Genomic DNA, 72,089 nt, shown 5'->3' on the forward strand with positions numbered 1-72,089 from the left:
CCGAAGCAGTAACGGGCACAGGTGTTGCACCCATCTTGCCTCATGGCAGATGCCACCCTGCCTGTATTTTATGTGAGGCACTTGGAAAGCCTGCCAAAACTGCTGACAAAATTTAAGATTATTGCCATCCCAGACTCTTGAAACCTATTATGGGATTGTACATGCTCATATTTCCTATATATTTCATATGTCGTTCTCTCTATGTGGCAGCACTATGGTCTTTAGTTAAAATTCCATCAAGGACAACATTTGCAAGGCATTTGTATGTTCTACATGGGTTTCCTCTGAGTATTCATTTCCTGTCACACTATTGATATGCTGATATGAAATTTAGACACACATAAATGATACACCATTTGAAAGGTAAACTTGCCCCCTTCAGCAAGAAAATTACCAAACAAACCACACATCCACGATGTTATCACAAAATACATTTTAAACATTAATTTTCATAAAACTGCAGTAAGGAAAAATGACCTGCAGGTGGCACCACACTACCCCAAAGCACAATACCACAAGGCTGAAACAAATCCTTGCCCAGCCGATTTCAGGCAGGTACATATAACATATTTGCTACATATGTAGTAAGTAGAATAAAAGTAAAACTTTAACTGTTTAAGACTTTTGCTTTAAAACTGAAGATATAAATGAATGCAGCCTAAAAGGGACCGGACAGGTTCAACTTCTGAACCATCAGATTTTCTGTATTATTGGCTAGTCATTGAAAAGTCTATCTTCCTTCTAAGGTTGCAGCTTATTGGTGACCTGGAGTCACCTCTGGTTCCATGTAAAAAACTGCAGCATTGACATAACTCAGAGTGTACATTGTTTCCCAATGGGAGAGATTTGTGGAAACAACCTTGCAAAAATTGAAAAAAAAAAACCAACCATAGGGGAAAAAAAAGGTAAAATAATCAGCAGATAATACTTGTTTTTTTTTTTAAAGGGATATTCCCAATTATTATACAATGGTGTAAATACGGTCAGTTATGGGGTAAATTCTCCATCATTTTTACTGTCAAAATGGCACTGCTGTACAGGGAGCTGCTCCTTTCACATACATAGGGCTGTGTTACACTTCCCTACTCTGCAGATAGATGGCAGTGCTGCTGTGGAGGGGGAAAAAATGCTGATGCCCCTGTTCTTTTGCAAGGTCCTGAAATCAGACCCCTTCTGATCAGTAAGTAAAATACCATTATGTTTTATGTTGGGGGATCTCCTTTTGGCTGGAGTCACACACAACATAAAAAAATCAGTCCGTTTTACAAGCAGAAGAGACTTGTTTGGGCTAAAGAACACAAGGAATGGACATTAAACCAGTGGAAATCTGTGCTTTGGTCTGATGAGTCCAAATTTGAGATCTTTGGTTCCAACCACCGTGTCTTCGTGTGATGCAGAAAAGATGAATGGATGGACTCTACATGCCTGGTTCCCACCGTGAAGCATGGAGGAGGAGGTGTGATGGTGTGGGGGTGCTTTGCTGGTGACACTGTTGGGGATTTATTCAAAATTGAAGGTATACTTAACCAGCATGGCTACCACAGCATCTTGCAGCGGTATGCTATTCCATCCTGTTTGCGTTTATTTGGAACATCTTTTATTTTTCAACAGGACAATGACCTCAAACACACCACCAGGCTGTGTAAGGGCTATTTGACCATGAAGGAGAGTGATGGGGTGCTTCGCCAGATGACCAGGCCTCCACAGTCACCAGACCTGAACCCAATCGAGATGGTTTGGGGTGAGCTGGACCACAGAGTGAAGGCAAAAGGACCAACAAGTGCTAAGCATCTCTGGGAACTCCTTCAAGATTGTTGGAAGACCATTTCTGGTGACTATCTCTTGAAGCTCATCAAGAGAATGCCAAGAGTGTGCAAAGCAGTCATCAAAGCAAAAGGTGGCTACTTTGAAGAACCTAGAATATAAGACATATTTTCAGTTGTTTCACACTTATTTTGTTAAGTATATAATTCCACATGTGTTAATTCATAGTTTTGATGCATTTAGTGTGAATTTACAATTTTCATAGTCATGAAAATACAGAAAATCTTTAACCCCTTCCTGACATCGGACGTACTATCCCGTCGAGGTGGGGTGGGCCCGTATGACCACCGACGGGATAGTACGTCATCACCGATCGGCGGCGCTCACGGGGGAGCGCGGCCGATCACGGCCGGGTGTCAGCTGCATATCACAGCTGACATCCGGCACTATGTGCCAGGAGCAGTCATGGACCGCCCCCGACACATTAACCCCCGGCACACAGCGATCAAACATGACCGCGGTGTGCCGGCGGTATAGGCCCTGCGGGCTTCCCTGAGACCCCCGCAGCAACGCGATGTGATCGCGTTGCTCCAAGGGTCTCCTACCTCCCTCCTCGCTGCAGATCCCGGATCCAAGATGGCCGCGGCATCCGGGTCCTGCAGGGAGGGAGGTGGCTTACCGAGTGCCTGCTCAGAGCAGGCGCTGGTAAGCCTGCAGCTCTGCACAGCAGATCGTCGATCTGACAGAGTGCTGTGCACACTGTCAGATCAATGATCTGTAATGTCCCCCCCTGGGACAAAGTAAAAAAGTAAAAAAAAAAATCTCCACGTGTGTAAAAAAAAAAAAAAAAAATCCTAAATAAAGAAAAAATATATATATATTTATTATTCCCATAAATACATTTCTTTAGCTAAATAAAAAAAAAACAATAAAAGTACACATATTTAGTATCGCCGCGTCCGTAACGACCCAACCTATAAAACTGCCCCACTAGTTAACCCCTTCAGTAAACACCGTAAGAAAAAAAAAAAAAAAATGAGGCAAAAAACAACGCTTTATTATCATACTGCCGAACAAAAAGTGGAATAACACGCGATCAAAAAGACTGATATAAATAACCATGGTACCGCTGAAAACGTCATCTTGTCCCGCAAAAAACGAGCCACCACACAGCATCATCAGCAAAAAAATAAAAAAGTTATAGTCCTGAGAATAAAGCGATACCAAAATAATTATTTTTTCTATAAAATAGTTTTTATCGTATAAAAGCGCCAAAACATAAAAAAATGATATAAATGAGATATCGCTGTAATCGTACTGACACGTCGAATAAAACTGCTTTATCAATTTTACCAAACGCGGAACGGTATAAACGCCTCCCCCAAAAGAAATTCATGAATAGCTGGTTTTTGATCACTCTGCCTCACAAAAATCGGAATAAAAAGCGATCAAAAAATGTCACGTGTCCGAAAATGTTACCAATAAAAACGTCAACTCGTCCCGCAAAAAACAAGATCTCACATGACTCTGTGGACTCAAATATGGAAAAATTATAGCTCTCAAAATGTGGTAACGCAAAAAATATTTTTTGCAATGAAAAGCGTCTTTCAGTGTGTGACGGCTGCCAATCAAAAAAATCCGCTAAAAAACCCGCTATAAAAGTAAATCAAACCCCTCTTCATCACCCCCTTAGGTAGGGAAAAATACAAAAATTAAAAAATGTATTTATTTCCATTTTCCCATTAGGGTTAGGGTTAGGGTTAGGGCTAGAGTTAGGACTAGAGTTAGGGCTAGGGTTAGGGTTAGGGCAAGCGTTAGGGCTAGGGTTAGGGTTAGGGTTAGGGCTAGGGTTGGGGCTAGGGTTAGGGCTAGGGTTAGGGTTGGGGCTAGGGTTAGGGCTAGGGCTAGGGTTGGGGCTAGGGTTAGGGCTAGGGTTAGGGCTAGGGTTGGGGCTAGGGTTAGGGCTAGGGTTAGGGTTAGGGCTAGGGTTAGTGTTACGGCTAGTGTTAGGGCTAGTGATAGGGCTAGTGATAGGGCTAGGGTTATTGCTAGGGTTAGGGCTAAGGTTAGGGTTGGGGCAAGGGTTGGGGCTACAGTTAGGGTTGGTGCTAAAGATAGGGTTAGGGTTTGGATTACATTTACGGTTGGGAATAGGGTTGGGTGTGTCTGGGTTAGAGGAGTGGTTAGGGTTACTGTTGGGATTAGGGTAAGGGGTGTGTTTGGATTAGGGTTTCAGTTATAATTGGGGGGTTTCCACTGTTTAGGCACATCAGGGGCTCTCCAAACGGGACATGGCATCCGATCTGAATTCCAGCCAATTCTGCGTTGAAAAAGGAAAACAGTGCTCCTTCCCTTCAGAGCTCTCCCGTGTGCCCAAACAGGGGTTTACCCCAACATATGGGGCATCAGCGTACTCAGGACAAATTGGACATCATCTTTTGGGGTCCAATTTCTCCTGATACCCTTGGGAAAATACAAAACTGGGGGCCAAAAAATATGTTTTGTGGGAAAAAAAAGATTTTTTATTTTCACGGCTCTGCGTTGTAAACTGTAGTGAAACACTTGTGGGTTCAAAGTTCTCACAACACATCTAGATAAGTTCCTTGGGGGGTCTAGTTTCCAATATGGGGTCACTTGTGGGGGGTTTGTACTGTTTGGGTACATCAGGGGCTCTGCAAATGCAACGTGACGCCTGCAGACTAATCCATTTAAGTCTGCATTCCAAATGGCGCTCCTTCCCTTCCGAGCTCTGTCATGCGCCCAAACAGTGGTTCCCCCCCACATATGGGGTATCAGCGTACTCAGGACAAATTGGACAACAACTTTTGGGGTCCAATTTTTCCTGATACCCTTGTGAAAATACAAAACTGGGGGCTAAAATATCATTTTTGTAAAAAAAGAAAAGAATTTTTATTTTCACGGCTCTGCGTTATAAACTGTAGTGAAACACTTGGGGGTTCAAAGTTCTCACAACACATCTAGATAAGTTCCTTGGGGCAGAGGTCCCCAACCTTTTTTGCACCAGGGACCGGCTTGAAGCAAGACCAGTTTTCCATGGCCCGGTGGGGGTGGGGCAGGGGCGGGGCTTTGGTCATATGGGGGTGGGGTTATGGAGGGATGGAGCTTAGTGCATACTTATCATATAATTATGACATTTATAATGAGAATGTGATTCAACTTACCATAGGTTCAGAATGAGTGGGAGCACCATGCTTGTTTCCCTGGTGCTCTGCACCATTATTGCCCCATAGCTGTGCCATATAGTGCTCTGCACCATTATTGCCCCATAGCTGTGCCATACAGTGCTCTGCACCGTTTATTATTGCCCCATAGCTGTGCCATACAGTGCTCTGCACTGTTTATTATTGCCCCATAGCTGTGCCATACAGTGCTCTGCACCGTTTATTATTGCCCCATAGCTGTGCCATATAGTGCTCTGCACCATTGCCCCATAGCTGTGCCATATAGTGCTCTGCACCGTCCATTATTGCCCCATAGCTGTGCTGCTGCTGCAATAAAAATAATAAAACACATACTCACCTGTCTTGCTTGCAGCTCCTCGGCGCCATCTTCCCGGCGTCTCTCCGCACTGACTGATCAGGCAGAGGGCGCCGCGCACACTATATGCATCATCGCGCCCTCTGCCTGCAGTCAGTGCGGAGAGAGAGACGCCGGGAAGATGGAGACAGCGCCCGGCGTGTGGAACGAGGATAGGTGAATATGTCATACTTACCTGCTCCCGGCGTCCCGCTCCTTCCCCCGGACAGCTGGTCTTCGGTGCCGGAGCCTCTTCCTCTATCAGCGGTCACCGGCACCGCTGATTAGAGAAATGAATTATGCGGCTCCGCCCCTATGGGAGGTGGAGCAGCCTATTAATTTCTCTAATGAGCGGTCCCACGTGACCGCTGAACAGGGGCGCCGCGGACCGGCTGAAAAGCCCCAACGGCCCGGTCCTGGTCCGCGGACCGGCGGTTGGGGACCTCTGCCTTGGGGGGTCTAGTTTCCAATATGGGGTCACTTGTGGGGAGTTTGTACTGTTTGGGTACATCAGGGGCTCTGCAAATGCAACGTGAAGCCTGCAGACCAATCCATTTAAGTCTGCATTCCAAATGGCGCTCCTTCCCTTCCGAGCTCTGTCATGCGTCCAAACAGTGGTTCCCCCCCACATATGGGGTATCAGCGTACTCAGGACAAATTGGACAACAACTTTTGGGGTCCAATTTATCCTGATACCCTTGTGAAAATACAAAACTGGGGGCTAAAAAATCATTTTTGTGAAAAAAAAAAGAATTTTTATTTTCACGGCTCTGCGTTATAAACTGTAGTGAAACACTTGGGGGTTCAAAGCTCTCAAAACACATCTAGATAAGTTCCTGAGGGGGTCTACTTTCCAAAATGGTGTCACTTGTGGGGTTTTTTAATGTTTAGGCACATCAAGGGCTCTCCAAACGCAACGTGGCATCCCATCTTAATTTCAGTCAATTTTGCATTGAAAAGTAAAATAGCGCTCCTTCCCTTCCGAGCTCTGCCCTGCGCCCAAACAATGGTTTACACCCACATATGGGGTATCAGCGTACTCAGGACAAATTGCTCAACAATTTTTAGGGTCCAATTTCTTCTCTTACCCTTGGAAAAATAAAAAATTGGGGGCGAAAAGATCATTTTTGTGAAAAAATATGATTTTTTATTTTTACGGCTCTGCATTATAAACTTCTGTGAAGCACTTGTTGGGTCAAAGTGCTCACCACACATCTAGATAAGTTCCTTAGGGGGTCTACTTTCCAAAATGGTGTCACTTGTGGGGGGGTTCAATGTTTAGGCACATCAGGGGCTCTCCAAATGCAACATGGCGTCCCATCTCAATTCCAGTCAATTTTGCATTGAAAAGTCAAATGGCGCTCCTTTCCTTCCGAGCTCTGCCATGCGCCGAAACAGTGGTTTACCCCCACATATGGGGTATCAGCGTACTCAGGACAAATTGTACAACAAATTTTGGGGTCTATTTTCTCCTGTTACCCTTGGTAAAATAAAACAAATTGGAGCTGAAATAAATTTTGTGTGAAAAAAAGTTAAATGTTCATTTTTATTTAAACATTCCAAAAATTCCTGTGAAACACCTGAAGGGTTAATAAACTTCTTGAAAGTGGTTTTGAGTACCTTGAGGGGTGCAGTTTTTAGAATGGTGTCACACTTGGGTATTTTCTATCATATAGACCCCTCAAAATGACTTCAAATGAGATGTGGTCCCTAAACAAAAATGGTATTGTAAAAATGAGAAATTGCTGGTCAACTTTTAACCCTTATAACGCCGTCACAAAAAAAATTTTCATCTGATATAGCCTTAATGGACCGACTTTTAGGTGCCAATGTCAAGATTTGGACCTTTTTGGACAGCAATGGGCCGACAATACAGCTTCTCTGAACCGATTATGTTGCAAATTCAGCAACAATTCCAGACCACTTAGACTGAACATTATGGCTTGGTAACCAACAAAAGATACCCAATATTAGGCTTGGGATCATAGGCAAAGACACCCACCCTCAGGCTTCGGAACCTGCGATAAAGAGACCGCCCGAGGCTCGCCTTGAACGGCTATCGGCCATGGCTCCTAGGCGATGGGGCTGCCAATTCTCGAAAGACAGCATTATTACAATTCTTAATAGGATTATAATACCAATTCTTAGGGAATTGGTTGTGGTATAACCACCATGGACCAACGCAAGGGTTTGAACAGTGCAGTTACCATTCATTGAGCATTAATAAATAACACCATGGCATTTTTCATTTCTTAAACTGAGAGACTCCAAAAAAGAAAACAATGATCCCTGTAGAGAAAAATGTGCTCTTTCTAATGATATCAGAATTAATATATTTTAGGGGTACCCTTTTTGAGAAATTTGACCTAAAAATAGGTAAAATTTGTTTTTTTTAAGTTTTTCATCATATGTGGGTGTGAATATTTCCACAAATACATATGCTTTGACCGTGATATTGCAGCAATGCAAAGTCATGTAGATGTTTGGTGTACAGGGCAAAGCACCAGTTACTATTGTTTTTTGGTCTTGAGTTATTTATGGGCAAAGTTTGGCATAAATTTTATGCGACGCATTTTTCAAGCTACTTTGACACAAAATTGCGGCCAAAATATTGTTTTGTCATAGTCGGTAATAATTTTATTGTGTTTATCAGCAAAAGTTGAGCTAGTATGCCAAATTTCAGCATCATAGCCAGTATAGAACTCTAATGGCTATGTGCCAAAGTTTGCAAAATCCTCTTAGCTGAAGCCGCAGGCTTGGTGGAACCTCCAGTGAAAGGTCAACAGTGCCCAATGTATTTGAGATCTGGCCCTAAAAATTTACAGAACCTCTTTTCAAACATACATGTACATCCTTATAAAGTTTCAGCAAAATCGGAGAAGGTCGAGTGGGGACGATTTTTACAACTGGTCCACTTGATGTGGAATGACTCAATTGAAAGATATTTTGGCAATGATATGCGATGCGTGTGGCGTAAAAATCACAGTGATAAATATAAGAACTGTAGCTAAATATTTTTGGACCAGCTACAGAGTTTTGGGGCAGCAAAATTGTGTCCTAAAATGTTGGAAGACACTCCAAAAAATAATATATTACCAAAAAAAAGCCAGATTTTTCTGCGCACCCACATCTGATGCCTGGGACAAAAAAAAAATTGTTAGATTTTCACCCTCTTGTATTGCAATGACCTGGCTGTAGTCTGCAGCGTGACCAAGCAAATAAATGCAGAAAAAAGGGGGCTATGGATTGCTTTCTAATAAAATGAGCAGGTATAAGCTGAAAAAAAAATTGTCACGGAGACCTTCAGCTATATATATATGTAAAATGCGCAGCAGCAGACAGGAATGGAGCTTTTTGAGGTACGCAGTGAGATCAATATACTCACATACAGTGCCTGCAGGCCTTGCACTGATGTGTATATGTGCACATACACTCCTCTGCCTACCAAGCGCTGCAATCTATGTACCCCCAAATTAGCTATAAAAAGGACTGTTGGTTTATCAGGATTTGTGGATTCTGTGATGGTAGACCCACACTAACTAATAAATGTCAGAATCTGACCCTATCTCAGCAGCATCTCTCCCTACATTAGCTGAGTCCAGAGCAGAATGCGGCGAGCAGGGCGGCGCCAGGTCTCTTATACCCCTGATGACGCTGTGTGGCCAGCCAATCACTGTAATACCACAACAAAGATGGCTGCCGTATTACAGTGCATGGCAGACAATCCCTGCATGCTGATTGGCGCTCTAAAAAGCACCAAAACTAAAAGGAGGAGACCCGAGCTCCCGCTGAATAATCCCGGAAATACTCGGTGCTCGCCGAGTACACCAAGCACAGTGATACTCGGGCGAGTACTGAGTAGTGGTGAGCACGTTCGCTCATCACTACTAAATGCTAATTGTACATCAATGTAAACTTTATCCTAATCACAATTGATAAAGCAGTGAATTTATTTTTCTTATTTAATAATTGACATCTCCCAGGCAGGGTGCCCACGATCCGGAAGTAGCAGTGCTTTGGAAGCAGCGTATGTTCGCTGCGTCCAAAGCATTGCCTTCTATTGAATGCAGGTGAATCCTCTGTGATCACTGAACCATGCGGATTTGCCGCATTCAATACATTTGATTAACGTATTTTCTGTTGCTGAGACTAGCGTCTCTGCAAGAGAAATTGACATGCTGCGGTCTGGAAAGACGCTCTGCTTGTCAGTGTCCGTGGGTGATCCGCCAGCGACTATGGACGCACAGTGGACATGGGATTTCTAGACATCCCATCTACTTTGGTGTAACATCTGGCTACATAAATATGCAGCGCAAATCTGCACCAATTAGTGATCGTGAGTACATACCCTTACCTATTGTTTCAGTTTCTACAGCTGAATAATCTGTGTGGAAAAGCAAATACAAAATCTGAATTTCATACCACTGATCTCCTGAAACTAAATTTAATATATGAGCAGTACAATAAATGTGAGCAGTAGACATAGGGACATCTCTTTGTAGACTACCATAAATTATATTTAGTTCATTATTTACTGGAAATACAAGAACAAGACAGATATCGATTACCAGAGCTGAAGATTTATGATTCCATCGTATGCTATGCATCTTTAGTGGTTTCAACATCAGAGGAGATATTAAATGCATATAATAGAAATAGACACTTTCTCTTGCTGTCTTATATTGGAATCATTCCTTTTAATTGTAGCAACACATAATTTTGCAAAATAGTCAAACATGTGTATATCATTTTTGTGCTTTTTATTGTTTTCTTTTTTCATTTTGTTTTGATCTAAATCATTTTGCATTGTCATTTATGAAAGCAAATAAAACTGTGTAATCAAAAACTAGAATGCAAGAAAAATATATACAAGAAAATTTCTGGCTTATGACTTATTCCTTTCAAAGACCATACTAAAAACCAGGGGTCCTTCATTACAGGAAAGGTGATTCCAGCAGCTGAATAGGAAAGGGTTCTTTACAGTTAGAGCAGTCAGGGTGTGGAATGCCCTGCCACAAGCGGTAGTAATGGCAGTCTCTATAACCACATTTCACAACACATGGCATTGAGGGTTATAAATATTCTAGTGAAGGAAAATGTATAACTGGTGGAGAAAGGTTGAACTTGATGGATCTGTATCTTTTTGTAGTCTATGTAACTATGTGACATATCATTGTATGTGGTAATAACTTTAGAATGCTTTTACATATCTCAGTGATTCTGAGATTTTTTTGTGAGACTTTTTACTTCATAGTAGTTGTAACTTTAGATTAATTGAATGTGTGTTTATTTATAAAATTATTAGAAATGCAACAAAAAATGTGCAAATTTCAAACTGCTAATTTTTGGGTCATAGTCAAACTGCACAAAATAAAAAATACCATTTCTCATGTATCTACTCTGTGTCAGCATCATTGTTTCCAACAATCTTATATTTTTGTTAGGATAATAGGGTATGTGCACACGACATCTTTTTTAGGCAGGTATACACTGTAACCCAGTTGAAAAAAAGCACTAAATAGATGCTAAAAACAATAAATGTATGCAATGCAATTTGTGAACAACTAGCTGTACATATTTTCTGTCTTGAGATTTTTTTAATTTCTTAATTTTTCCAAAATCGCAAAGTAGTTAAAACCTGTGACTTTCCTAATCTTTAGTTGGCTTTCTCATGGAAGTGGCTCACTATTTTATACATGCAAATAAAAAGTGCTACCAACAAAGCTGCCGCAAAAAAAAAGTGTCTTTTACTTGAAAAACTCATTGAGTACGCCAGCGTCTAAAAGATATTATGTGCACATAACCTTACAAGGGTTTACATTTTACCAGCAAATTTACAATTTTTTGATGGAAATTTACATATCTTATTTTTTATGAACCTATTTAAGTATGAAGTGACTTTGAGTGGTCTAATTATTGGAAATCTACCAAAAGTTTTACCATTTTATGAACTACATCCCTCAAAATATTTAAAACTGCTGTCAAAATGTTGTTAGCCTGACTTAGGCTGGAGTCACACTAGACCGTAATATGGACGAGTGCTCCGCATAGCACTCGGACCAATGTTAATATATGGGGCAGCTCCTATCATCCGCTGTTTCTCGGCCGTATTATACAAGAGAGAAATCGCAGCATGCTGCGTTTTTCACCGTATAGCGACCGAGAAACACCAATGAATGTCTATGGGTGCGAGGAAAACTCACACACCACACGGACCATCAGTGTGACTTGCAAGAAATACACACCGGTGTCCTATAGAAAACCCGGCAATTCAGTGTGGTGTACAGTAAAATCACACTGACAGGTAAGGCTAGTTTCACATTTGCGTTAGAATCCGCAGCGTTTAATCCGCAACCACAAAAGAAGGAAAAACTGCATGGAAATGCGTACAAACGCAGCATTTTTTAGATGCATACGGTAACGCATGTGGTTTAAAAAACGCGGCGTTTCCATGCTTTTGCATGCGTTTTGCATGCGTTTGCCTTTTATGTGCACATGGTGGAAAATTTTACAGGAGAAACATCTAGATAACCAGACACCGCCAATGGGACTACAGAGGGCGTGTATTATGGGATATCTATATATAGACCCTAGGACTGCTGAAATCTTAACAGTGTGCTACTGTATCCTATTTAGAATTGAGAGTCCTCAGTGGTTGATACCTTTTAATGGCTAACTGAAAAGATGGTAACAAATTGCAAGCTTTCGAGACTACATACGTCTCTTCATCAGGCAAAGACTAAAACAAATTCTGAAGAATCACATATTTATGCAGAACATAGTATAGAAAAAAAAAAAAAAAAAAAAAGGAGAGGGGAAAAAAACCATGGATAAGCCAGGTGACATGAAGCAGAATTACCATGGGTGATAAACAGTTACGTCCATAAATATTGGGCCAATTCTTAGATAAGGATTGTTTTATTGTCCTGTGATTAGGGTCTGGTTCTGTTGTGATGACCCCACATGGTCTGATGGGCAAGTTCATTAGTTGATGTAAAAAGACATAAATCCGTGTGACACATTCATTCCTGCATTTAGAGTGTCAAAGGTCGTCATCAGTTTATATTCCCAGACTCTCCTGTCTTTCTGCGATTTGAAGTTACCCTTTAATACAAGTAATTTCATGTCCATAATGTTATGATTTGGGAGACAGAAATGTATTGCCACAGGTATATCCATTCTTTTTTCTCTTATTTTATGGCGATGAGAGTTCATCCTTGTTCTCAGTTTCTGCCCTGTCTCCCCTACATACAGACCCCCATTTGGACATTTAGTACAAATGATTAGGTACACCACATTAGAAGTGACCCAGCTGAATGTACCTGGTATCTTGTAGTCCTGATGTGAATTGGGGATCTTTATCTTGTCCGTGGTCATTATAAATGGACAGGTTTTACATTTTTTCTGGTTGCAAGGAAAGGTACCTGCAGCTGTTGGAGAGGACAGGGAGCTCTTGACAATGATGCTTCTTAGATTTGGGGGCTGCCTAAAACACAGTATTGGGGGGTCTGGAAAAATTGCTTGTAGTCGGGCATCTTTTTGCAGTAAAGGTTGTAATTTCCGTGCAGCTCCCCTTAGCGCCTCCAGATTAGGATTGTAGGTAACTACTAGAGGTACCCGGTTATTTTCTTCTTTAGTTTTGTAATGTAGCAGGTGATTCCTTGATATTCTGGTGGCTCTTGTAATCTGATTTTCAATTGTTCTTGGATGGTAGCCCTGATTCAAAAAGGTCTTTCTGAGGCGACCAGAATATCAAGGAATCACCTGCTACACTACAAAACTAAAGAAGAAAATAACCGGGTACCTCTAGTAGTTACCTACAATCCTAATCTGGAGGCGCTAAGGGGAGCTGCATGGAAATTACAACCTTTACTGCAAAAAGATGCCCGACTACAAGCAATTTTTCCAGACCCCCCAATACTGTGTTTTAGGCAGCCCCCAAATCTAAGAAGCATCATTGTCAAGAGCTCCCTGTCCTCTCCAACAGCTGCAGGTACCTTTCCTTGCAACCAGAAAAAATGTAAAACCTGTCCATTTATAATGACCACGGACAAGATAAAGATCCCCAATTCACATCAGGACTACAAGATCCCAGGTACATTCAGCTGCGTCACTTCTAATGTGGTGTACCTAATCATTTGTACTAAATGTCCAACTGGGGGTCTGTATGTAGGGGAGACAGGGCAGAAACTGAGAACAAGGATGAACTCTCATCGCCATACAATAAGAGAAAAAAGAATGGATATACCTGTGGCAATACATTTCTGTCTCCCAAATCATAACATTATGGACATGAAATTACTTGTATTAAAGGGTAACTTCAAATCGCAGAAAGACAGGAGAGTCTGGGAATATAAACTGATGACGACCTTTGACACTCTAAATGCAGGAATGAATGTGTCACACGGATTTATGTCTTTTTACATCAACTAATGAACTTGCCCATCAGACCATGTGGGGTCATCACAACAGAACCAGACCCTAATCACATGACAATAAAACAATCCTTATCTAAGAATTGGCCCAATTTTTATGGACGTAACTGTTTATCACCCATGGTAATTCTGCTTCATGTCACCTGGCTTATCCATGGTTTTTTTCCCCTCTCCCTTTTTTTTTTTTCTATACTATGTTGTGCATAAATATGTGATTCTTCAGAATTTGTTTTAGTCTTTGCCTGATGAAGAGACGTATGTAGTCTCGAAAGCTTGCAATTTGTTACCATCTTTTCAGTTAGCCATTAAAAGGTATCAACCACTGAGGACTCTCAATTCTAAATATTTTTCTATCTACTGGCTAACACGGTACCAAGATATATTTCTTTCCTGTATCTACTGTATCCTGTGTCATGATGGATCTTTGCATGGAGAGCTTTTATTTCAACCTGGATTTAAGCATCAAGCTGTTTCTTGCCTGTGTGTTTCCTTGGTAGCAACAAAGAAATCGAGAAAGAAAGAAAGCCGTGGAGCCTATCACATGCTATATGGCAAGCTTAATGCCAACCCGGACAAATTCCCGGAATATACCCGGATGTCGCAAGACTCTTTTCGGGATTTGCTTAGTCGTGTCCAAGGAGCCATCCGGAGACAGGACACCCAGCTCCGTAGAGCGATTCCTGCAGAGGAACGTCTGCTGGTTACATTAAGGTACGTAATAATTCTAAACAATTGCCAGTCATAATTATTGTTGGTCTGACATGTATTCTTTGTATTTTCCTTTATGTCTTTAGCAGAACAACACCATGAATAGAATTGATTGTAATTTATTTTTTATTTATTTTATTACAGATTTCTGGCAACCGGAGAGAGCTTATTATCCCTCCACTTCCAGTACCGGCTTGGAATTTCCACCCTGTCTGAATAGTTACAAAACAACAGAACGGAGTATACAAGTCCCAATACGCATTTTATTTAAAAATTGTATAATTTTATTTATATTATCAAAATATATAATTCAAACTGAGTAATCAAATATAAATACAATACATATAAATAACAGGATTAGTGGAGGAGGAAACACTATAATAGTGGCGGAGCGGATGACAACACCTATCACATCATATCACAAGGACTGCTATTGTGGGAGCCATAGTATGAAAACAGTCTGTGGCAATAGCCCTAATCATCATAGCTATATTGCTCAAAAAGAAAAAAAAAAAAAAAAAAAGTTGCAACAGTGCAGGTTATATCACTAGCTAAAGTGCCATAGTGCCTACAGGACTCATCACCTCATATCATATAAAGCAGCTTACCCATTAGGTCTGAGATGTCTCACCACGCTCCACACACCACCCCCAAGGGTTGGTTTTGTTTTTTTTTCTTTTTTTTTTCTTTTTTTTATTTCTTTTCTTTTTGAGCAATATAGCTATGATGATTAGGGCTATTGCCACAGACTGTTTTCATACTATGGCTCCCACAATAGCAGTCCTTGTGATATGATGTGATAGGTGTTGTCATCCGCTCCACCACTATTATAGTGTTTCCTCCTCCACTAATCCTGTTATTTATATGTATTGTATTTATATTTGATTACTCAGTTTGAATTATATATTTTGATAATATAAATAAAATTATACAATTTTTAAATAAAATGCGTATTGGGACTTGTATACTCCGTTCTGTTGTTTTGTATTTATTGGGGAGTTTCCTAGACTGTCCTATTGTTTCGGACAGAAATATTGGGAGAGATATAACAATCCTTGTCTCTCGGCCACGCATATGTATTAATTTTTGTGAGTTTTGTATCCTGTCTGAATAGTTGTGGACACCTGCCGGGCTTTGTGGAACGTTCCCTGGGATGAATTTATACCCATACCCACCGAGGACATGTGGATGGGAATTGCAGAGAAATTCTGGAGTGTGTGATTTCCCCAACTGTTTGGGTGCGGTGGATGGAAAGCAAATACACATTATCAAACCCGCCAGAACTGGATCGAAGTACTTCAACTACAAAAAATATGTTTCTTTTGTGCTCATGGCAATAGCAGATGCGGACTGTCGCTTCATCACCATGGACATTGGAGCTTTTGGCCGTGGCAACAATTTCCAGACTTTCAAGAACTAGGGCAGACATGTGTATGGCAAAATATTTAATTTTCCAAGGCCACGACCTCTCCCCAACACTCAAGGCCCACTGATGCCATTTGTTATGGTTGGGGATGAGGCCTTTCAGATGTGTGAAAACCTACTGAAGCCATATTCCAGTCGGGACTTGAACCACACTAAAAGGATCTTTAACTACAGACTGACCAGGGCCCGAAGAACAGTAGAGTGTACCTTTGGGATCCTAGTCTCAAAATGGTGCATTCTTGCAACAGCCATTAATCTAAAAATGGAGACAGTCGATGAGGTAGTCAAAGCCTGTGTGGTTCTCCACAATTACATTATGGCTAAGGAGCGACCCAACATTGAACTGGATAAACCAGTTGCAAACCCATTGCCAGATTAAAAGCATCATCCGCTGCGGTCAACTGTTGAAGGTGGCCACATGCGGGACCAATTTGCTACCTTTTTTTGATTCTGATATTGGACGTGTGGCATGGCAGGACAATATTGTGTAAAATGACCTGTTGGGTTTGGGTCTGTACCAGTTATGTTTTAAATGTTACTAATATTTGTTGTTAATAAACTATGTGTTTTGTTATCTTGACCGTGTCTCCTACGTATTTCGTCTACAAACCACTTAGGTTGTTAGTGATAAGGTTGTTGACGTCATTGCATCCTGATTCTGTTCTGCAGTATCAATTGGACGCAGACTGAAGAGACAATGGCTGTTTACAAAACAGATCTATACTCATCAGGTCAGGTGTCAGAAATAATGAATTCATGATGCACAAAAAACAGCCTCATGAATTCACTATTTCTGACACATGTCCAGGTGAGTATAGATCTGCCTTGTATGACCTCCATCGTTCCTTCACTTTGTGTGAAATAGATTACGTACACAGAAGAGAAAATGGAGGTTATACAAGGCAGTTCTCTACTCACCAGGTCAGGTGTCATAACTAATGAGTTTTTGGACACATGACCTGTTGAGTATAGTTCTCCTTTGTATTACTGTCATTTTCTCTTCAGTCTGCAACACAAAGTCACAGAGTAAGCAGAAGGAAGAGATTATGGAGAAAATACAAGTATTATTTTTTTGGGCCACCTCATATCTCTATACCAAACACACACAAAGCTGCAGTGTTGTACTTACTAACTACTGGAGCTATGAGGTGGCAAAAAAATAAAGTGTGCGGCACAGTGTTTCGGCGCACGGTGTGTGTTGCCGGCGGTAAAATTCACAATTAGCCAAACATTATTGGGGACAAAAAACATTATTATTTATTTTTACACAAAAAAAAATTAACTGCGCCTGCTTGGGGTAGAGTGCCAGAAATGGGGGGTATGTAGCTGTGAAACTTGACTAACTGTGGAAGACGCAGGTGTGGCAGGAGAAGGGTCAATTAAATTACTGGGGTCTGGCAGTTCGGGGATGGGGCTTGACGCATGAGAGGGCAGAGACACTCTGGAAGGGTGAGACAAACCACACATTACAGACACATTGGGAGGTGAGGGGGGAGGGATAGCGATAGTCCTCTGTTTCTTTTTTCCTTTCCCTTTTTGGGATCGGCGCTGCAGTACGATGAGCCTTGTTGGGCTCATTTCTAGGGGCCTGGCCATGGTGGCCGACCTGTCAGGGTCCGTGTGCTGCTGCATGGTTGTTGTGGTAGTGGGGAAGGCCATGCCATGGTCCGTGTGCTGCTGCATGGTTGTGTTGGTGGGGAAGGCCATGCCAGGGTCTGTGTGCTGCTGCTGCATGGTTGTGGTGGAGGGGAAGGCCATGCCAGGGTCCGTATGCCGCTGCTGCTGCATGGTTGTGGTGGTAGGGAAGGCCATGCCAGGGTCCGGCTGCTGCTGCATGGCGGTGGTGGGGAAGGCTATGCCAGGGTCCGGTTGCTGCTGTTGCTGCTGCTGCATGGTGGTGGCAGTGGAGGAGGTCCAAGCAGGAGCAGCAGTTGTCATGGTGGTGGCGGTGGGCTGTCCAACAGCACTCAGCATGGTGGTGTCCGGCAGTGCTTGCAATGGAGGTGGCCGTGCAGTGGTATGCAGCAGAGGTCGGCATTGAGGTCAAGCATGACAGTGTAGGCACAGGTGGATATGCCACCACTGTCTACTGAAAATACCGACTCTACTGCATAGCCTGCATGTAAGCAGCATTGCAGGCCTGTATGACACTAACCTGGAGATCAGGAGTAAGGTGTTCCGACGTGCCCTGTTCAATTTGATTGAAAAAATGATGTGCTGGCCACTGGAGGTCGGCATTAACTTGGTCAAGGCTTTTGGTAACCTCCTGGATATGTGTATTCATATGGCTAATGGCAGTATCCAGTCGGTCACCATCGCCTTGAGCCCATCATGAAAAACAAAGGTCAAGTGCAAAAACTCAGGCATGAGTTACCTGTCCAAGGCCCTCTGCCGCTGCTGGGAAGAGCCCAAAAAAAAGGGGCAGAGGCAAATGACTGGGAAAGGGGAACACCTGATGGACCAGCTTCCTGGTCTCTAGTTTGTGTGGCAGGCCCACTTGCTGCAGCGCTGCTGGATGGCTGGGACGGGTCCGTGGCTGTCTGATGAAGGACCGCTCCAGAACCAGGGTCAAGAGTGCCGCTCCATGTGCTATGAAAAAAGAAGAAAAAAAATTAATACCAAACATTTACAAAACTCCAACTCCTTTAGAATAGAAACATACAGATTATGGCAATACAACACAACCTAATACACCAAAAAAATACTTACATTCTCTGGGCAAGGACCGGTCTCAAAAATGCCAGAATGCGGTGGTATTTATATTTTCAGATCCTTGCTCCAGAACCACTAGGAACCCGGCTCTCTTGATCAAGGTCCTTGTTTAAGCGATCCTTCATCGAACGCCAACGTGTTTTGAGTTTGAGCACTGTTGAAAAAACAAAAAAGAATGGTTAGACAATGGACTTTTGGCCGTGATCACACAACTGTGTGTGATGAGATAAACTCCTGAGAGTTTCTCTCATCACACACAGCTGTGTGATCACGGCCAAGGTCACTGCTGGATCACACTGCATTGCAATACTTACAAAATGCATTTTGGACCCGAGTCGGGATGTTGTCCCAGCCATCCCACATCGCTTTGGCCACCTCATTCCATAGCCGCCGGATCGTCACGTTGTCCGAGTGCTGCAGAACCCGGGTGTCCCATAACGGGACTCGCTCATGGACCAGGGAGATAGGGAGCTCATTTTCAATGATGTCCTCATCCCGTTCTGGAACCTAAAAAATAAATAAAGACATTAATGTTGGATACATTAACATAAGGAAAAGAAAGAAAACAGAGAGAGAAAACTGGCATGAATATTGAAAGTCAAGAAACAAAATGAGTCAAGAAGAAAAAGGGAAAGAAAGAGCAAAGTAAAGAAATGAACATCCAATAGTAAAGTGAGGATACAAAAAACAGTCAGCCACGTATACATACACACTGCCGCCTTGCCACCCGACCGTGAACCCGCTGCTCCTGCTCAGCCTCTGCTGCAGTGGAAGAAGTGCTCTAAAAAAAGGAAAAAAAAAAGTCATATGTGTAGATGTGACAGTGAATACTTGCCAATCTGAGGAGGTGAGTACTCACTTCACTGACATGTTCGGCTTGTGCAGGACCAGGCCCTTCCTCCTCCTCAGAAGAAGATGACATTCTGATGCACGCAGAAAGAATTGGCAGAAATTATGACATATAGTGTGTGAGTGTAGTATTCTTCCTGTGTCTGGTCTGCTGCGTCTGCTCTTGTTCCCAGTCTGCTGAGTAGTGACCTGCAAATGTCCACTCCCTCCCTTTATCAATTTGTATGTAGGGGGTGGCTAATCAGTGTCTAGACATGTTTTCCTGTGGTGCAACGCATGCGCTCACAAACGCAAGCAAACGCATGTGCTTGCAAACGCATGCGTTCACATAGACAGCAATGCGTTTTTTACCGCATTCCTTACGCTAACAACCGCATATGTGTCTAGGCGGCAAATTAACACCTCTAAAATTACTACATGTAGCGTTTACCATGCCAAACCGGTGACGACGAAACGACGCATGCGTTGTCAAACGCGGCAGAAAGCAACAGATCGCAGATACATGCGTCCCTAATGATAAATATAGGAATACACGACGCATGCAGATAATTGCGGAAGAAACGCTGTGTACACAACCGCAGATGGGAAACCAGCCTTAGAATAGAATAGATAGAATAAATGTCTACACATAGAATAAGTATATATATATATACTGTATATGCTCAGTGAGACACATATATAATATATATATATATATATATATATATATATATATATTTATATTTAATACAGTGCTAGATAGCAGAAAAGCCGGTAATTCAATTGTCGGCTTTTGCTAAATCACTACCGAACCCGACAGGATATGACACATGGTTTACATACAGTAAACCATTTCATATCTGTTTGATTTTTACATATCCCTCACTAATAATGTTAGAAGTGTTTGTGTGTAAAATTTGGGAGCTATAGTTGTTAAATTAAAGGGTTAATTCACAGAAAAAAATGGTGTGGGCTCCTGCGCAATTATGTAAAAATCTACTGTGTGTGCACCCATAATATGCTCTCCTCAATTCCTTTGTGCACAGTCATCGCTAGGAACCATGTGTTAATGGAGATGACTATGCAGGGAGGAATTGGGGAGAGCACCTTATTGGTGTGCATGCCGGAGGTCACTGGAGCGGAAGTAGCCGGCAGTGAGACAGGAGGCAGTGATTTTTCTAGGTACCACATGCACCAAAGCCTGGAAGAAATCATTAACATAAAGAAAGAATATAACTGTCACGAAGTTACCACAACAGAGCAGTACCAGAAGACCGCAGCATCTGATGGCTCCTGCTTCGCCGCTGAGAAGAAGTACTTCTCCGGCATATTAAAGATTTATTTTCTTTCAGCAGGACAGGGGTTAATAGGCCATGTGGAAATCCCTGCTTTCAGCTGTGCTCAGTTAGCCACTCCTCTCTCCTATAAAAGCTAGGCCTTCTGGGTAGATCCAGACACCCCTGACGAAGGCAAAGCGCAGAAACGCGCGTTGGGGAGGACGCCATTCAGGAGTCAGGGCTCTACTCTGCCACTGTAAGTGATTATACACGGTATTACTATTTTACTCCTTCATTCATTCCCTGACCTCTTTGCACGGTCTTTCCACGGTCCCATTACGGTTCACATAGCAGTACTCATACCATAATTTTATTGTTGCTGCCTAACCTGTGAGTGTTCCTGGTGTGCCTCAATCATAATCACTATTTTGTGATTGATCCACGCTTTTTTCCTTTACACGCACATTTTTGTACCGTTATTTATCTTTCACTATTCGTTTTCTGATATTTATTGGCTTTTATTGTATTTTATCTCACAGTCACTTTGTTTTATGGCACCACTATGGATCACTATGAAATAATTATGTCATCTTTATGACTCTAATTTTGCCAGCAGCACTTTGTGTTACTTCAGTTGTATATATCTAGCCGTGTTTGATACTGGTGCTATATTATTTATATATATATTTGTCTTCTGTGTGTGTCCTTTTTCTTTATGAGGTAAAAAAAAAATATATAAATTTTTTATATTTCACAATTTTAGTTACCTGTAATATTTTCCCGCTATCATACTCTTATTATTTGTGTCATGAATGTAACGCAATAAAAATTACTTTGTTTGGACTTTTTGATCGGTTAGTTGTGCTTTCTCCTGGTTTTCAAAGTTTTTCTGGTCCGACTGTCCATGGTAAATTATATCAGTCCTTCACGTGGTGGTAGTATTCATTGATTACATTATATTCTTCTATATAGACAATATTCTTACTACCACGTGTATTTTTTCCTCTCCATATTTTCTTCTGGATAGACCTGGAGTAGTGATGAGCTAGAGTCTGGAGAGCTGGAGGAGTTTATTGTGCAAAAATTGCTTGGCTTGTATGCTTGGAAATTCCTCATCCTTACCTGCCTTATTTTCTTCCCCCGTCCTTCACACACTGGTGAATACATCTGTTATTTGTGAGAGTATATTTTGTGTGAGTGGAGTTTTCTTTTACCCTTGTCTTGGTACCCCTGTTTGTCCGGTTGGTGTACTGCGGTACACGGCAGCGCCTCTATTCCCCGGGTGGGGAAGGGGACAGGGCTGCAGTTAGGGCACAGGGCAAGGGTGGAGGCCCCGGCATCCTTGCCATCTGAGGTATCCTGGGGAACAGGGCAATTTAGGGTGCCCCCTAGTGCTAGGGCCAGGAAAGCTGACCCTGGTCCCAGTTTACTTGCCAGTCCAATCGTGACAAAACCATTTCTCAGCAACAAGACCATTAATATGAGGCATACAGGTAGGCTAGTTTAAAATTTCCATTACCTGTATGTCCATATTAATAGGTCATATACGTCCAGGGGGGTGACAGATTCCCTTTAAATGCTTCCAATTCTTCCTTGTCTTTGGGATCGTTACCAATTTCTGGTGCACCACAAACATGATTTCAATAACCACTTCTGTCAATGGGCGTTTCAGGTTGATTGATGTACAGTGGGATGTGGATGGACGTTTGAATAGTAACATTGTGCCTGATTCAATTCATCCTTTTATGGCAGCTATATACTCAGTGGCAGAAAAACATGAATTCCAATAGTGGGAGCAGTCATGGACAGAAGTGGCACTGTTTCTTTATGTCAGACAACCGATTTAGGTAGTGCAGAATAGTGATGGTTGACTACTAAAATGCTCAAGTGCTCGGTACTTGAATCAAGCAGGTCAGATGGTAGGACAGGCTCTACTCGAGTAATGAGTTTAACGAAAGTTAATGGGAAGTTCGATCATTTTTCCAGAAGACCCTACCTTGAGGGCTGAGGGGCAGGAAAATTGCTGAAATGGATGGAAACACTGCTAAATTGGAATGGCAACAACATGGGGAAGATACCTAGCTGCAGGGCCGGACTGGCCATAGGGCACTTCTGGCAAATGCCAGAAGGGCCGGTGCCAGTGGTGGGCCGCTCAATCCGCCGCCCCCGCCGTCGCATTCAACTATACCGGCGTATAGACGCCGGTACAGTTGAATGCAATGATGGAGGAGAGAGCGTCTACAGACGCTCCTCTCCCATCATTCCCCGCTCTGCCTCTGACACTGCGGGTGCGCGATGACGTCATATCATCGCGCACCTGCTGTGTCCCGGGCAGACTGCAGCTGCTGAGACAGGAGCAGGAACCAGGAAGCAACGCTGGGCACGAGGAGAGGTGAGGAGAGTTTTTTTTTTTTCTGGACTGTGGGGCCATTCTCGGAGGAGGTGAGGGGAGGAAGAGAAGAGATGTGGGCTGTATATAGTTCTCTGTGGGCTGTGCTCTGTGCTGTATACTGCTGTGGGCTGTATATAGCTCTCTGTGGGCTGTGCTCTGTGCTGTATACTGCTGTGGGCTGTATATAGTTCTCTGTGGGCTGTGCTCTGTGCTGTATACTACTGTGTGCTCTGTGCTATATATAGTTATCTGTGGGCTGTGCTCTGTGCTGTATACTGCTGTGGGCTGTATATAGTTCTCTGTGGGCTGTGCTCTGTGCTGTATACTACTGTGGGCTGTATATAGTTCTCTGTGGGCTGTGCTCTGTGCTGTATACTGCTGTGGGCTGTATATAGCTCTCTGTGGGCTGTGCTCTGTGCTGTATACTACTGTGTGCTCTGTGCTATATATAGTTCTCTGTGGGCTGTGCTCTGTGCTGTATACTGCTGTGGGCTGTATATAGTTCTCTGTGGGCTCTGCTCTGTGCTGTATACTACTGTGGGCTGTATATAGTTCTCTGTGGGCTGTGCTCTGTGCTGTATACTGCTGTGGGCTGTATATAGCTCTCTGTGGGCTGTGCTCTGTGCTGTATACTACTGTGTGCTCTGTGCTATATATAGTTCTCTGTGGGCTGTGCTCTGTGCTGTATACTGCTGTGGGCTGTATATAGTTCTCTGTGGGCTGTGCTCTGTGCTGTATACTACTGTGGGCTGTATATAGCTCTCTGTGGGCTGTGCTCTGTGCTGTATACTACTGTGGGCTGTATATAGTTCTCTGTGGGCTGTGCTCTGTGCTGTATACTGCTGTGGGCTGTATATAGCTCTCTGTGGGCTGTGCTCTGTGCTGTATACTACTGTGTGCTCTGTGCTATATATAGTTCTCTGTGGGCTGTGCTCTGTGCTGTATACTGCTGTGGGCTGTATATAGCTCTCTGTGGGCTGTGCTCTGTGCTGTATACTACTGTGTGCTCTGTGCTATATATAGTTCTCTGTGGGCTGTGCTCTGTGCTGTATACTGCTGTGGGCTGTATATAGTTCTCTGTGGGCTGTGCTCTGTGCTGTATACTGCTGTGGGCTGTATATAGCTCTCTGTGGGCTGTGCTCTGTGCTGTATACTACTGTGTGCTCTGTGCTATATATAGTTCTCTGTGGGCTGTGCTCTGTGCTGTATACTACTGTGGGCTATATATAGCTCTCTGTGGGCTGTGCTCTGTGCTGTATGCTACTGTGGGCTGTATATAGTTCTCTGTGGGCTGTGCTCTGTGCTGTATATAGTTCTCTGTGGGCTGTGCTCTGTGCTGTATACTACTGTGGGCTGTATATAGTTCTCTGTGGGCTGTGCTCTGTGCTGTATACTGCTGTGGGCTGTATATAGCTCTCTGTGGGCTGTGCTCTGTGCTGTATACTACTGTGTGCTCTGTGCTATATATAGTTCTCTGTGGGCTGTGCTCTGTGCTGTATACTGCTGTGGGCTGTATATAGCTCTCTGTGGGCTGTGCTCTGTGCTGTATACTACTGTGTGCTCTGTGCTATATATAGTTCTCTGTGGGCTGTGCTCTGTGCTGTATACTGCTGTGGGCTGTATATAGTTCTCTGTGGGCTGTGCTCTGTGCTGTATATAGTTCTCTGTGGGCTGTGCTCTGTGCTGTATACTGCTGTGGGCTGTATATAGCTCTCTGTGGGCTGTGCTCTGTGCTGTATACTACTGTGGGCTGTATATAGTTCTCTGTGGGCTGTGCTCTGTGCTGTATACTGCTGTGGGCTGTATATAGCTCTCTGTGGGCTGTGCTCTGTGCTGTATACTACTGTGTGCTCTGTGCTATATATAGTTCTCTGTGGGCTGTGCTCTGTGCTGTATACTGCTGTGGGCTGTATATAGTTCTCTGTGGGCTGTGCTCTGTGCTGTATATAGTTCTCTGTGGGCTGTGCTCTGTGCTGTATACTACTGTGGGCTGTATATAGTTATCTGTGGGCTGTGCTCTGTGCTGTATGCTACTGTGGGCTGTATATAGTTCTCTGTGGGCTGTGCTCTGTGCTGTATATAGTTCTCTGTGGGCTGTGCTCTGTGCTGTATACTACTGTGGGCTGTATATAGTTATCTGTGGGCTGTGCTCCGTGCTGTATGCTACTGTGGGCTGTATATAGTTCTCTGTGGGCTGTGCTCTGTGCTGTATATAGTTCTCTGTGGGCTGTGCTCTGTGCTGTATACTACTGTGGGCTGTATATAGTTATCTGTGGGCTGTGCTCTGTGCTGTATGCTACTGTGGGCTGTATATAGTTCTCTGTGGGCTGTGCTCTGTGCTGTATATAGTTCTCTGTGGGCTGTGCTCTGTGCTGTATACTACTGTGGGCTGTATATAGTTCTCTGTGGGCTGTGCTCTGTGCTGTATACTACTGTGTGCTGTATATAGTTCTCTGTGGGCTGTGCTGTATATAGTACTCTGTGGGCTGTGCTGTATATAGTACTCTGTGGGCTGTGCTGTATATAGTACTCTGTGGGCTGTGCTGTATATAGTACTCTGTGGGCTGTGCTGTGTATAGTACTCTGTGGGCTGTGCTGTATATAGTACTCTGTGGGCTGTGCTGTATATAGTACTCTGTGGGCTGTGCTGTATATAGTACTCTCTGGGCTGTGCTGTATATAGTACTCTCTGGGCTGTGCTTTATATAGTACTCTGGGCTGTGCTGTATATAGTACTCTGGGCTGTGCTTTATATAGTTCTCTGTGGGCTGTGCTGTATATAGTTCTCTGTGGGCTGTGCTGTATATAGTACTCTCTGGGCTGTGCTGTATATAGTACTCTCTGGGCTGTGCTTTATATAGTACTCTGGGCTGTGCTGTATATAGTACTCTGGGCTGTGCTTTATATAGTTCTCTGTGGGCTGTGCTGTATATAGTTCTCTGTGGGCTGTGCTGTATATAGTTCTCTGTGGGCTGTGCTGTATATATTACTTTGTGGGCTGTGCTGTATATATTACTTTGTGGGCTGTGCTGTATATATTACTCTGTGGGCTGTGCTGTATACTACTGTGTGGACTGTGCTGTATACTTCTACGTGGGCTGTGCTGTATACTACTGCGTGGTCTGTGCTGTATACTACTGTGTGGTCTGTGCTGAATACTGCTGTGTGGGCTGTGTTATCTACTACGCGAGCTGTGCTATAGTATGCAGGCTGTGCTGTATACTATGCGGTTTGTGCTATATAATATGCGGGCTTTGCTATATACTATGGGGAGTATATTATATTCTATGGGGGAGGCCATGTTATGTACTATGTGGCTGTGTTATATACTATTGTGGGGGTATATTATATTCTATGGGGGAGGCTGCGTTATATACTATGGGGGGCTGCATTATATTCTATGGGGGGCTACATTATATATTATGGGGAGGTGGGCTCTATTATATTCTATGGGGGTTACATACTCTGGGGTGGCTGCATTATACTCTGTGGGGTGGCTGCATTATACTCTGGGGTGGCTGCATTATACTCTGGGGTGGCTGCATTATACTCTGGGGTGGCTGCATTATACTCTGGGGTGGCTGCATTATACTATATGTGGGCTGCATTATACTGTATCGAGGACTATGGGGAATACGTTATACTATATGAAGAACTATGGGGTGCATTATACTATGGGAAGTGAATTGTACTACATGGATGACTGTGGCGGTGCATTATACTATATGGAGCACTATGAGGATTGTATTATGCTATATGGAGGACTATGAGAATGGTATTATGCTATATGGAGGACTATGAGGAGTGTATTATACTATGTGGAGGACTGAGCAGTGTATTTTAATATATGGAGGACTATAGGGAGTGTATTATACTATATGGAGGACTATGGAGCACATTATAATATATGGAGGACTATGGGGTGTATTTTACTAAACTAGTAAAATGCTGCATATTCGGATTGTTTTTGCTGGAACAAAAAGCCTTGTTGTCAGCAGCACATTGCCAGTGTAAACTGTAGATGTGCTGCTGAAAACATGATACTGTATGGTGATCTATTAGTGATCGTTCTGTCTCATCATTATTCCTCAGCTGGTGGAAAGAGGCCGGGAAACAAGCGTTGAACAACTTCAGTATTGTCGATCAAACTCGTTTAGCGGCCTGAACTCAGCGCACGTAAATACAACAGAAAGGCTTCTGTGTGATGTGCAATATGTTAGCATTTGGGGACCCATTTTAAACTTTGCCTAGGGCCCCACTTTGCCTAAAACCGGCCCTGCCTACAAGTGTACAAAGATATTATACAGTCACCATGTGACAAGTGGGCCTGTGTAACTTCAAATGCCAGGGCTGAATTTTAGTCCCAGTCCGGCCCTGCCTAGCTGCATCTCTGAATTTTACAGACTGACAATAAAAAATATAAAACTAAAGAGAAAATGGATTTTACAGGAAAAAAATGTTAGGAAACATTATTTCCTGCATAATTACTTGTATATAAGGCAAAATTAAAAAGAGTAAAGAAAAATTATTTAGTCTATGACTGCAGTAAATTACATAGTAGAGGGTGAAATAAAACTACACCCATGGATAGTCACCCGTAAATGTAATTTTAACATTTTACTACCTTATCTGGGCATGTGATGTCTGAGAATTGGTCAGACACATCCTGTTTAATTTATGAAGAAGAGACTCAAACTTGCAAAGCCTTTATGAACAATGCAAGAACTGCCAACAATTAGAAGGAAGAGGGACCGCAATACACCCTGTATTAGGCACAAAGGAAGGCTTCAGTTCTTACACATTCTGTTAAAATTGTTAGGAAGTGGAACTCCTAGACTCATAAAGCCTATACGCTAAGTGCAAAGGCTGCCAAAAATTAGAAGGACAGACTGCAATACATCCTGGAAGACAAAAATTTTGAATGATTGCTGCATGATGACCCTTTAAAAATTTGGAGTGACTATAATGACCTCCTAAAAATTTGGAAAGAGTGACTACAATGACCCTCTAAAAATTTGGAGAGCGTGATGCATAATGTTCTTCTAAATATTTGGGGAAAGTGACTATGATGGCCCACTCAAAATTTGGAGAGTGATGCAAAATGACCCTCTAAAAATTCGGAGAGAGAAACTATAATTACTCAATGAAAATTTGGCAGAGTGACGCATAATATTCTTCTAAAGATTTGGAGAAAGTGGCTGCAATGACCCAGTAAAAATTTGGTGAGGGTGACACAAAATGCATAATGGTCTTCTAAAGATTTGAAGAAAGTCACTATAATGACCCACTAAAAATTTGGGAGAATGACTATAATGACTCTTTAAAAATTTGGAGCGAGTGATAATAATAACTTTCAAAAAATTTGGGAGAGATACACTTAATGGCCCTCAAAAGGTTTAGAAAGAGGGCCACCTGATGTTCTTACATTTGAATTGGCTTTTTGTTCCACTGCTGTCATCTGGGGTTGAGAAGTATGGGCCTATCCAGTCCTTGTTCACTTTGACTGAGAGTCGCATGATGACCCTATAAAGATTTTGAGTGAGGGCTGCCTGTTGACTCTATAAAGAGTTTGAATCAGAGACACCTGTTGACCCTATTAGGATTTTAAGTCTGGGACATCTGTTGACCCTACAAGGATTTTGAGAGAGGGCTGTCTGTTGACCATACAAAGATTTTGAGTGAGGGCTGCATGTTGACTCTATAAAGATTTTGAGTGAAGGCCGCCTGTTAACCCTATAAAAATTTTGAGTGAGGCCATCTGTTGACCCTATACAGATTTTGAGTGAGAGACAACTGTTGACCTTATTAAGATTTTGAGTGAGGGACACTTGTTGACTCTATAAGGATTTTGAGGGACGACCGCCTGTTGACCATATAAAGATTTTGAGTGAGGGCCGCCTGTTGACCCTATAAAGATTTTGAGTGAGGGCCACCTGTTGACCCTATAAAGATTTTAAGAGAGGGCCGCATGATGACCCTATATAGATTTTGATTGAGGATGACCCTGCTGACATGGTGGAGGACATGAAAATAAAGAAACCAATAACAGTGTACCATTTTTTGGGTGGAAAGGAGTGCATGAAAATACACCAGAGGAAAAAAGGAACATTTGATTTGGCTTGATGTTCCTCTTCTGTTATCCTGTGGGGTTGATAAGTCTGGGCCAACCCAGGCCTTGTCCATTTTGATAACAGTCAGCATGTCAGCATTTTCAGTTGACATACGGATGTGCCTATCAGTTATTATGCCCCTGGCTACACTATAAACCCACTCTGACAAAATGCTAGCGGCAGGGCAGGCCTGCACCTCCAAGGCAGAGAGGGACAGTTCATGCTACATGACCAGCTTGGATACTCAATAGTTGTACAGCACAGAGGAATCATGGAGGAAGCTGGTACAGCTGGTCAGCTAGGTACTCATTCACTATCTTAAAAAACATTTGCCTCCTTGTCAGACTACACTGCACATCAGGTCCTGGTCGCTGGGAGCATATAGTGAAACTGTCCCAGACCATTGATAGTGTTCCGTTGCCTCTTGTTGGACCTGGTGTGCGTCTCCCTCATCTCTTCTCCTTGTTTGCCGAAGGATCTATGACCTCTAACCAGTGATATCAGATGGAAATTTTTGCACTAATTGTTCTACTAGGGTCTTCTGGTATGGCATTATTTCACTACCATTCTCTGCCGTGAGAAGGAAAGATAGAAATGAATCCTTGTAGCGAGGTCGAGAAGGGTGAATGACCAGTAATCAGTGTTGGCCAAAATGCATATAATGTGAGGGTCTTCCAACAGGCAAGACTTCTCTGTCCCCATCAGAATGACAATTCTCCATCTCCTCCTATTCTTCTTCCTCCCTCTCCTACCCCTCTTCTTCAGCCCATCCACACTGAACAGATTGTAGGGGTAGCACCTTCAGTAGTACAGGAATCCTTCTCCTGTTTCTCCTCCTCCTCAGTCTCATTCTCCTCATTATAACTCAATCAGCGCTAAGAAGATAAGGTAAGGCTGGGCTAGGTACTTTCTTCCTCCATCTCCTCCTGGTATACATGCAAGACTTCCTCTTTCATTGTCAGCAGTGATCATTTGAGTAGACATAGAAGCAGGATGGGTACACTGATTATGGTGTCATTACCACTCACCATCTTTTTTGAATTCTCAAAGTTTTGGAGAACCTCACAGATGTCAGACATCCATACCCACTCTTCAGTTATTTTGTGTGGAGGCTGACCAGAATACCGACTGGAGCTAGTATTCCACAACAGGCCTATGCTGTTCACAAAGCCTTGCCAATATGTGCAGTGTGGAGTTCTATGGTCACATCGCACACCACTCAGTGAGTTGACAATTGAATGTGCTGCGGCAGCACTGCCAGACTGGTGGCAGCTGTAGCTGACTTGCGGAAATTGTCGCACACATGGCGTACCTTCACAAGTAGCTAAGGCAAATCTTGGTAGGTTTTCAAAACCACTGACCCACTAAGTTGAGCCTGTGGGCAAGGCATGGTGTGTGTGAGCTTGCCAAGCTTCAGGGCAACCACCACACACGACTATGCCTGGTTGTAGGTTCGGCTGTGAGAGCCACAGATTTGTCTAGTCTTTTATACATTTTGTGACAAAGTCACCAGCAAAGTACTGGAGGGTAGATACAGTGGGTACCTAAAGTATTCATACCTCTTTAAATTTTTCACTCTTTGTTTCATTGCAGTCATTTGGCAAATTCAAAAAAGTTCATCTTTTCACATTAATGTACACTCTGCACACCATCTTGACTGAAAAAAAACAGAAATATAGAAATTTTTGCAAATTTTATGAAAAAGAAAAACTGAAATATCACATGGTCATAAGTATTCAGACCCTTTGCTCAGTATTGAGTAGAAGCACCTTTTGAACTAGTACAGCTATTTCTTGGGATTGATGCAACAAGTATTTCACACCTGCATTTGCTCAGACACTCATATTTAAGTCACATGCTGTCCACATGCTGTTTATTTGTGATCATCCTTGAGATGGCTCTACTCCTTCATTGGAGTCCAGCTGTGTTTAATTAAACTGATAGGACTTGATTTGGAACGGCACACACCTGTCTATATTAGAGCTCACATTGCATGTCAGACTGTCATGTCGGACGCTGTTCAGACCAGGTCGTCCGACAGACAGCGGTAATTCCACTTTTGACCACTATTTGCTCATTGGCGTCTGCTAGATTTTATCTAGCTGTTCCGGGGTTAATTTACCTAAACCTTGGATTGGAAGCTGGGCCATGCCCACTGCCTTTAGGTAGTTCTCCTGATCTTTGGGCGTCGCCGATTATAGCTTCTGTCTTGTGCGTTGTTATCTCGGTCTGGTGAGGAGAGCTGGTGGTTGGAGATTCGTTGCTGGTGGTGTATTTTCCTTTGTCTTATTTACTCCTTCCTATATTTGTATTTATTTTGCCCTGCACATTTATAGTGTATTCCTGAGTGACTGCGGCGTGGTGTATATTTTCCTTTATCCTTGTCTGTGCTAACTGTGGGTATTGGGGAATAACATCTTCACTGGGTGGTGGGCGGAGGTTTCAGCCTAGGGCTGAGCTCAGGAGGCAGGGTGAGGTTCGAGGCCTGGACATGCACACCTTCAGTGTAAACTCCAGGTAGAGGGTCAGTCAGGATTTCCCTAGTCTGAGGGAAACTGCAGGGGCCCGGGTCATTAGCTCTCGCTCACCTAGTCTCTCCCTGACACAGACCAAATAAGAATCAAAGGAACTGGCCAAGTATCCCAGAGACAGAACTGTGCAAGGCACAGATCTGGCCAAGGTTGCAACAGAATTTCTGCAGTACTCAAGGTTACTAAGAGCATGGTGGCCTCCATTATCTTTAAATGGAAGGAGTTTGGGACTACCAGATGTCTTCCTAGACCTGGCCATCCAGCCAAACTGAGGAATCGTGGGAGAAGAGCCTTGGTGAGAGAGGTAAAAAGAACCCCAAGATCACTGTGGCTGAGCTTCAGAGATGCAGTAGGGAGATGGGAGAAAGTTCCACAAAGTCAACTATCGCTGCAACTCTTCATTAGTCGTGCCTTTATGGCAGAGTCACCCGATGGAAGCCTCTCCTCATTGCAAGACATATGAAAGCCCACATAGAGTTTGGTTAAAAAAAACAAATGAAGGACTCCCAGAATATGAGAAATAAGATACTCTGGTCTGATGAGACAAAGATAGACCTTTTTGATGATAATTCTAAGCGGTATATGTGGAGAAAACCAGGCACTGCTCATGACCTGCCCAATACAATCCCAACAGTGAAACATGGTGGTGCAAGCATCAGCATGATGCTTGCACCACCATGTTTCACTGTTGGGATTGGGGGTGTTTTTCAGCTGCAGGGACAGGATGACTGGTTGTCATTGAAGGAAACATGAATGCGGCCAAGTACAGAGATATCCTGTATGAAAACCTTTTCCAGAGTGCTCTGGTCCTCAGAACAGGCCGAAGTTTCAACTTCCAAAAAGACAATGACCCTAAGCACACATCTAAAATAACAAAGGAGTGGCTTCAGAAAAACTCTGTGACCATTCTTGACTGGTCCAGCCAAAGCCCTGACCCAAACCCAATTGAGCATCTCTGAAGAGACCTGGAAAATTTTTTTTTTAAATAAATTTGCAAAATTTATTACATTTCTGCTTTTTTTCGGTCAAGATGGGGTACAGAGTGTACATTAATGAGAAAAAAATGAACTTTTTTAATTTACCAAATGGCTGCAATGAAACAAAGAGTGAAACATTTAAAGGGGTAAGAATGCTTTCCACACTCACTGTATGTTTCACTGATGCTATTAACTTCAGTGATTTTAAACATAGAAATTTTGTCCAGCACACTATGTGTTGAGAGGGGTTAATCAGCCATTTTAAAAGGGCTGGGTTTTTAAGAACAACCATAGAGCGGGTATGAGGTTGTTCTTCATATCTCCACCCCAGGGTGTTGTCTGGTATTTATATAGTCAGCCTTTTGAGTCATTAGGTGTTCAGTAGGCCTGGAGAGTGGAACTCCAGTGCCATGTGCCCTAACAATGAAACTGAACCAGTGTATGGTCTTTTTGTTTTTCTGAATGGGTGGATCCCCGCAGCAACATGGACCGAGCTCTATGTTTTGTTTAGCTTTTTCTTAGACCAGAAAGGCCTTGTTTATTTTTGCTTATTCTGCTCTGGCTTAAATCAATCAGATACTTAAATAGACAGTGTTTCTTTTTCTACCTCTCTGGGCAGCCAAGTGCACATTCAAAAATTGTGTGTGTGCTGTTTATCACTTAAACAAATTAGTTTCAGCAGAGCCTGTTGCCACTTCACTGAGGTAGTGCTGCAGTGCTTCCAGCTTACGACTGATATGACACTTCAGAGATGCAGGATGATGATGAGGAGGGGGTGCATGAACTGGTGTAGGAGGTGGTGGAAACCCTAATGGAATTAGGGCCCGCAATCCTCTGTGTCGGTAACACATGTGGCCTCCCTGGCTACAAGCACATGTCCACGTATCAGTGGTTAAGTGGACCTTCCCATAGCCTGCATTGGTAAAGGCATTGGTGATGTTTGTACACGTGCAGGGACGGCAGACCTGGTAAAATAGTGGCGGCTGGGGACTGAGTACCAATAAATGGCGGCCAACATCAGGTTGCGGATAGCCTCAGTGTCCACAAGCTTAAACGACAGAGCAAGCAGTTTGGAAATGTGGCCATTTAATTTTTGGGCCTTAGAGTGGGTGGCTGGGTATTTTCTCTTGCATTCCAAGTCCTGGGTTAGGGCCAGCTGAATGCTGCACTGATTGTGCTTATGTATGGGCAAAAACAAGAGCAGGGCAGGAAGCATCAGTGCTTGTGTCATGGACTGAAAAGCACGGACAGGGAAACAAGCAGTGGTGTCATCAGCAGACAATGATTGTAGACAGTGACATTCGGCCCACCTAATCTGCTTCTATGATGACATGTGCCTGAGCATGCTGACGGTGGTCAAGCTAATAGTTCTCAGGCCCCTGCTAATCTTGGTATGGCACAGGTTGCAAATGACCATTTGTTTATCGTCTCCACTTTTTAAAAACAGTGACAGACTGGGGAACACCTAACCCTTGTCCAGGGAACTTCACTCTTGTGGATGCTCCGGGAAATAGTTATGCAGCAACCCAGGGTCCTGGTCATTGCAGTAATATCATTCTCCTCTGGGGGGAGTGATGTTATGTTTGGAGGCAATAAAGGAGATCTCTTTACCAGGTAACACCAACACACAACACATTTCATATTCCAGTCCACCAGGGGGAGCTATGCTCCTATTTATTAGGGCACTCTTCACAATTAGGTAAAACTGGTGGTCTGGATAGAAAGTTAGGCAGATGCTGGCTGAACTTGACTCAGGCAGCTGCTAGCTGAGCTCCGCTCAGTTAGTCGGTCCCTGGCAGGGGTGGGGTCCTGTCAGAGGCTGGGACAGAAAGACACGGAGCTGCGCCTGCCCCACGTGCGGCAGCTTCCAGAAAGAGACACGAACAGAGAACTGTATTGCAGAAAGTGAGAAGAAGTCATAGCAAAAGGAGAGGAAACCAGAAGGAGTTCTGCCCTACACAGGCTGCCTCCTTCTGAGGCGCAGGATCCCGGTAGCCGGAACACCGAGGGAACAACAGTCCTTGCTCCAGAGCCCGGCAGGACAGCTAATTCCATGTTACCTGCCCGCCCTATACCCAGGAGGCAAGGTGGCACCCACGAGAGGCTGGGGCTTGATAGAGTCCCTGTAAAAAGCCTCATGCCACCGGTCATATGGGTTTGTCCTATCCTATCTGGGGGACAGAGAGAGATATAACATCTAGAACATCTACAACAGTTGTGAGGACCTTATGAGAGGCTCAGCAGTAAGGTACTACAACACCCAGGCGCTAGAGGAAGGCTACTGATTTCTACCTGGATAAGGGGACTCTGGATTTGCCTCCAAACCGGCCGGACTCTGCCTGCCCTGTGATCTGGTGCTCTGGACTGCGGATGCTGAAGTCTTCAGTATAAAGGTAAAGAGACTGTACCCTCGTATCCTCGTTCTTCACTGCGCCTCACACCATCCAACATCTTCTCACTGGGAAGCCCTGGGGATATACTTCACCTGTGGGAAAGTATACCATCTAGCTGCCATAACATCACCCCAGTGGACCCCTAAGCAGCGTCGGTCACCCTGACCGAATACCACAGGTGGTGTCACGAACATATCCCTTTAAAGACCTTTCCCCTTTTATCAATGGATGTCCTGAGGGCCACGGACCGGGTCAGCCACCGTGACATCCCCCTTGAGAACCAAAGGACCCGGTACCGAGTACCCCTAGCCCTTGGGGGCGCTCCAGTTACATACCTTCTCTCTCTGTCCAACCCACCATCTGTTCCCGCTTGTTGTAGTGCTGCAGATTCCTCACCCTCACTGCTGCTGGCCTCGCTGTGCATAACACCTTCTCTGGTTGGATCAATGACTTTATCATCCACCACCTTGTATTCCACTTCAGCCCTCTGGTCCATCTGTCTTGTTGATTTAACATCATCACTTGTTGGCAACTGTATCTCATCACCATCTTTCTCTTGAGACACTAAATGCCATTCCCCACTGTTGCCTTCTACTTACTCTAGGTGTTCAAATATTTGGGCATCTCTACACATGAACTCCTCATGTCCCTTTTGAAACATGCAGTGTGAGAGGCCAAAATCAATAAATGATAATGTAAAGGACTCCTCGGAGTGTCCATGTGTGGAATCACTTGTGTCCTGGGAGTCACCATGGTGGGAGGAAAGAGGATCAGGGTGAAGAATATGTGGTCCAGACTCTTGACTAGTGAGACTGAACTGTGCAGAAGACAGGTTGGTGCTGGAAAACATAATGTTAGCATTATCTGCCATGCAGTGACCACCTATTTGCACTGATCTGGCTTCTAAAGAGGTGTCTCTTGCCCCCCTGCAAAGTGGGACAGGAAGTAGGTCTCATTGATGAGTGTGTATTTTGCTCTCTTGGAGCTGGCAAAGTTTCACCTGGCACACAGCCTTGGCCTCTGCATGCACCATCAGCAGCATGTACACTTCCCCATCCCTTACTGCATGCCTTGCAAATTTTCTGTATTAATAATGAAAGGTGGAGCAGCAGCAGTGGTATAAAAATACAGCAATAGTAATAATAAACCCTGCCTAGATGCCTCTAATCCTAAACTTTCCCTCCACTGAATGCAGGTAACAGCAGTTTTACAACAGAATAGAATTTATTTAGCCTAAAAAAAAACTAGTGTTTTAACAGTGTAGCAGCAGCTTTGGTATACTAATACTGTAAAAGTAATAATAAAACTTGCCTAGATGCCTCTAATTCTAAACTTTCCCTCCAATGAATGCAGGTAACGTTGGTTTTACTACAGAGAGGAAAATATTAAGCCCTAAAAAGGACTGTTGTTTTAATGCTGCAGGGGGAGTATATAAGTATTCCTATAGCAATAGCAATATTATTAAATTCTGACTATATCCATGCTCCAAAGTACACACTTCCTCCTATAGCAACCGCCCTTGAACTGCTTCCTGAACAGTATGTCGAGAATCGCATTACCAGGTCTTATATAAGACCCCATGGTGTGATGCAGCTGGCCAATCATAGCAAAACCAGCAGCCAACATGGCTACGGCATTACCGTGTATGTCACGCAATCCCTGCTAGTTTACTGGCTTTATAAAAGGTGGCAAACGTGAGGGGAGGGAATTCAAGCATGGCACTCAAGCACCCGTGATACTCGGTTGAGTACCGAGCGTGCATTGCAGTCGCTTTTGCAGGGATACTTAATTTTGCGGTGTTTACTTTTAAGTTTGCTTGTCCACATCATGTAATTTATATGGCTAGGGTCACATTGCGTTATGTGACCGCGTTTAACGGACTACGTTACACCGCGGTATAACGCGGTGTTAACGTAGTCCGTTAACGCTGCCATAGCCTGTAATGGTGAACGCGTCGCTAGCGTCCGCCCACATTGGGCGTGCGCTAGCGATGTGCCGTCATTTGAGTGACGGACCTCGGACGCTGCTTGCCCGACGCCCGAGGTCCGTTCCTCGCTAGTGCAGATCGGGGATCTGCGCTAGCGGGGACGCCGAACGCGGACCCTAGAGAAGCATTGCGTTAGCGCAATCCGCTAGCGCTATGCACTTAACGGATTGCCCTAACGCAATGTGACCCTAGCCTAACATTTATTTCCAAATCACAAACTTATATACAATAATGAATGTATATATTCATTCAAGGCAATATATTTCTATTGGTGTTTTCAATCTTATTTTCATATCATCGGTAAATATTAAGATCAGCTTTACAGAATTTTACTATTTCTAACTACCCAAGGACTCCAGACTGCAGTGAATTTCAAGATGAATTGATTTTTAACAAGCTAAGGAGAGAGTCATGGGAATCTGTGCAATGTGTTTCATCAGTTTCATATTCCATTTACTCTGAGATATCAAAGAAGGAAAGTGTTAAAAGGTTAATCTAATGAAGATTCCACCCTCAAGGAATGTAAACATAATTTAAAGGCTTTTCTCATCAGGTTCAATATTAAATATGAAATATCAAACATGTTTACTTTTTACTTTCACACTCCTGGAAGGTTGGCGCTAGATTGTTGGAAAAAAGAATAGCTGAATTGATGTATCGCTTGTACTTCTTTATAGCATCAGGTGCTTTTATGTATATTATTCTAATTTGCATAAATCCTTTAATACTTATATACAGTATATTTAGAGCTATGCGTAACCTGGAGGATCCTGCATATTTGTGTGTATAGAAGGGACAGTCTATGATATCAGTAAGAACTATGCTGTGCTCCAGTTACATTACAGAGGTGCTTCAGAAATAATAAAGGAGTTGTCAGTAGTGGACAACCACAGCTTAACTAAATCAGTGCGTCGTAAAAAATAAAAAGAATGTAAAATCACCTCCTGCAGCGGCACTGTTCTAGCAATGTCAGCGCTGCTGTTCCCAGTGGGCGTCATGACATTGATGGGTCACATAACTGCTGAAGCCAATCAGAGGTCGCTGATTGGCAGTTGTACTCACATAAGAACAATGTCAGAGCGAGCACCAGGAGAACTGACAATGACATCACTGGAATGGTGTCGGTACATGCGTTAAATATATGCTTTTCTTATTTTACTTTGAGGGCTGAGGCACTTCTTCAATAAGTGAACAGCCCCTTTAAAGAATTGGTGCCAGTTTATCCCATAGAATTTGATTGCTGTGAATTTAACCCCTTAATGGCCCTTGATATGACTTTTAACAGCGGCAGATAAGGGTACTTTTTCCTCAGCGTCGCACTTTAACGGGGCTGAGAAATAAGGTTATAGCGCCCCCCAGCATCAGAAATTCTCCAGGATCTTGGCTACCAAGACCCTGGAGAGGGTTTTGGGTTGGTTTTTACTGCCCCCAGTGTTGCGATCATCGTTATTCATGGAATAAGGGCGACCGCAAAAAAAAAAGTCTGATTTCCTATTAATTTCTCTCTCCTCTGATATGATCTAGCACATCAGAGGAGAGAGAAAAATGGGGTCCCCCATGCTTCCCTGGTACCTCTGGCACCTCCTTCTTCTCCTGATGATGTCCCCCGGCCATCGGCATCTTCTTCCGGGAAGAAATTGGCAGGCGCAATCGCAGTGTGCCCGCCAGGAACTGCCGGCCGGCACCCGGCAACAATAGGAGATTTCTCCTGTTGGTTCATTTTGATCACTGTGATAGACCGTATCACAGTGATCAAAATAAAAAAAAAACAATAGTAAATCAAACCTCCCTTTATCACCCCCTTAGGTAGGTAAAAATAATAAAAAAATGTATCTATTTCCATTTTTCCATTAGGGTTAGGGTTGGGGCTAGGGTTAGGATTAGGGTCAGGGATAGAGCTAGGGCTAGGGTTGGGGAAGGGTTAGGGTTGGGCTAAGGTTAGAGCAAGGGTTAGGTTTGGGCTAGGGTTAGGGTTGGGCTAGGGTTAGGGTCGGGGCTACGGTTAGGGTTGGGCTAGGCTTACGTTTGGGCTAGGGTTAGGGTTGGGGCTAGGGTTAGGGTTGGGCCTAGGGTTAGGGTTGTGGCTAGGGTTAGGTTTGGGGTTATGGTTGTGTTGGGGTTAGGGTTATGGCTAAGGTTGGGATTAGGGTTAGGGGTGTGTTGGGGTTAGGGTTGGGGTTAGAGCTGTGTTAGGGTTGGACTTAGAATTGGGGGGTTTCTACTGTTTAGGTATGTTAGGGGTCCTCCAAACACGACATGTCGCCTGACATTGATTCCAGCCAATTTTGCCTTCAAAAAGTCAAACGGTTCTCACTCCCTTCTGAGCCCTGCCATGCATTCAAACAATGGATTTCCCCGACATATAGGGTATCAGCGTACTCAGGAGAAATTGCACAATACATTTTTTGATTCATTTTCTCCTGATAACCCTGTAAAAATAAAAAGTTTGGTTTAAAAGTATTTTTTTAATGAAAAAAGTAAAATGTTAATTTTTTCCTTCCCCATTGATTTAGTTCTCGTGAAGCACCTGAAGGGTTAATAAACTTCTTGAATATGGTTTTGCGCACCTTGAGGGGTGCACTTTTTACAATGGTGTCACTTTTGGGTATTTTCTGTTACATTGACCCCCCATATGCACTTCAAATGTGATATGGTCACTACAAAAATGGTTTTGTAAATTTTGTTGGAAATATAAATAAATTTTAACCCTTGTAACATCCTAACAGAAAAAATAATGTTTCTAAAATTGTGCTGATGTAAAGTAGACATGTGAGAAGTCTTATTTATTAACTATTTTGTGCTATATGACTCGTTATGATTGAAAGTTTGAAAATTGCAAAATTTTTACATTTTTGCCAAATTTCCATTTTTTTCATAAATAAACGCAAGTTATATGGAAGAAATTATACCTCTTTCATGAAGTACAATATGTCACAAAAAACATTCTTAGAATCAGTGGGATCTGTTGAAGCATTCCAGACAGAGGTGTATCTAGCCTTTCCTGCACCCGGGGCAAAGGATCAGTTTGGCGCCCCTCCCCCCAAACCTCCCCCATTTGAGCCTAAACTCTTTTGAAACTGTATGACCAAGCCAAGGTATGTTCCTGAATCCCCATAATGTTAAAATAGATACCAATAAAAGTAAAATTAATTGAGACATCAGTAGGTTAAGTGTTTTAAATATCCATATTGAATCAGGAGCCCCATATAATCCTGCATAAAGGTTAATAATGGCCTCATAGCATGCTCCATAGACACATTTGCCCAATATAGTGCTGCAGAAACGTTGATTATGGCCCCATAAGATGCTCCATAAAGATATTTGCACCATATAGAGCTGCAGAAACGTTGATTATGGCCCCATAAGATGCTCCATAGAGACATTTGCCATGTATAGTGCTGCAGAAATGTTGATTATGGCCCCATAAGATGCTCCATAAAGATATTTGCCCCATATAGTGCTGCACAAACATTATGGCCCGATAAGATGCTCCATACAGACACTTGCCCCATATAGTGCTGCACAAACGTTATGGCCCCATAAGATGCTCTATACAGACACTTGCCCCATTATAGTGCTGCACAAACGTTATGGACCCATAAGATGCTCCATACAGACACTTGCCCCGTTATAGTCCTGCACAAATGTTATGGCCCCATAAGATGCTCTATACAGACACTTGCCCCATATAGTGCTGCACAAACGTTATGGCCCCATAAGATGCTCCATACAGACACTTGCCCCATTATAGTGCTGCCCAAACATTATGGCCCCATAAGATGCTCCATACAGACATTTGCCCCATATAGTGCTGCACAAATGTTATGGCCCCATAAGAAGCTCTATACAGACACTTGCCCCATTATAGTGCTGCACAAACGTTATGGCCCCATAAGATGCTCCATACAGACACTTGCGCCATATAGTGCTGCACAAACGTTATGGCCCCATAAGATGCCCCATACAGACACTTGCCCCATTTGCTGTTGCTGCGATAAAAAAAAAATCATGTACTCACCTCTCCGTCGCTCAGGCCCCCGGCACTTGCTATATTCACCTGCTCCACGTTCCGCCGCCACTCCATCTCCAGCGTCTTCTGCACTGACTTTCAGCCAGAGGGCGTGCACTAACTACGTCATGTAACTGCGGTCACCGTTACCGCTCATTACAGTAATGAATATGCGGCTCCACCACTATGGGAGGTGGAGCCGCATATTCATTACTGTAATGAGTGGTACCATGTGACTGCTCAGAACAGGAAGAAGCTGGGGTGCCGGGGAGCCAGGAACCTGCAGGGACCATGCCAGGAGCATGTGAGTATAATTAGACAGCCCCCTCTCCCCCTCCCCTGCTGATCCCTGGGTATGACTAGACGAGGAGCCTCCTTGGACCGCCGCATCATCAGGCGGCCCGCTGGCACCCCCCCTGTCAGCTGCGCCCGGGGCAAATGCCCTGGCTGCCCCCCCCAGGATACGCCACTGATTCCACAGCTATAACCTCATAAAGTAACAGTGGTCAGAATTGTAAAAATTGGCTTGGTCATTAAGTACAAAGTTGGCTCTGTCACTAAGGAGTTAAGTAATGAATTGTGCTGTAATTGGCTACTAACAAAGGAGACAATACCTTTAAAGGGAATCTGTCAGTAGGCTTGGGAATCTGTCCCTTCTAAGCCGTCTATATGAACATGTAGGTCATAGGAAGCTGAATAAAATAATACCTTGATATCTGTGATCTGATGGCCTTATTCCAGAGAAACCACATTTTTTCTTATATGTAAATGACATCTTGTAGTCTCTGGGGAGGATTTTGCCTGGAAGATAAGTCTGCCTCCAGAGATTATTTTAAATAACACGAGGAGTTACTAGTGAGACAAGTACCTAACACAAAACTGGTGAAATGACATTTGTCTTCTTACAAACATACTTTTTGTAGCTCTAGAACTCTGCTGTATTGCAACAATATTACAATCCTGTGAACCTGTGACATGGAAGCTGAAGCTGAGAGGAATCTGCAGATGTACCAGGTATAATATCACACACAGTTCTCCAGTGAGATGAGGAGAGCAGAGAGCGGCCATTGCACATAATACTGGTAAAATAATTTCTGTGTGTTCATGTAAAATAAGCTCTAGAGGCTGTGTAATCTTCTAGGCAGCATCCTCCCCAGAGCATGAAATACATTGTTTACATAAAGTGATAAAAGATTATTTAGCAACAACAAGGGATCTGATTTGATGCATACAGGTGAAATGCAGGAAACAGGATGCAACACACAGATAACGCAAGGCAGGAGCAGTCAGTGATTGATGTACTTCTATTAGAATGCAATAGCAGTTGGACAGTAATTTAAGTGATCTCTGAACATTAAGGATAATGCCAAACAAGTCAACAATAAAACAAATAACATTTAGCCTAACAAAAAGTCAGTTGAGGTCCTTCACTGGATAGCATTAAGGTTCTCATTTACCCATTCAAGGGAACCACCATGTGAGTTCTCTTTGTAAATTAGCCCTTATGGGGTCACTGAGTTTTCCCACAATGCCGAAAGCTTCTCTTTGATATGGTCTATTAAAGCGCTTTGAGCCTCCCATGCACCCACTGACCCCCTCCCAACCTGTCACCCTAATTCCAGCCAACCCCAGTACTGTCGGTTGTAATTGGAGGTGACGGCCCTGCTCACTCACGCAATTCCTCTGCAATCACAGGCATGCCTCTCCCATTTCAGTCTCATCATGGATCTTCTCGGCTTTACTGATGGTGGTAGTCTCTGGGACGTGATGCAGAAAGGACTAGGTCTTGGCTCTTGACAGGTGTCACCTGATCTCTCAGGTTTGGCCAAAGTGGGGTGTGAATTCTGGTCCCTACCACTGCAGATGGAGCTAAGGGTCCTTCTGAACGTAACATGGACCTCGCCGGGCAGTATCCGGCCTCTCGATGGCATAGACTTCCTTCTGGGGCCTGTTACACTGGCCACAGTGACATCCCGGGGCCGCGTCTGCCTTGCTCTCCTTTCAGTCACCAAATCTCTCCGTGGCTTGCTGCGCATGGTCTTTATACCCAGGAAGTCTCTTAAGCTGGTTACTTGATCAGGTCCAGCACACAAAGTTGCTCCTCCAACAAATCTTCCAGCACCGATTGGTTCCACTTGATTTCGCCTGGTCAGCAGGTCGCAGTCTCTCTTCACTGATGCCTCATCCTGCAGGGCCTCTTCTGGGGTATTACTGGTTTTTCTTACACAAGTATCACTATTTTCAGCAGTCTATAACTTGTATGCCCATATTAATTATTTAGAAAGGTCAAATGTGGTGACAGATCCCCTTTAAACGTAATGTGTCATCCTAAAATAACCTTTTGGTCTGAGATTATTTTCTAGCCTGCCTAATATTTAAATCAGATGTGATAAATGTAATTTTCTTTAATTGGCAAACCAAGCTTAATATACAAAATGATGGAGACTTGGGGGACAGGACATTGTCTGTGCTCTCTTCTTTGACCTGTCTACCCCATGTGCTATCCCCCTTGTCTGCTGTCTTTCTCCTTGCTGTGCTGTGTTCTCCCCTCATGTGCTGTCCTGTTTGATCTGTCTCCCCCCAGTGCTCTGTCTCTCCCCTGTGCGCTTTGATAATCTAATGACCTTTGCATCAGGGGACTCATGTGCTTGATGCCTACGCTTATATGCATAGATTTTGTCCCAGCGATGCTGTTGCTCTTCAAGAGTCTAATTTGCCCGTTTTTGTCTTCAGTGTTGTGCCTTTGCTGCTTTCCAAAACTGCGCATGCACTCCTCCTGTACAAAGATGGCAGAGGTCAGTGAATCATTTGGCTGATCCAGGCGGCTACGTAATCGCAACAGTGTTCCGCTGGTAGTACCGTGCAAGAGGCTGCGTACGGCATATACAGTGTATGTGTGTTTGTGGTGCGTATGGCGTTTAGAGTGAGTGTGTGTGTGTGGTGCTTATGGCATATACTGTTGTGATTTTGCTTTTTGCTCCCTCTAGTGGTCATTAGTGAATTGACTCTGGAGCGTCTGTCTTTTCTTATTTCCTCACCTGGGCCGTTAGTTCAGGGGCATTGCTATATAAGCTCCCTGGACCTTCAGTTCAATGCCTGGCATCGTTGAAATCAGAGCTAATCTGTTGTGCTCTTGTCCTATGATCCTGGTTCCTGTATTTCAAGCTAAGTCTGCTTCCTTGCTTTTTGCTTTTGTTTTGTTTGGTATTTTTGTCCAGCTTGTTCCTATCTGTATCCTGACCTTTGCTGGAAGCTCTAGGGGGCTGGTGTTCTCCCCCCGGACCGTTAGACGGTTCGGGGGTTCTTGAATCTCCAGCATGGATTTTTATAGGGTTTTTGTTGACCAGATAAGTTATCTTGCTATATTCTGCTATTAGTAAGCTGGCCTCTCTTTGCTGAACCTGGTTCATTTCTGTGTTTGTCATTTCCTCTTACCTCACCGTTATTATTTGTGGGGGGCTTGTATCTTGCTTTGGGGTCCCTTTCTCTGGAGGCAAGAGAGGTCTTTGTTTTCTTCTCCTAGGGGTAGTTAGATTCTCCGGCTGGCGCGAGTCATCTAGCGATCACCGTAGGCATGATCCCCGGCTACTTCTAGTGTTGGCGTTAGGAGTAGCTTTTTGGTGAACCCAGTTACCACAGCCCTATGAGCTGGATTTTTGTATCTCGCAGACTTACACGTTCCTCTGAGACCCTGTCCACTGGGGTCATAACAGTATGCCAGGCCAGTATTAAATGTTTAATGCATTGCAGAAGTGGGATTATAAGAAATAAAATTTTGAGTTTTTTTTTTTTTTCCCTCTCTCATTTTTTTTTTTTCTTTTCCCCTTTACCTCAGAGTGGCTTAAGCTTGCTGCAGACATGAATGTCCAGACCTTGATTACAAGTGTGGACCAGCTTGCCGCTCGTGTGCAGGCTATACAAGATTATGTTACCAGAAATCCTAGGTCTGAACCCAAGATTCCGATTCCTGAACTGTTTTCAGGGGACCGATTTAAGTTTAGGAATTTCAGGAATAATTGTAAATTGTTTTTGTCCCTGAAACCTTGTTCGTCTGGAGACTCTGCTCAACAAGTAAAAATTGTTATTTCATTCTTACGGGGTGACCCTCAAGATTGGGCTTTTTTGTTGGCGCCAGGAGATCCGGCATTGGCTGATATTGATGCGTTTTTTCTGGCGCTCGGTTTACTTTATGAGGAACCCAATCTTGAGATTCAGGCAGAGAAAGCCTTGCTGGCTATGTCTCAAGGCCAGGACGAGGCTGAGGTGTATTGCCAAAAATTTCGGAAATGGTCCGTGCTGACACATTGGAACGAGTGTGCACTGGCCGCTAATTTTAGAAATGGCCTGTCTGAGGCCATTAAGAATGTTATGGTGGGTTTTCCCATTCCCACAGGTATGAATGATACCATGTCCCTGGCTATTCAAATTGACCGGCGGTTGCGGGAGCGCAAAACCGCAAATTCCCTCATGTTGTTGTCTGAACAGACACCTGATGTGATGCAATGTGATAGAAAAACCGCAAATTCCCTCATGGTGTTGTCTGAACGGACACCTGATTTGATGCAATGTGATAGAATCCTGACTAGAAATGAGAGGAAAATTCATAGACGCCGGAATGGCTTGTGCTACTACTGTGGTGATTCTACACATGTTGTCTCAGCATGCTCTAAACGTATATCTAAGGTTGTTAGTCCTGTCACCGTTGGTAATTTGCATCCTAAGTTTATTCTGTCTGTAACTTTGATTTGCTCACTGTCATCTTATCCTGTCATGGCGTTTGTAGATTCAGGTGCTGCCCTGAGTCTTATGGATCTCTCATTTGCTAAGCGCTGTGGTTTTATTCTTGAACCATTAGAAAATCCTATCCCTCTTAGGGGTATTGATGCTACGCCATTGGCAGAAAATAAGCCGCAGTATTGGACACAGGTTACCATGTGCATGACTCCTGAACACCGCGAGGTGATACGTTTTCTCGTTCTACATAAAATGCATGATTTGGTTGTTTTGGGGCTGCCATGGTTACAGACCCATAATCCAGTCCTTGACTGGAAGGCTATGTCAGTGTCTAGTTGGGGCTGTCGTGGTATTCATGAGGATTCCCTGCCTGTGTCTATTGGTTCTTCTACGCCTTCGGAAGTTCCGGAGTATTTGTCTGATTATCAGGATGTCTTTAGCGAGTCCAAGTCCAGTGCATTGCCTCCTCATAGGGAATGTGACTGTGCAATAGATTTGATTCCAGGCTGTAAATTTCCTAAGGGAAGACTGTTTAATCTGTCGATACCTGAACATACCGCTATGCGTTCATATATCAAGGAGTCTCTGGAGAAAGGACACATCCGTCCGTCTTCTTCCCCTCTTGGTGCGGGATTCTTTTTTGTGGCTAAAAAGGACGGATCTTTGAGGCCTTGTATTGACTATCGGCTTTTAAATAAGATCACTGTCAAATTTCAGTATCCTTTGCCGCTGTTGTCTGACTTGTTTGCCCAGATTAAAGGTGCCAAGTGGTTCACCATGATAGACCTTCGTGGTGCGTACAACCTTGTGCGCATTAAGCAAGGGGATGAATGGAAAACCGCATTCAATACGCCCGAAGGTCATTTTGAGTACTTGGTGATGCCTTTTGGGCTCTCTAATGCCCCTTCAGTTTTTCAGTCCTTTATGCATGACATTTTCCGGAACTATCTGGATACATTTTTGATCGTTTATCTGGATGATATTCTGTTTTTTTCTGATAATTGGGACTCGCATGTGGAGCAGGTCAGGATGGTCTTTAAAATTTTGCGTGAAAATTCTTTGTTTGTCAAGGGCTCAAAATGTCTTTTTGGTGTACAGAAGGTTCCCTTTTTGGGGTTCATTTTTTCCCCTTCTGCTGTGGAGATGGACCCAGTCAAGGTCCGAGCTATTCTTGATTGGACTCAGCCCTCGTCAGTTAAGAGTCTTCAGAAGTTCTTGGGTTTCGCTAACTTCTACCGTCGTTTTATCGCTAACTTTTCTAGCATTGTGAAACCATTGACGGATATGACCAAGAAGGGCTCCGATGTGGTTAATTGGGCTCCTGCTGCCGTGGAGGCTTTCCAGGAGTTGAAACGTCGGTTTACTTCGGCGCCTGTTTTGTGCCAGCCTGATGTCTCGCTTCCCTTTCAAGTTGAGGTGGATGCTTCAGAGATTGGAGCAGGGGCCGTTTTGTCGCAGAGAGGCCCTGGTTGCTCTGTTATGAGACCTTGCGCCTTTTTCTCTAGGAAGTTTTCGCCTGCTGAGCGAAATTATGATGTGGGCAATCGGGAGTTGTTGGCCATGAAATGGGCATTTGAGGAGTGGCGTCATTGGCTCGAGGGTGCTAAGCATCGTGTGGTGGTCTTGACTGATCACAAAAATCTGATGTATCTCGAGTCTGCTAAACGCCTGAATCCCAGACAGGCCCGCTGGTCATTGTTTTTCTCCTGTTTTGACTTTGTTGTCTCGTATTTACCAGGTTCAAAGAATGTGAAGGCCGATGCTCTTTCCAGGAGCTTTGTGCCTGATGCTCCTGGAGTCGCTGAACCTGTTGGTATTCTTAAGGATGGAATTATCTTGTCAGCTATTTCTCCAGATCTGCGACGTGTGTTGCAGAGATTTCAGGCTGATAGGCCTGATTCTTGTCCACCTGACAGACTGTTTGTGCCTGATAAGTGGACCAGCAGAGTCATTTCCGAGGTTCATTCCTCGGTGTTGGCAGGTCACCCAGGAATTTTTGGCACCAGAGATCTGGTGGCCAGATCCTTTTGGTGGCCTTCCTTGTCTAGGGATGTGCGGTCATTTGTACAGTCCTGTGGGACTTGTGCTCGAGCTAAGCCTTGCTGTTCTCGTGCCAGCGGGTTGCTCTTGCCCTTGCCTGTCCCTTAGAGACCTTGGACACATATCTCCATGGATTTCATTTCTGATCTTCCGGTGTCTCAAGGCATGTCTGTTATCTGGGTGATATGTGATTGCTTCTCCAAGATGGTCCATTTGGTTCCTTTGCCTAAGCTGCCTTCCTCTTCCGATCTGGTTCCTGTGTTTTTCCAGAACGTGGTTCGTTTGCACGGTATCCCTGAGAATATTGTGTCAGACAGAGGATCCCAGTTCGTTTCCAGATTCTGGCGATCCTTTTGTAGTAGGATGGGCATTGACTTGTCGTTTTCATCTGCTTTCCATCCTCAGACTAATGGACAGACGGAGCGAACTAATCAGACTTTGGAGGCTTATTTGAGGTGTTTTGTCTCTGCTGATCAGGACGATTGGGTGACCTTCTTGCCGTTGGCTGAGTTTGCCCTTAATAATCGGGCTAGTTCCGCCACCTTGGTTTCGCCGTTTTTCTGCAACTCTGGTTTCCACCCTCGTTTTTCTTCGGGTCATGTGGAACCTTCTGACTGCCCTGGGGTGGATTCTGTGGTGGATAGGTTGCAGCGGATCTGGAATCTTGTGGTGGACAACTTGAAGTTGTCACAGGAGAGGGCTCAGCGCTTTGCCAACCGCCGCCGCGGTGTGGGTCCCCGACTACGTGTTGGGGATTTGGTGTAGCTTTCTTCCCGCTTTGTTCCTATGAAGGTTTCCTCTCCCAAATTTAAACCTCGTTTTATTGGTCCGTACAAGATATTGGAAATCCTTAATCCTGTATCCTTTCGCCTGGATCTTCCTGTGTCGTTTGCTATCCACAACGTTTTTCATAGGTCCTTGTTGCGGCGGTACGTTGTGCCTGTGGTTCCTTCTGCTGAGCCTCCTGCTTCGGTGTTGGTTGAGGGCGAGTTGGAGTACGTGGTGGAGAAGATCTTGGATTCTCGTCTCTCCAGGCGGAGGCTTCAGTACCTGGTCAAGTGGAAGGGCTATGGTCAGGAAGATAATTCCTGGGTGGTCGCCTCTGATGTTCATGCGGCCGATTTAGTTCGTGCCTTTCACGCCGCTCATCCTGATCGCCCTGGTGGTCGTGGTGAGGGTTCGGTGACCCCTCACTAAGGGGGGGGTACTGTTGTGATTTTGCTTTTTGCTCCCTCTAGTGGTCATTAGTGAATTGACTCTGGAGCGTCTGTCTTTTCTTATTTCCTCACCTGGGCCGTTAGTTCAGGGGCGTTGCTATATAAGCTCCCTGGACCTTCAGTTCAATGCCTGGCATCGTTGAAATCAGAGCTAATCTGTTGTGCTCTTGTCCTATGATCCTGGTTCCTGTATTTCAAGCTAAGTCTGCTTTCTTGCTTTTTGCTTTTGTTTTGTTTGGTATTTTTGTCCAGCTTGTTCCTATCTGTATCCTGACCTTTGCTGGAAGCTCTAGGGGGCTGGTGTTCTCCCCCCGGACCGTTAGACGGTTCGGGGGTTCTTGAATCTCCAGCGTGGATTTTTATAGGGTTTTTGTTGACCAGATAAGTTATCTTGCTATATTCTGCTATTAGTAAGCTGGCCTCTCTTTGCTGAACCTGGTTCATTTCTGTGTTTGTCATTTCCTCTTACCTCACCGTTATTATTTGTGGGGGGCTTGTATCTTGCTTTGGGGTCCCTTTCTCTGGAGGCAAGAGAGGTCTTTGTTTTCTTCTCCTAGGGGTAGTTAGATTCTCCGGCTGGCGCGAGTCATCTAGCGATCACCGTAGGCATGATCCCCGGCTACTTCTAGTGTTGGCGTTAGGAGTAGCTTTTTGGTCAACCCAGTTACCACAGCCCTATGAGCTGGATTTTTGTATCTCGCAGACTTACACGTTCCTCTGAGACCCTGTCCACTGGGGTCATAACAATATACAGTGTGTGTGTGTGTGTGTGTGTGTGTGTGTGTGGTGCAGTGCTGCTCCGCTGGTGGTACCGTGCAAGAGGCTGGTACCACCAGCAGTTTCCATATTGAGACACCCATCACTTGGGTGTCCCAATATGGCAGTCGGTGAACTTCCGCCGCTTGGAATTCTGTGATCTGGACACATCTGGATGGAACAGGATGTGAAGATATTACAAGGTAAGTATATATTAAGATTTTTTTTTCTTTTTAACCCTTTGCTGGCTGCTTACCTCTCTGACCACCTTCGTTACTCCCTGCCCAATTTCCGGTTCTCCATGGCTTTGTCGCACCTCACTCCAGGTATGGGTATTCAGCCACAAGCAGGCCTTGGAGGTCACTTCACATGCTCCAGTGCATACTTGTAGCTGGAAGTCCCAGCAGAACATGTGGCATAGAGTGAGCACCAGGCAACAGATGCAACTTGACAGAGGCAATTTGAATAGGAGGCAGATATGTAGTACCCGGCTATAAGAAGATGGAGCATTTCAGCAACTGAGCACTTCCCGCCGCTAGTCACGCCACAGAGAAGAACTGATATATTGGACCAGGTATTGGACTCCGACCGATCAGACATCGATGACCTATTGTAAGGAAAGTTAATCAATGATAAAGTAGTGGACAACCTCTTTAAGTAAAAGATAAAAGAATATTAAAATAATGGACATGTTTAGTATGTCTATTTAGTTGTTAGAAAAAATACTTTAAATCTTTACTATTGCATTGAGGGAATTTTGCCACATGTTAAGCTGGCATTGTAATGTCAAACATTATTTTTTGAAAGCATATAGTCTTCTTGTACCCAGAAAAATTCATTTTCTTGGCTTGTCTAAAATGAGTTTATATCAGTCTCTCCCAATGGACAGTTGCCCCTATTAGAAACACACAGCAGCTCTCAGTCCATATGTCAATCTTCCAAACGGGAATCCCAAGGAGCAGATGAATCCAAGGTTGATTGTATGTCCCCCTGAACGAAGATGTCTTTCTTTAATAGAGCAATTACTGAATCTTTTATTGATGCTGTACATGTATTGTTGTTCTGTAATTTAATAAAGGGCTTAAAAGGTTTTTTCCGTGTCCCTCATTTAGCACATTATATTTCAATTAAATCTAACAAATATTAAAAAACAATGACAGGAACAAATGACCTTTCTGAGTTCAGAAGTTTTAGCAAAGGGTTAATTTCCATATAAATGTCAGGATCAATCAGTGTCTGTGATTAATATAATTAAAAGCCTGATTTAATTGTGTTACCTTCCATTAGCTTCCACTTGATTCTTTTTTTTTCTTTTTAATATATATTTTCAATGACATCCCAGCTCTGCCCCTCTGGAATTGTTCTATTGAAGCTGCTCTCTCTGAAACAGTACCTTTCATCAATCCTCTATTAATTAGCTAAATGTTGGATGATATTATACATCTATCTATCCTCTCTTGAAAGTGCCACACTTAGACAGAGCTCCTTCATCTGCGTGCTGAACTTTGAAGTTGGTCATTGGTATTCTAGCACAAGTCAGCTTACTGTAATTTGAAATCGGTCTGCCGTCCCATTAGGAATGTGCCCGATCAATACCAAGTGAATTAGAGTTTCAGTGATCTGATTAACTCCCCATTATTTTCTAGCCTGACTGATTTAGAATGCATGATGAGACAATATTCCAGTTTCTTTGCTTTATCCCAGTTTAAATGAAATATAGACATCTCAGGAAGCAGCGGCTGTGCATTTGATTTGGCATCTGCGTTAATAAAGTCAAACACCATGAGTGTCTCTGTGATTTTTCATGACAGCCATGACTGACTGAAGTTCGCCAGTAAGAGATACACAGTACAAAGTGGACTGGAAGCAAAGCAGATAATGTTATTTTTTGGGTTTAAGTGGTTTAATACACAAGTTACATTTATATCTCTTGTGAAATGTATGGGTTTTTCTTGAGTCACTATAACTCATGTAAGAAATTAATTAAAGTAATTAGCATAAAGGAGGATAGCTTATTGAGCCTTGGGTGGAAAAATGACAGCTTCGTTCTAATATGGATAAATCGTATGCACTTCGAGCAAAAAAACACATTTTATAATTATGTATTAAATGGGTATAACTGTCACTGAAAAGATTAACTTAATTTTGACCTGTCACTAGATTCCACAATGCAAGCTCTACATATTAAAAAACAGATTTCTTAGACCTGATGAGGCTGGTGTATGTAATGTAGGGGTTGTACTCACTTGGGAGCGACAGGAGGAAAACAGGAGGTTTGTTCCTTTAAAATTCCATGTGGGTTTATTGCTTCATAAACCCAAAGGCAAAAACAGAAAGTGAACAGCCATTAAGGCTACGTTCACATTAGCGTTAAGCTAATGTGCGTCGGGTTTGCATCGGCGACGCAGCGGCGACGCATGCGTAATGCGCCCCTATACTTAACATGGGGGACGCATGCGTTTTTTTTGTTGCGTTGTGCGACACATGCATCTTTTTTGCCGCAAGCGACGGACCAAGAAAACGCAACAAGTTGCATTTTTCTTGCGTCCGATTTTCGGCAAAAACCGACGCATGCGTCGCAAAACGCAGCGTTTTTGCGTGCGTTTTGACGCGTTTTTGCGTGCGTTGTGCGTTGCGTCGCCGACGCAACGGCGCACAACGCTGGTGTGAACGTAGCCTTAGATCAGGAGAAAACAAAGTACAAATGCCCATAGCAGGGTTCTGCTGCACCAGGCCTGAGAGCATATAGGCTGGAGTAATGTCCAGTACTCAGGCTTGGTCTGGAGCCACACACACAGGAGGCCTCCAAACACCCAGACCATGTGCCAAACAACAGCCTCCATTATATGGGCTGTAACCACACCCAGAGGTGAGGTATATGGGTAACCAGACCCGCCCATCTCTCATAGCTACCCGCAACATGGATTCAGGTGCAACAAATAAACCTTTTAGTGCTTCATACACTAAAGAAAATACTCCGAGTTATATCACAGAGACAAGACATCTCTGTGACACATACCTCCCATTGACTATTCAGCCATTAGCCACACTACAGTACTTATAAAGTTCATACTTGAATGGATGTAAAATAGCTTATCAAAGTTTAAAGAGGTTGTTTACTAGTGATGAGCGAGTGTGCTCGTTACTCGAGATTTCCGAGCATGCTCATGTGTTCTCCTAGTAACTTGGGCATGCTCGTAGATTATGTTTGTGTCCCCGCAGCTGCATGATTTGCGGCTCTTAGACAACTTGAACACATGCAGGGATTGCCTTGTTTGTTAGGAAATCCCCACATGTATTCAGGCTGCCTAGCAGCCGCAAATCATTGTCACGGGGTACTGGGTAGACTACAGCTGATTACCCGGGCCCCTGCAATATCCCTCAAACTAGGGAAACCCTTTCTGTCCCTCTCCCAGAGTTTACACTGAAGGTGTGCATGTCTGGGCCACCAGGCCAGACCCTGAGTCCTGTTTCAGTACTAAGCTGAAACCTCCACCCGCCACCCAGTGATAAGACCTCTCACCAACCCCTACAGAAAGCACACACAGGGAAAACTAAAAAACGCACCATGCCGCAGACACACAGGAAAACACTATAATGTGCACAGGGCAAAACAATACAAATATAGGAAGGAGAAATATAACGAAGGATAATACACCACCAGATATGATATTTCCTCTCCTAGACCACCACTCCAGACCGAGATCACCAGGCCCAAGACACAAGCTATAATCAGCGACGCCCAAAGCCCAGCAAAACTATTTAAAGGCAATGGGCGTGACTAAGACTCCAACCCGAGTACCAGCCAGATTAACCCCGGACAATCTGGATCAATCTAGCAGGCGCCACAGAGCATATAGTGGATGAATGAGGAATTACTGCTGTCTGTCGGATACCTTAGTGTGAACAGCATCTGACATGACAGTACCCTGCCTTCTATGAGGGACCCCAGGGCCCTCACGACTTATAGGACCCGGCTTGTCCGGATGGCGACGGTGAAACATACTGACCAGCCGGTCCGCATGTATATCCGAGGCTGGTACCCAAGACCTCTCCTCTGGCCCATAACCACGCCAGTGTACCAGGTACCACTCGAGAGTCAACCACCTTGGAGACTTCAAACTCTAAACTGCCATCCACCAAGACTGGAGGAGGCATCAGCGCAGCATCCACAGAACCCACCACCTTTTTTAATAACGATCTGTGGAACACGTTGTGAATCTTATATACCGTAGGGAGCTCCAATCGGTAGGCAACCGGGTTAATGATGGCGGCGACCCTAAACGGACCAATAAACCTAGGACCCAATTTAAGGGATGGTATTTTGAGTCTTATGTTTTTTGTGGACAACCACACCCAGTCATCCACACTCAGGTCCGGACCTGGCACACGTCTACTGTCAGCCACACGTTTGTACTTTGCACCCACGCTCAACAGGCGCTGTTTCACTTTCCTCCAGATGGAAGACAGTTGAGCTCCTAACAGGTCCTCCTCCGGGACGCCGGAAGAGCCCCCCTGACTCAAAGTACAAAATTGAGGATGGTGCCCGTAAACACAAAAGAACGGAGACTCACCAGAAGATTCCTGGCGGTGATTATTTATGGCAAACTCAGCCAAAGGAAGGAACGTCGACCACTTCTCCTGGTTGTCAGAAACGAAACAGCGTAAGTACTGCTCCAAATTTTGGTTCATACGCTCGGTCTGACCATTTGACTGAGGATGAAATGCCGAAGAATGCGACAACTTGATCCCCAGCCATGAGCAAAATGCTTTCCAAAATTTTGCCACAAACTGAGTACTCCTATCAGACACGATGTCAGATGGGACCCCGTGAAGTCTGACCACCTCTTGCACAAATACCTGAGCCAGAGTCTTAGCATTAGGCAATGAAGGCAAAGACACAAAGTGCAACATTTTTGAGAACCAATCAACAATCACCAAGATGACCATGTTCCCAGCTGAGGAGGGCAAGTCCGTGATAAAATCCATGGAGATCTCCGTCCATGGCCTACTGGGTACCTCGAGAGGAAGTAGTGTGCCAGCAGGACGGGAGCAGGGCGTCTTAGCCCTAGCGCACGTGGTGCATGCTGACACGTATGAGACCACATCCTGTCGGATTTTGGGCCACCAAAACCGATGCGACACCAACTCCAAACTACCCCTAAACACTGGGTGACCAGCCATGACAGCATCATGATGCTCTGCCAATATCTTTAGGCGAAGATGAAGCGGTACAAACGATTTGTTAACGGGAAGTTCTGGTGGTACTTCCTCCTGAGCCTCGGCAATCTCAGCCTCAACCTCTGTCGTGAGAGCCGAGACCACTACACCTTTTTGGAGGATGGGTACTGGTTCTTCCCGAGCTTCTCCCCCCGGAAAACATCTGGACAAAGCATCCGCCTTAGTGTTCTTAGACCCAGGTCGGTAAGTAACAAAAAAGTTGAACCGCGTGAAAAACAATGCCCAGCGAGCCTGCCTGGGGGACAGACGCTTGGCTGACTCCAAATAAAGCAAATTCTTATGGTCAGTAATAACAGTAACCTGGTGAACCGACCCCTCCAAAAAGTGTCGCCATTCCTCAAAAGCCAACTTGATAGTTACGTTCCGCGGGCGACAGTTTCTTGGAGAAATAGGCGCATGGACGCAACTTGCTCAAGGATGAGCCTTGAGACAGCACCGCCCCCACTCCAACCTCAGACGCATCGACTTCCACGGTAAATGGTTTCGATACATCCAGTTGCACCAGAATGGGAGCTGAAGCAAAACTGTTCTTCAGAAACTCGAATGCGCGCACAGCAGGCTCAGACCAGGCGGAGAAATCGGTACCTTATTTTGTCATGTCAGTGAGCGGTTTAGCAATGGTAGAAAAGTTTTTGACAAACTTTCTATAATAGTAAGAAAACCCAAGGAACCGCTGGAGCGCTTTTAGGTTATCAGGCCGTTCCCAACGCAGCACCGCTTGCACCTTAGCGGCATCCATTTTAAACCCAGAAGCGGACACAATATAACCCAAGAAAGGCAACTCCTGAACTGAAAATACACATTTCTCCAATTTAGCATAGAGCTTATTCTCTCTGAGTAGCTGTAACACCTACCTAACATGCTCTAAATGAGTATCACGGTCGCATGAATAGATGAGAATGTCATCAAGGTACACAATAACGAATTTTCCCAGGACATGAGAGAACACATCGTTTGTGAAATGTTGAAATACAGCAGGCGCGTTTGTCAAACCAAATGGCATCACCAGATTTTCAAAATGACCCTCAGGAGTATTAAAAGCCGTTTTCCACTCATCCCCTTGACGGACTCTTATGAGGTTGTACGCCCCCCTGAGGTCAAGCTTAGAGAACCACCTAGCACCAGCCACCTGATTGAACAGATCGGGTATCAGCGGCATAGGGTATGGGTCACGAACCGTAATCTGGTTTAACTCCCTGAAATCCAGACACGGGCATAAACCGCCATCTTTCTTCTTAACGAAGAAGAACCCTGCTGCCACAGGTGAGGACAAAGGCCTGATGTGCCGTTTGCTCAGACTCTCAGCGATGTAGTCTCTTAAGGCTTGCCTCTCTGGACCAGAGATGTTAAACATCCAAGCTTTCTGCAATTTGGCCCCTGGTTTTAACCTAATAGTGCAGTCATAGGGTCGATGTGGTGGCAATTCCGAACAACCCTTCTCAGAAAACACATCTGCGAAATCCAGCAGAGACTCAGGAATACTAGGAGTCACAGTGGACACACACGTGGCCAGGCAATTCTCCTGGCAGAATCCGCTCCACTGGATGATGTCCTGGGTTTTCCAGTCAATCACCGGGTTGTGCATAGCCAACCATGGAAAACCCAGAACCATTTGTGCAGGCAGATTACTGAGCACCCTACATGTAACTTGCTCCGAATGTAGGACCCCAATGTGGAGTTTAAACTCAGCCACAAACTCAGTAATCTCCCCCTGTGGGAGAGGAGCGGCATTGATGGTGACCACCCGGATTTGATGAGGCAGTTTTTCAATCCTGAAACCGGCTGTGCGCGCAAACTCCTCATCAATAAGATTAGTGGCAGAACCACTATCCACAAACACAGTGATTGGCAGCTCTCTGCCAGCGACCATAACTTTGGCAGGGAGCATGCATTGAGAAACCACAATGGAGGATATGCATATGTTCAGATTGGCCTCCTCCACACCCTCTGAGCTTAGTAGTTTTTCCGCCATTGCACTTTTCTTAGATATCAGAGGACAAGTATTAACATAATGACCAGTTTTATCACAGCAAAAACAGGCTCTCTGCTTCCTGAGCAAAGGGGCACGATGCTTCACATGTGACACCCCTGCGATTTGCATAGGCTCCGTGGGCTCACCTGCAGCAACCTCACGTGTACCTATGCTCTCTCCCATAGGCGGCATCTCTTGCACCCTCTGACGCAGACGGCGATCAATGCGGATAACAAGACTCATAGCGGATTCTAGAGAAGCAGGAGTCTCGTACATCAGAAGGGCTTTTTTAACCTTTCCTGAAACCCCATGAACAAACTGACTCTGCAGCGCGGTATCATTCCACTGTGTATCTACTGCCCAGCAGCGAAATTCAGAACAGTAATACTCCATCATATGCTCCCCCTGGCGGATAGCGCAAATTTTAGATTCTGCTAGACCCATTCTGTCAGGATCCTCATACATGAGTCCAAGAGCAGAAAAAAAACCTCTCCACTGAGTTATATGCAGCAGAATCAGATGGTAAAGAAAACGCCCATGCTTGAGGATCCCCATTCAGTAATGACAACACCAGGCCCACACGCTGAGTCTCATTACCTGAGGAGATCGGGCTCATACGAAAATATAGTTTACAAGATTCATGAAAAGTAACCAATTTACTGCGTTCCCCAGCAAAACTTTCAGGTAAAGGAAACTTTGGCTCAGCAACTCTGCCTGCAGATTCAGCTTGCACATTAGATACTACTAGAACCCGTTGCTGAACTGTCCCCTTCAGCTCAGTGACCTGCAGGGACAGCGCCTCCAACTGGCGGGTTATGAAAGTCATGGGATCCATGGAATACAAAAAATATGGCCGATTATAATGTCACGGGGGTACTGGGTAGACTCCAGCTGATTACCCGGGCCCCTGCAATATCCATCAAACTAGGGAAACCCTGTCTGTCCCTCTCCCAGACTTTACACAGAAGGTGTGCATGTCTGGGCCACCAGGCCTGACCCTGAGTCCTGTTTCAGTACTAAGCTGAAACCTCCACGCGCCACCCAGTGATAAGACCTCTCACCAACCCCTACAGAAAGCACAGACAGGGAAAACTAAAAAACGCACCACGCCGCAGACATACAGGAAAACACTATAATGTGCACAGGGCAAAACAATACAAATATAGGAAGGAGAAATATAACGAAGGATAATACACCACCAGATACAATATTTCCTCTCCTAGACCACCACTCCAGACCAAGATCTCCAGGCACAAGACACAAGCTATAATCGGTGATGCCCAAAGCCCAGCAAAACTATTTAAAGGCAATGGGCGTGACTAAGCCTCCAACCCGAGTACCAGCCAGATTAACCCTGGACAATCTGGATCAATCTAGCCGGCTCACTGAGCATATAGTGGACGAATGAGGAATTACCGCTGTCTGTCGGACGCCCTAGTGTGAACAGCGTCCGACATGACAATCATGCAGCTTCGGCACCACAAACATAATCTACGAGAACGCCCAAGATACTCGGAGAACAACCAAGCATGCTCGGAAATCTTGAGTAAAAAGCTCACTCTCTCATCACTATTGTTCACTACTTTAACATTGATGACCTATCAGTTTTGTCTGATTGATGGATCCTTAGCTTGATAAAGTCCTTAGCTTGTTAATTGTTCACATTCAGCACAATTACAAAATAAATGAACAAGTCTGGCTTGCTTGGTTGGTTTGCCAAGAGAAAGCCTCTTCCTTCAAAATATAAATAGGGAATCACAGCTAAAGTTTGCAAAGTTACATCTGCACAAACAACAAGTTTTGTGTAACAGTGATAGAAGAGACCAAAGTGGAGATGCTGGGTGAGCAGCATGAACCGAATGCACTGGTGGAGGAAGATCTTGACAGTTAACACTTGGATCAAATAACATAAGGACAGAGGAGCAAACAAGTGGAGCAAGTAGCAGAGATGAAGGAAAGTCAGGAACAGTAACAGTATGTTCACACATAGCATAATTTCAGCGATGTTGATGTCCATTTTACGTAGTGTCCTTGCACAGTGTAATTCATGAGTAAAATATTGAGTGTTTTACAATTCCAGCAAAATTAATGAGATTTATGAAAGTTTTTTTAACTCACATATTTGGATGTTACCATCATATTTTAGGGACATGATGGATGCCCTTAAATGGGTTGATGGCATCTTTGTGGATGAAGACACCCTACTAGTCACAGCCGAAGTAGAAGCGTTATACACTTGTAATAGCCATATTGACTGCTTGGATGTAGTCCGCCTCTTCTTGAGGGCCTCCAACCTGAGAGGTCCTATGTTCAACTTCGTCCTTGAGCTGCTGCACTTCATCCTGACCTACAACTTCTTTGTATTTAAGGATTCATTTTACGTTCAGAGATGCTGCACTGCTGTGGGTGCTGGCTGTGTGCCCTCGTATAATAATTTCTTCTTTGCCTCATGGGAGAGATCAATCTTTGGTGACGTGGACGCATGAGCCGCTGACCATGTTCTGCGTTGGTATAGATATTTAGATGATGTCTTGATGTTGTGGCGGCAGACGAAGCGGTAGCTCGATGCTTTCATGAACCAATTTAATGCAAATACATTTAACATCAAGTTGCCTTATAAATTTAACAAAAAAAAGGTTGACTTCCTAGATGTCAGCCTGGAGGTTGATTCCCAATTCTGAGTTCAGACTGACGTTTTCAGGAACTCGACCTCAGTTGATGACTTACGCAGATTTGGCTCACAATCCATCTGTCAATAGGGCTGTCCCAGTTGGACAGTTCCAAAGAAAGAGACGGATTTGTTCCTTGAACAAAAAAATTTGAGACACAGGCTAATGACTTAAGGAAAAGAGTTAAACAGAGAGGGTATAGCAGGAGGAACATAAAACAAGGGTACAACATGGCACGGGCCACCCCTTGCAGTCAACTCTTATATCAAAATAAGAATAAAAACAAAAATAGAAATGATAAGATTAGATTCATTTCTACTTACAGTCATGAGTGGACCAGTATGAGGGAAATCCTTGCCAAACATTGGCCCATCCTTAAGACTGATGCCTCCTTAGGGCTCGTCTTAGGTAGTTTGCCATTAATGACACTGAGTAGATCCAAGAACTCAGTAGTGTAGGTACCTGGGGGGGCAGAGGGGGCCATCGTCCTGGGCCCAGTGCTCAGAGGGGGCCCACCCGGAGCTACGCTACTGTAACTGTATTGGCGTGCACAGCCTAATACAGGGCTTGATGGCTGGGCAGCGCTAGTGTGGATGCGGGCAGTGTGGCATGCACACGCCACACAAGCAGCATTATTGGTTGAGAGCTGAACACATGGTCTTACAAAAAGGTCCTTTAGCGCACCATTCTCACATACCTCCCCTTAAGAAAGCAGGGATAATATCCATGAGATGTGGCTGTCCGATTCCTGAGTACAGAGTCCTCTTCAGTTACAGTGTTAGATGTTGTGATACTATCAGTATACCTTCTCTGACCATTGGTGGCACCTCATTGTATATATGGTAAAGATATTTACTTATCGATTTATTTATCTTCTGACATCCCACTGGTGAGTATATTTACAAACCCCCTTTCTGATGAATGACCATACCATACCTGTCCGTTGTTCTGTCCTACGCCGTAATCCATGTCTGGCGGAAAAACAGTTTTTAACCTGGACAGTGCCAAGATGCGACCGTCCAGACTGAGAACTACTGGCGAATTAACTGCTGCGAGCACAGCCTCAGTGACTGGAGGTGACATCATAGAGGTTACCTATGGTCACTGAAGCTCTATTCTAAGCCGGGCTGAACTGCGGTGACCTTGGTGACATCCCCGTTAGCATCGTGAGAAAAACTCTCTGAAAAACACTGCTCTGGTTACAAAAACAAATGATTAGCCTTTTCTGGCACAAAGTAACAAACAGGAAAAAAAGGTACACAGTCCTTGTAGTATAGAAAGTCTGCCCGGGCAGGTCAATGTCTTTTAAAACACCCACAATGGAAGTCTCCACACCTCCGGCCACAGACACTGAATGAGGCAATTGGCCTCCATTTTATTCACCAAAACACGCCCCTGGGGTGAGATATGTGAGCTGTCATGCCCACACATCTCTTATAACCGCTCGTAAAACCCGGCCCTGGAGTGGCCCAAACAATCCTTCCAGCACTATACGTGCTGGAGCATACCTTGGAGCTCACATCACCTCAGCTAATAGCCACGATGACACATGTTTCCTCTCAAGGACTTGTCCAGTGATAAGCTTGCGTAGGTCACTCTGGATAAGGGTGCTTGGTCACCAGAAACGCGTTGATATCGCATTTTATTCTCTGGAATTGCTGATGTTTTTATCCTCCGCTGAACACATTTTCCAAGTGAATAAAGAAAAGGTCTTTTTCACCATCTCGTTGAGCTGGACTCCTCATCATTTCCTTCACTCTGGCTAAGGCCTACTTTGTCTTGACCGTGCAGTGCTGGAAGGCTTGCACTCTGTTCCCGCACACTATCGCTTCCCGCCCAGACTGACCTGGTTCCCGTGTATTGTCGCCCTTTTATGTACTCCATGCCCCCTGGTCTTAAGTTCAAAAGTCTATCAGAGGAGCTAAACTCTTCCCCCTGCAACACGGGTGACAGCACCAATGGTTTCGGACTCTCTTCGGAAAAGGCATGCTGTGGCCGTCTCTCCTCCTTACATTCCACCCTTCTTTGTGCTCAACATTCCACAGGCGAGATTTCTTGCAGCAGGCATTTGCATTCACCTATTCCTTTCCCAATTTGTCACCAGACTAAATGTTCCTGATCAAATCGGTTACGGGTCTTTCTGCGTTTGAGCGTTCAGAGCAATGCAAACTGGGAGTCTCTATCGAGTCCTGAGAAGTGGTTGGATTTGGTTGGATTGACAGGGCTGGGGACACACTCTCGATTCAGGTACAACAGTAATTTCTGGAATTACAGGAGTCTCAGGTGTCTCAGATGTCTCAGGTGCCTGTTCTTCTGTTTCTCCTACTGTCAATCGTTCCACATCTCCCTCTTCCTCGACCTGAATTAATGGAGGGCTTCCAACAGGAGAAACCTCTTCTTCTTCTTTTACATTCGGATCATGAGATATACATGGCCGCAGCATGTTTTGATGTACCACTTGGGAAGGGGCACCTTTTTCTTCTTTGGGTCGAATCTCGTTGACTTGCCCTCTAGGGCTGACCCGACGTATGACCCAGTGTGGTGTTTCTTCCCACCGATAGCCGTGCTTGCCTTGCAGATGCTTGTTTCTCACCAACACCCAATCTCTGGCCGGTAGAGCTGTCGCTCTCAGTGGGACCACTGCAACATGTTCCAACTCTTGAAACGTCATTCGTACCAGGTGATGCAGGGTCTGCAATCGATGCCGATGTTCTCACACCCAGTTGGACACCCCGGTCTGTGGTTAGTCCTCCTCTGGGTCCAGTTCCAGCTCAATAATCTCCTTGCTGGACCTGTGAAAAAGTAGGGAGTAAGGTGTGTCCCATAGTGTTATGGACTCTGTTGTTATATACCCACACTAGCTCTGGCACAAATTCCATCTAACGGGCCTTACAATCCTCCTCCAGGGTCCTCAACTTTTGGATGAGAGTGCGGTTGAAACGTTCACAGGCCCCGTTGCCCAGAGGGTGCTTAGGGGTTGTCCGTGATTTTTCAATCTGATATAAGCCGTGCAACTCCTCCATCACTTCCCCAGGAAGCAGGCCCCCTGATCTGAATGGATCCTCCTCAGACAACCGTACGTTTGGATGAAATTCTTACAGATAGCATGGGCTGCAGATTCTGCAGTTTGGTCTCTAGTTGGGGTCACTACCGCAAATTTAGTAAAATGATACACCATCACCAGACAATGTTCGTTTCCTTGGCAGGCTGGTCCAATTGTTACATAGTCGATCATCAACACATCCATTGGGGCTGAGGTCACCAGAGTTTGGATAGAGGCCCTCTGCTCAGGAGGCTTGGACAGCTCAAAGCTCCTACACTGCCAACTCACCTCTTCAACAGCCATTTTCAGCAGGGGATGATAAATTGTTTTCTGCAACCAGCGTAGGGTCTTCTCTGGACCAAAATGTGCTTCCGGGATCACCACCTGCCATACAACGGACAAAGCTTTCTGTGGCTGAACTTTTCGGTACAGGAACCCATCTTCCAGGTATAACCTTTCCCATTGCCGGAGCATTTGCAGCGCTCCAGTGATCAGGACTTCTCTCTCATTCTTGCTGGGCAGTTGTTGTCAGGCTACCCAGAGCCAGATCTGTGCATTCATCATGAGGCTGTCTCAGTATACTCTTTGAGGCATCTGTCTGTACTTGGTCCAGCATTGCGGGCAACATCCTGACAGTACCCCAAAAGACAGGAATTTCCTCATCCTCAAGTTCTTCATCCCAATTGGGACCAGGCCTCTCACGTGTGACTCTGGACAATGGGTCTGCATGAGTGTTTTAGGCTCCTCAATAGTAAGCAATCTTATATTGAAATTTTGCCATTTGGGCTACCCAGTGTTGTTCTAGAGCCCATAATTTTGCATTTTCCAGATGAGCTAATGGGTTACTGTTGGTACGTACCAGCACTTTGGACCCTACAAAGTATACCGCAAATTTCTCTGTCATAGCCCACACAAGTGCCAAGAGCTCCAATTTGAACAAGCTGTAATTGTCGGGATTTCATTCGGAGTCATGGAGGTAGCGACTTGCATATGCAATCACCTATTCTTTTCCATCTTGGACCTGTGACAGCTTCGCTCATAGTCCTTGTAGGCTACCATCCATATGCAAAATGAAGGGCTGTGAGAAGTCAGCATAAGCCAGAACTGGTGCCTCCTTTAGGGCAGTTTTTAGAGTTTGGAATGCCTGTTCTTGCTGTTCTCCCCACTGTATCTTCCGATCCTTTTCCTGAGACAGGACGCCTCTCAACAGTTCCAGCAGTGGATTCACAATGCATGTGAAATTCTTCACAAACCATCGGTAGTAGCCAGTTAGAACCCAGAAGGTCCTTACATCCTTTACCATCTTCAGGGTAGGCCAGTCCCATACTGCTGCAACCTTCTCTGTGGACGGTCTTACTCCTTCAGCTGAAACCATATGCCCCAGGTACTCAATCTGGGTTCAGAACAGATGGCATTTGGATGGTTTCACCTTTAGGCTGTGTCCTTGGAGCCAGCTCAATACTTGCTCTAATCGATGCAGGTGTTCATCAAATGTGGAAAACCGGCTAGAATATTGAAAGGATATATTAAGTTGAAAAACCAGAAAAAACGTACTATCCTTAAAACGATATTTTATTATTAAATTGTCTAAAATCCCAATAGATAAAACTCAAATGTATGCAATCAACATCAGCCAACTGGGTTGGGTAAGCTAGAAAAATAGGGAGAAAATAGCAGATATGCCTGACACAGTCCCTGTAGGTGGCCCTAAAGTGTCTTAAACCTACCTACCAGCGGAGGTTGGCACCCTAGATTTCGATATGGCGCCCCCGCTCACCGTCGACTGTCCCTCCTTACCCTGGTAGGGTCCTACTTGCTACCCACACCCAGGTACCCACAGACATACACACACAAATTGACCAATAGGTCACACTAACCAAAAAACGTGAAAAAGTGAAAAAAGAAAAAAGTGAACGAAAAATTCTAAAAACACTGCAGACATTGCTGCATAAATACACTAAATAGCATGTACCCCACAGTTACCTCAAAAAGATTTTTTTGAAAAAATAGATAGTGCAGAGCTATGGGGTACAGCCGGGCACAGTTGGAGTGTGCTCAGTAAAATATTCGGAGGTCATAAGTAGTGAAACCTCTAATAGATGTAACAATAGGTCACTGTCTTTGTTAGTGGTTGATGACCTAAAAATCTTAGACAGACCAATAAAGCTAATGTACAGAGTGGATCCCTAAGCAAGATAGCACCCCTCCGAAAAGGTTAGCAGATATATGAGTACACTCAATGGATGTAAATATGTTGTTGGGTGATATAGATATTACACCCTAAATTGTCCAAAAATAAACAGAACAAAATATTCAACAAAAACCAAAAAACAAAATAAACCCAAATGAAAAGATTATCTGCCTTATAGGGTATCACATGTAGTATTTCTCATTTAGTTTAAGGGCTAATGCACATCAGTATACAGAAACGACTGAGAACCATCCCTATATTAGATGATCTGGTAAACTTTTATTGTTATGAGTAGCATAATAGTCTGCACTCTAGATGCCATCCGAGTTCCGCATCTTATACCATAGAAAAAATCAGCAAAATATTGAACAAAATCAGAAAAAAAGAAAAAAACACAAAACAAATTGGTATCACATATAGTGTCTCTCAATTGCGTTAGATTAGTGCATCTACAAGCCCAAAAAAATATAAGGCCAATCCCATTATAGGATATCACATATAGTATTTCTCATTTGGTTTAAGGGCTAATGCACGTCAGAGTACAGAAACAGCTGAGAGCCATCCCTCATTACCCTCTCTATAATGGATAATCTGATACACTTTTGTTGCTGTCAGTAACACATTAGTCTGCACTCTAGATGCCATACGAGTTCCGCATCTCATACCAAAGAAAAAATTAGCAAAATATTAAACAGAATCAGAAAAAAGAAAGAAACACAAAATAACTTGGTATCACATAAAGTGTCTCTCAATAGCGTTAGATTAGTGCCTTATAGGGTATCACATATAGTATTTCTCATTTAGTTTAAGGGCTAATGCACATCAGTATACAAAAACGACTGAGAACTATCCCTCATTACTCTCTCTATATTAGATGATCTGGTACACTTTTATTGTTATGAGTAGCATATTAGTCTGCACTCTAGATGCCATCCGAGTTCCGCATCTTATACCATAGAAAAAATCAGCAAAATATTAAACAAAATCAGAAAAAAGAAAGAAACACAAAACAAATTGGTATCACATATAGTGTCTCTCAATTGCGTTAGGTTAGTGCATCTACAGGCCCAAAATATCTAAGGCCAATCCCTTATAGGATATCACATATAGTATTTCTCATTTAGTTTAAGGGCTAATGCACATCAGAGTACAGAAACAACTGAGAGCCATCCCTCTTTATCCTCTCTATAATGGATAATCTGGTACACTTTTGTTGGTGTCAGTAACACATTAGTCTGCACTCTAGATGCCATACGAGTTCCGCATCTCATACCAAAGGAAAAATTTTACCAAAATATAACAAAATCAGAAAAAAGAAAGAAACACAAAATAAATTGGTATCACATAAAGTGTCTCTCAGTAGCGTTAGATTAGTGCAACTACAAGCCCAAAATATCTGAGGCCAATCCCTCATTGCTGTCCTATAGGCAAGTGCTGTACTTGGTCTGTCTTGAAAAAAAAACTTATCTGAGTAGGTGACATGTTCAGTCCCATCTCGCCATCCCTACGCGTTTCGCCCCTTCCCAGTTTAGGGGCTCATCAGGGGATAAATTCGGGTATAGCAACAATGGCTTCAGAAGTCTAGCAGCTATGGCTACACAAGTGGATTACGATGCAGGTGTTCATCAAATGTGCCAGCATAAATGATTATGTCATCCAAGTAGATTAGTGTGGCTTCAAAATTCAAGTCCCCCAGACAATTCTCCATCAGTCACTGAAAAGTACCCGGAGCATTTGCCAGTCCGAACAGCATTTGGTTAAATTCAAACTGCCCCATTGGTAATATAAAAGCCGGTTTGGCTCGGTCGTGCTCCGACATTGGTACCTGCTAGTAGCCACTTGCCAGATAAAGTGTGGAGAAATACTTTGCGTGACCTAGGGCGGAGAGAGACTCTTCTACATGGGGCAGTGGATACAAGTCTCAAACGGTACAGGCATTTAATTTGCGGTAGTCCTCACAGAATCTGAGGATCCAATCTTTTTTTCAGATGAGGACAATTGGAGTGGCCCACGGGCTCTGGCTTTCCCAGAACATGCCATTCTTCCACATCTGGGAGAGCATCCCTTTCATCTCATGATAGGATTGTGGAGGAATCTGCTGATAGCACTCTCTTATGGGTGCCGTTTGCCCATTGGAATCTCATGAGTGAGGTTGGTGGTGGAGCCAAAGTCATCTTCATGCTGGGCGAACACATCTCAATAGCGTCCCAGTAGGACTTTCACTTGTTGTATGTGAGTGGATGTAAGCGCCGAAAGCTCAGCCAGCATTTGATCAAGAATTTTACGTCCCTCTTTCTGTTGTAATAACTCTGACACGGAAGAAGCTTCTATAGTCAAAATCCAAGGATCTTTCTACTTTGCGGTCAATTGGACGGTCTTGGGTAACATCAATTCTTCTGGCATGGTGATGATTTGTGCTAGCTCACTCTTGGGAGACAAGATAAGCGGTTATTCTCTCAGATTTATACAACGTACCGGTACTTTTCCTTTGCACACGGTAACCAGTGTTCGTGCAACTAGGACCCCTTGTGGTAAGTTCTCCATAACAGTTGGCTCCAATTGTACCTCTACCCCTTTTAGGCCTGGACAGGCAAGGATAGCATGGTCTGTCCTGGGGATATTTTTAGTCTGCCTGCAGCTGGGGTAATTTCTTTTCCCTGTACTTTCCCCTCACCGGAGGCTTATTGGGCCTGTGCTGACCATATCAATTGTTGGAATAACTTCTTCTGCGGTGTCTGCGGACTCCACTGTCTCAAGAATACATCTGGGGACTCATTCACCAGCACACTTCCGAACTCCTTCAACACATTCATCCCCAGAGTGACCATGTACTCATGTTCCGTGTCCCCCGAGGTCAGCACTACCCCTTTGCAGCCTAAATCTTTTCCGCAGACTTTATTTTGCATCCACGTCACCCCTGCGACTGGGATGGGTAATTGATTGGCGGCTGTTAATTTTATCAACTGTCCCCATTCAGGCCTCATTGCCTCCAGAAAATATCTTCTATAGTATGCCTCAGACATCGTAGTTACTAGAGAGCCGATATCCACCAGACAGCGTACAGCCCATACATCAATTTCGACCCAAACTAATGGACACACTGAAACTAAATTAGTGAGACTTCTGGTCCTTCTTATTGACTGTTCTGGCTCCAGGAGGCGTCCCTCAACCTCGGAGCCTCATAGTTTAATGGGTGGTGCAGAGGAGGCCATCCCCGTTCTGGGCAGACCCGAGCCATATGTCCAAGCTCACCACATAGGAAGCAGGTAGTGAGTTCTTCCCGCTGAGCTGCCCTTCCTCCCCGTCTCGACTCTAAATAGGTTTTGTTCCCTGGAGCACTCAAAGAAGACACTTTTATCTTAGTTTCCGCCAGATCCTCTCTCATGGCTAAGATTTCTTTCTTAAGACGGGAATGTGGAAAACCACATAAGAAACGACCATACATGGGTGTTAGTACAAAAACATCTTTATTAATAACCAACATTAACAAAGTTAAAAACGCCTAATAAGGCTCAGGACAAAAGATAGAACAAGGTGCAATGTTAATGGCAATTATCCCAACCAATCGCTACTATGCCTAAAAAACCATGCGGACCAATGTCACAAGGCTACCCTCTCCAAATATATATAGAGCCTATGGCACATGTATTACTCCCCCATGGTCACTAAGGACCGTACAGCTCACCATGTAACTGCCCGAACCAAGCAGGACTGAAAGCCGCAACTGCGGCTGTGAGTTTACCTGAGTACAGGGAGGATGTTTGGAAGGTAGGCCGGACCGATCACACACGGGCACCCGACGCGCGTTTCGGAGCGGAAGCTCCTTCGTCAGGGGGCGTGTCAGTTGGCTCCGGAAACAGGGTTTAAATGTGCGCGTGTCCTTGATTGTCGGGACGGAGCCCGGAAGTGACGCAGGCGTTGCCATGACCACGGCGACCCCGGACGGCAGCGGCATCATGCCGTGCGCGTCTGGTCCTGGCTACCCTGGGCGGCCTGTGGCGTCTTCATGCAGTGGTGGTTGCTATGGCTTTGGCGTCCGCACGGCATGACGCCGCTGCCGCCCGGGGTCGCCGTGGTCATGGCGACGCCTGCGTCACTTCCGGGCTCCGTCCCGACAATCAAGGACACACGCACATTTAAACCCTGTTTCCGGAGCCAACTGACACGCCCCCTGACGAAGGAGCTTCCGCTCCGAAACGCGCGTCGGGTGCCCGTGTGTGATCGGTCCGGCCTACCTTCCAAACATCCTCCCTGTACTCAGGTAAACTCACAGCCGCAGTTGCGGCTTTCAGTCCTGCTTGGTTCGGGCAGTTACATGGTGAGCTGTACGGTCCTTAGTGACCATGGGGGAGTAATACATGTGCCATAGGCTCTATATATATTTGGAGAGGGTAGCCTTGTGACATTGGTCCGCATGGTTTTTTAGGCATAGTAGCGATTGGTTGGGATAATTGCCATTAACATTGCACCTTGTTCTATATTTTGTCCTGAGCCTTATTAGGCGTTTTTAACTTTGTTAATGTTGGTTATTAATAAAGATGTTTTTGTACTAACACCCATGTATGGTCGTTTCTTATGTGGTTTTCCACATTCCCGTCTTATGTTATGTATTACGACTGGGTCTTCATATATCCATTATATGGCAATACTTATATTTATGTAGACTTTGGTAATGTTGCCAGTTAATACCTTTATCTCTTTAAGATTTCTTTCTGCAGATCTTCGGCCCAACCTGGTTCAGTCACCGAGCCCATGGCTACCTCTCCAATCTGAATCTTCGCCACCGGGGCTGTGACCCCCTGCTCTTACTCTCAGGCTCACGTTTGACCCCCCACCTCTGCAAATGTCATGTTTGGGTATACTCTCAAGTGCTCTCGTAGGGCCTGTTTTAGCAGGGCGTCTCTCAGCCCGATCACCAACTGATCCTGGAGTACCACATCAATCCCCTCCCCACCTTTTCTGGTCACAGCTGTATGAATCTCCTGTAACACATTCATGTACTGGTTCACTGTCTTCCCCTCTCCTTGCATCCAACTAAACAGACGTGGCCTTAACTCTCCTACATCTGTGGAGTCCCCGTGTGTCTCCTCCAGTATATGTAGGACCTTGTCAAACATGCCACGCTGTTGGGGGGTCTCAACATCACTGAATCTTTGGCCTCTCCCTCTTGGGCCTTTATGCCGATTTCCACCTGTAGTGCGGGCACCACAGGGTGCATTTTCATCATCTCCTAATACATTCAGTCCAGCTTCACAACATGGTATTGTTCCCATTAAACTTTGGCAAGTTAGTTAGCATAGCCCCCAGGAAGATATTGGACCTGGGGAGTGTTCCATACGCTTGGTCTGCCCCCTCCAAACTTGAAGACTGCATCCTGCCAACTATGCCAAGTGAAAGCAGCTGCACGGATGCAGCAACAGTTGGAGGCAGAGCAAGGGTTAACTTAACAGAGGAATTTAATCTAACAGTATTACTCCACACAGGGATGGGATAAATGGAAGATAGAGCAGTTAAACTGTATATGGTTAACTTAGGGACAACAGGTATATGAATACATAAAGATGAGTTCAAAAGCATCAAACTTATCAATCCATCGTTGATGAGGAGTAGTCGCTGATATGGTCGCGGTGGCATTCTGGTCTCAACTCTTGAAGAAGCCGGTATCATCCTGGTGTGGAAAGGGCCTTGAATTCTGGTGTCGTCGGTGGTCCTGGAATGTCTGGTTGCAGGTCCTAGGTTGAAGGGGAAGATTCACTGAAGAAGGAACAGTCCTTTCTCTTAAGTACACTGACACAGTATGGGAGTGTGTGGGAGCGGGTATGTTAGGCAGCAGATCTGTGTGCGGCCTGGTGGTCCCGTCTGGGGGTGCGCCCTCTATGGCCTGGCTGAAGGGAGGAACCACTCATGGTCGGTAATGCTATGGGAGTCAGCACGGTCAGAGGTTTCTGGAAGCGTCTACGCCTGTGGTCTCTGATTAGCTTGCGTAGGCCACTCTGGCTTAGGCCTACTTTGTCCTGACTGTGCAGTGCCGGAAGGCTCCCACTCTTTTTCCGCACACTATCGCTTCCCGCCCAGACTGACCTGGTTTCCTCATATTGTCGCCCTTTTATGTCTTCCCCGCCCCCTGGTCTTAAGTTCAAAAGTCTGTCCCGGGAACTATTCTCTCTCCCCTGCAACACGGGTGACAGCACCAATGGTTCTGGACTCATTCTGGAAAAGGCACGCCACAGGCATCTCTCCTCTTTACAGATGAGCAGAACTGCAGTTCAAGCGTTTGCATGAGGTATGAGGGCTCCAAGAACAGCAGGCCTACACCAGTCCCTCACCACGTCTTAATTTAATGTGAACTTTTTTACTCCTCTGAAGGTGTTGTCTGTGCGTTTGACTCTGCCTCCTATTGTATTCAATGGGGTTCAGATATGTTTGACGAACTGTTCGTCAAACATCAGGATGTTCACCAATCCGAATCGAACCAAAGCTTGAAAGGTTCGCTCATCTTAAGTAATAAGGTTCCATATTTTGCATCATTGAGCATGTGGCCATGTGTGTGAGGCTTTAGAGTAATAGGGCGTTCATTATTATTTTTCAAAGTCTATAGACATAATTTTACTTAAACCATTAGAAGTTACTGTATCAAAAATTATTTCTATCCATTGTCATTTCCTATCCTTTAATTTCTTTCTATCTGTATTGTCATACGTTTTAATCAGGTTTGTGTTTCGCAAATTTGAAAAATGCAATGCTTCTGTAATTAGATTTTCATTTGTTAGCTGAGTATTTATTTTTCTTAATTATAACTGAATAATTCTCCTTGCATTGTAATTTAAAAATATAATTAAAATTACAAATACATGTTAGTGCAATAAGTGACTTCTGTCTTTTGCAGTCTCTTACTATCGTTTTCTCATTACAATTAAAACTGAAGCACTTTGCTAATTATAAAAATTAGATTAGCACCATTCGATAAATGAGATGCCCGAATACAATAGATGTTTGGATGGCTGAACACTATGAAGCTTTTCTTGAAAATGTGAAATCTTTTGTATGTAAAATTATATTAATGTTTAAATTCATGCTGCAAATACCTATAGTAATTCTCTTACAACCTGACATAAATTATTATTGATGAATTGTGTGTCTT

Source organism: Ranitomeya variabilis, chromosome 1 (genome assembly GCF_051348905.1).
Source record: "Ranitomeya variabilis isolate aRanVar5 chromosome 1, aRanVar5.hap1, whole genome shotgun sequence".
Taxonomy (NCBI): domain Eukaryota; kingdom Metazoa; phylum Chordata; class Amphibia; order Anura; family Dendrobatidae; genus Ranitomeya; species Ranitomeya variabilis.